Below are 68072 nucleotides of genomic sequence, written 5' to 3'. Positions count from 1 at the left end.
TTACCATATCGTGAGGGGTCCGATATGTCCGAGTCTTACTTGGAGATCAACTGACCCGCGGTATAAAAGGGACCCCCTGGGCAGGACCTAAGGCATCGAATCTCACCGCCAACACATCCACAACAGCCTACGAAGCCGGAGCCTACAGGAGCCAAGTCGCCGGGTAATCTAGTCGAACCAACTCGACTATGATCTCGTCGGTATCATCGAGTTCTGTTATTCCCTTTGTAATATGTGGTTTCCATCATATAATCCCATACCAACTGGATTAGGGCTATTACCTACTAAGGGGCCTGTTGACAGCTGTTAAGTGCCAAAATAACGCCGTCAATACTTGCATAAAACCATAAATGTGAAACATCCAACATAGTGGTAGGGTTTATTTCTAACAATTTCCACAAGTGTTGGTGTATATTTGTATACAGGTGATCAACCACCAAAGTTGGGAGAGAATGAGGATAAAGAATAGAAATATATTATGCGCTGATGGACTCACATGGTTTTAAGCTACAACATATAAAATGTGCAATCATTTGGAGCCAAAACAGGGAGTATCATGAAGTGGGGCCCACATGTCAGCGTCCTGAAGAAGGATGTGGGCCAAGGGAGCCAACCAGGGTTCGGCCGAACTCCCTGGTTCGGCCGAACCCCCAGCTGGCCCAATCCCCATATTCAGTATGACGGTTGTACTCCTCATCCCAATGACGGTTGTGGCCGTTTCTACCGGTGGAAACCGTCATAGAGAGGACACATGGCAAGAGGAGAAGGAAGATGCTGTTTGGATTCCATAGAGAATTTTCCTAGCATCTCCACACTCCCAAGCAAGCTCCACACTATAAATACCCCTCTCCTCTCCCTCATTCACACACACCAAAGCATGAGCTGAATTACAAGAGGCTCTAGTGTACTTTATTGTATATTAGAATAGGGAGAGAGTAAGGTAGAAGGAATCGGAGGAATTCCGGAGTTGTCGGTAATCCCCTCTTATCTCTTGTACTTTGTTTATCACTCTGCTTTAATAGAAATATCATTATGAGTAATTAAGATTTGCTTAGTGAGAATTACTTCTTGGTTAGTTCCTAACTAGCATACGGGATCATTGTTCACTATAGTCCATTTATTTTTAGTGATTGCTTTAGTGTTTGATTGGCACTAGAGTAGTTATTAATTGCATAGACGTGGTGTCTGGGTAATTAATCTCCAGTCATTGCTGCGTATCCCACAGTACGTTTGAGGTGGGTGTAGAGGTGGTGACAGCACTTAAGAGCACTTAAGTCCTCCCTGTCCGGGTACGTAGTAGAGCGACATCTGGGAATAGCAGGTTGCCAGTGTCTGAAGTATTGCATTAGGATTAAAGTTAAGCTTTCCCTAGACACCGTTTCTCGTTAGGAAATCCTCTCTGCCCTCTGCCCACATTAGCCTTGTGTCCTTGGATGAACCGGACGAGGAGATAAACACACACGTTCCCTTGGATTCGATACCCTTGGAATATTACGTAGGGGAAGTGCTACATCGGTATATCCATGCGCTTGTGGATTCTATATGTGATTGTAAGAAATACCAACAGGGTCTGAACCAGTATAATCCTTGTCTTCTATTTGCTTGATGTCATATTACGTAGATCCTTGTACCAACGTACCCCAATACCCTCTATATCCGGTCTATGGGTATCCCCCGTCGACAGTGGCGCGCCAGGTAGGGGGACTTGGTGCTCAAGGTTCTACTACTATGACTTCAAGCCTCTTCGACGACAGCGTCAACCCCGGCATCGATCAAGGAGCGTCAACCTCAACAATGCTGGTGTGGACTCAAGTCGGCGAAATCGTCTTCCCGGTCTACACCATGATGCCGGTCTCGATTGGCCCAGCAACTACCGGGAGCGAGAACGGCGTGGTTACGACCCTGGATGGATCCATGTCGAAAGATCCTCCCGCAGAAGCGGAGAACGGAACATCGACAACATCTGAGCTTGAGAAGGATCCTAATGCGGCCAAACCTTGTCCTTTCGACGAGAAGCACGAGCCGACAAGGATAACTTCCGAGGCCACAAGGACCTGGTGTCCTATCCACAAGACCAAAAGGCATACCTTGCAAACTTGCTCTATTTTCCTCGACGTACAAGCTGAAATCCGTGCCTACAAAGAGCGTGGAATCCAACGTACTTCTCCCACTCGTGATGTCCATTGTCCCATTCACAAGACAAAGACTCACGACCTTTTGAGCTGCAAGGTCCTTCTCAACGCCATGAGGACGTCGCCTCCTAAGGTCTAGCGGTCGCAAATCTCTACTAGATATGCAGACAAGGAACGAGGAGCAACGACTATCTCAGATCAATTCGTCCGGGTAATCGATATTGATCCTCACGAGCCATCGGTCCTACATCTGCTCAAAGACCAGGCCTTATCATCAACAAGTACACCACGCGACGTGTACGCTATTGATGGGACCAACACATCTAGAGGCGGCAATACAGAAGCGAATGATCAATTGACTACATCGGCCCAACATATCAGAATCCTCAATGCAATACTGAGAGAAACCCCTTATGATCCCGTCCTGAACGCTGATCTCGATCAATGGACGGAACGTCTACGGGAATCGGTGGCCAATCTCAGTAGCGCGTTCGAGGAGGCTGCTACCAGGGCACCACCAGAACAACCACCGACCGGTGGCGCTAATGGGGAACGGCCTGAGCAGTGGACGTCACCTCGTCAAGCTACCCCTCCGCCTCGTGGCACCAATGATCTCCGCGACCATTGTTGACGGTCGTTATCAATCAGTTTCGACCGTCAATATTACTAAAACAGGAGAGAACTAGTGATGCTTGCAATGCCTAAATATGTTAGAATAATAATATTCCACTAGTATTGGGTCTACTAACCTTTTGCAGAGAATGATAATAAAGTGAAGGAGAATCGACATCAACTTAAACGATAAATCAATCGGACGATGTCGAAGACCAGACTTATGTATGAATGGGCCAAGAACTCAGAATTGACACGACGAATCAGGCCAAAATTCACAAGTCTACGAAGTGAAGCAGCAGAGGAGGCCACCAGCCAAAATGTGGGCTGGTTGGGCTGGCCCTAGGTTTGGCCGAATCTGGTGGTTCGGCCGAACCTCCCGTGAAGTTGATGAATGCAGGGTTTTGAGGGAACGGTGGAGATTCACTCCCTATGGCGGTTGGAGGGTATTACCGACCTTTCCAACCGCCATAACCATCATTACCTGCCTATTTAAGAAGCTCACTCTCTTCACTTCAACACACACCTCAAGCAAAAGCTCTCTCATTCCTCTCAAGTTTAGTTTAGTAGTATCTAGCTGGTGGAATAGAATTAGAATAGGAATCAGGAGTCCGGAAGTCTTTGGAAGAGTTCAGGTATGGCTCTAGCAGCTTTCCTTTCCTCTTTTGTAAGCTTTGTACTTTTATTAGAATACTCTTCTATATACATTTCTGGTATTGAAATACTTCCCGAGTATATGAGTACCAACTTTACATTATGTTCTTGTTATACTGAATATACGGCTAGCTTATCTGGGAGATGCTTTGGTGCGGGTATAGTGTTTGCTTATGCAATTACTCTATGTCATGACGATGATATTATAGTAGTATCTGGTAGTTTAGAAGTGGTGTCTAGATTACGGGATATCATTATTTGGGGTTATATATTGCGGATGAGAGCTGGGCCGCTGATGGTGACAGCTCAGTACGAGTATTCCTCCGCGCCTATATATAATCCTAAGTTAATTTTCTGGGGAGGGTATTCCTCCGTATTTAGCCCTGGTTGGATGGTCATGACGGGCTGTCATAAGGAACTCGGCAGTCAGGGGTGGCTTCTCTAAGTACCAGGAGGGCATCGGATAGAGGGTATTAGCTAGTATATCAGTTAACTAGAATATATGTATACTATGTATATTAGAAGTATAGGAATAGATTCTCTTTCTCTTTTCTTTCCACCTAGCTTAGATTATTTATTATGAGGATGAGTAGTTGAATGCTTGTGTGTCACTCTACCCTTGGATTATCTTAACCCCTGCTTTGAATATGATTATCACAAGTAATATATAAATTATTAGTTGAGTTCTCTCTACATGATCTTCCCACGGGATAAAATAAATATGATACCCTTGGAATACTCTCGGGTGAAATGCTACAATGGTATATCCGTGCGCTTGCGGATGAACTCTGTAACCATAATATACCAGAAGTATTTCTGCGCCATTGCTAGGAATTATATTTCTAGTAATGTCGTTAAGAAATACCAACAACCATCTGAATGGCCGCAGAGAAGCGCGACGCACTCAAGACAACGAAAATCGTTCCCGACATTGCGTCTCTTCGCGACATCGCGAGAACCAAGAGCAAGGAGGACATCCGAGCGAGAACCGAGACCATGATGATCGCCACAACCGCCCCGAGCGCACTAATCACGAGCAGCAGATGCCGGGCAATGCCGGTCGAGGACGACGCCGTAATGATGACGATGACGGAGATCGGCGCTGGGACAATCACGCTAGGCGACGACAAGTTCTCGAGAACCCGAGCGTCATCCTCGTAATCGCACCCCGGAACCCAGTGACTCGTCATCATTGTCATCATCTTCGTCATCTTCGTCATCGGACAGGCATCCACGATGAGCACATGATCACCGACAACCCACCGCCCCTGGCAGCGGGTGCAGGGCCTTCACTCGTTCTCTGCGAGAGGTTCGATGGCCTGAGAAATTTTGACCGGAAGCAATAGAGAAATACGACGGAAGCACCGACCTTGAGGAGTTTCTTCAGGTCTATTCCACAGTACTCTACGCCGCCGGAGTAGACGACAACGCATTGGCAAATTATTTGCCGGCGGCGTTGAAGGGATCTGCACGTTCATGGCTAGTTCACCTCTCGCCCTACTCGATTTCTTCATGGGAAGATCAGTGGCAGCAGTTCGTCGCTAACTTCCAAGGAATATACAAGTGCCACGCGATCGAGGATGACCTACACGCGTTGACGCAGAATCCGGGAGAATCATTGAGGGACTATATTCGGCGCTTTAATGAGTGCCAAAATACGATCCTCGAGATCACTGATGCTTCTGTGAGTCTGGTGTCTGAGATCGCTACACTACCTAGGAATTGGCGACAAGACGGATCACAACTACTCGTAAGTTATTTGAGATTATCGATCGATGCGCTCACGCGGACGATGCCCTGAGACGCAAGAACAACAAGCCGAAGACAGGGGGAGAGAAGAAACCAGCCAAGGCTACACCTAAGGCAAGCAAGAAGAAGAGCCGTAGGAGTGGGAAAAGAAAAGCTCAAACAGAGGTCCTCACAGCAGAATATGCGGACCCACCCAAGCACCCAGACCCACAAGGCGACGACACGAAGAAAATATGGTGCCCTATACACAAGTCGGACAAGCACTCTCTGGAGACTTGTTTCGTCTTCAAAAAGGCACTCACAAAGCAACTAGCGTTGGAGAAGGGCAAGCGAGTACGTGTAGTCGAGAAAGCCGCAGAAGCAGCTACTCAGGACTCAGACTCAGCCTACCCAGACTCCGACCTCCATATTTCGCACATCTTCGGAGGTTCCATGACGTACTCCTCAAAACGAGAGTACAAGAAAGTCGAGCGCGAAGTTTGTTTGACATGGCAGGGGGCTGCATCCAAGATGAAGTGGTCAGAGCGGAAGATCGAATTCTCAGAGGTAGACCACCCCAAGACTACTGTTACTCTAGGACGATATCCGATCGTGGTCGAACCCACTGTTCGGGACATCAAGGTCGCACGGGTCCTCATCGATGGCGGCAGCTCCATTAACCTACTCTTCGCTAGCACCTTGGATGCGATGGGGATCCCACGAAGCGAGTTGACGCCTACTGATCAACCCTTCCACGGAATTACTCCTCAGTCATCCTCCAAGCCATTGGGCAAGATTACGCTACCTGTGACTTTCAGCCAAGCAAACAACTTCCGAATAGAGCAGATTACCTTTGATGTCGCTGAGTTTGACACAGCATATAATGCCATCATCGGGAGGACTACACACGCGAAGTTCATGGCCGCGTCCCATTACGCGTATCAAGTGCTCAAGATGTCTGGGCCGAAGGGAACAATCACTATTCAGGGAAACTCGAAGTTGGTGGTGCAGTGCGACAAGCAGAGCCTCGATATGGTCGAGCACACCCCCAACCCACCCGCCATAGCTGAGCCACCCAAGAAACTGAGCAAAACCAACAAGACGTCGAAACCAGACGGCGCAATCAAGATCGTTCCACTCTCCAGCGCCAACCCCGACAAGACTGTCAAGATCGGGGCACCACTGGATGAGAAATAGGAACTCGCGCTCTTCACCTTCCTCCGCGACAATGCAGACGTGTTCGCTTGGTAGCCGTCCGACATGCCGGGGGTCCCTAGGGAGGTGATCGAGCACAAACTTATGGTGCGACCCGATGCCAAGCCAGTAAAGCAAAAACTGCGGAGATTCGCACCAGATCGGAAGCAAGCCATACGAGAAGAGCTCGACAAGCTTCTCAAAGCTGGTTTCATCCGAGAAGTTCTCCACCCAAAGTGGTTAGCCAATCCAGTCATGGTGTGCAAGGCCAACGGGAAGTGGAGGATGTGTGTCGATTTCACCGATCTTAAAAAGGCGTGTCCTAAGGATCACTTCCCTCTTCCTTGAATAGACCAATTGGTGGACTCAATAGCCGGATGTGAGTTGTTAAGCTTCCTTGACGCTTACTCCAGCTACCACCAGATCAGCATGGCGAAAGAGGACGAGGAGAAAACAGCATTCATCACGCCATTCTGTGTATTCTGCTGCGTCAAAATGCCGTTTGGGCTGATAACCGCGGGAAACACTTTCCAGCGCACGGTCCAAGGGGCACTTAACGACCAGCTCGAGAACAATGTCGAGGCCTACGTCAACGACATTGTTGTCAAGACAAAGACAAGCGACTCATTGATCGACGACCCCTGGCCAACGTTCGACAACCTTCGATGATATCGTCTCATGCTCAACCCAGAGAAGTGCACGTTTGGAGTACCATCGGGCAAGCTCCTCGGATTCCTCGTCTCCGGAAGAGGAATCGAAGCAAATCCGGAGAAGATCAAGGCAATCGAGAACATGAAGTTGCCCACAAGACTCAAGGAAGTCCAGAAGCTAACTGGATGCATGGCGGCACTAAGCAGATTCGTCGCTAGGATGGGAGAGCGAGGACAACCCTTCTTCGCTCTGCTAAAGAAATAAGATAAATTCGTGTGGACACAGGAAGCCGAAGACGCGTTCATCGTACTCAAGCGCTAATTCTCAAATCCCCCTATACTTGTTGCTCCCCAACCTAATTAAGAATTATTCCTCTATATCACCACCACACCATATTTTGTGAGTACCATCATTGTTGTCGAGAGAGAGAAGGTGCAAAGACCGGTTTACTACGTCAGTGAAGCTCTCCACGACGCAAAGACAAGATATCCACAGATTCAAAAGCTGCTTTATGCAGTAATCATGACATCAAGAAAGCTACGCCACTACTTCCAAGCCCACAGAGTCACAGTTGTTTCCTCCTTCCCCCTCGGAGAAGTCGTGAGAAACAAAGACGTCGTCGGCCACATTGCAAAATGGGTAGTCGAGCTAAGCCAATTTGATGTTCACTTTGTGCCACGAATAGCCATCAAGTCCCTGGTCCTCGCCGATTTCGTAGCTGACTGGACTATACCTGACAGCAGGATAGATAGTCAGACCGACAACGAGACATCGACAATGGCGTTCGACGGCGCACTCAACATCACCTTGACATCACCTTCGAGAGATCAGTTCAAGCATGCAATTCACCTCAACTTCAGGGCGACCAACAACACAGCCGTGTACGAAGGACTACTCGCCGGGATAAGAGCAGTAGCTACACTAGGAGTCAAGTGACTAATCGTGAAAGGGGATTCAGAACTAGTCGCAAACCAGGTGCACAAAGACTACAAGTGCTCTAGCCCTTATCCAAGTACCTCGCAGAAGTCAGGAAGCTGGAGAAAAGGTTTGACGGGATTGAGGTCCGACACGTATACCGCAAGGACAACATCGAACCTGACGACCTAGCATGGCGTGCGTCCAGACGAGAGCCACTCGAACCTGGCACTTTCCTGGACATTCTGATAAAGCCATCGGTGAAGGAAGCAAACGACGAAAGTAGCACAGTTGTCCCCGACATCAGCTCGGGGGCTCTAGGGGCAGAACACGTCATTGCCGACATCGAGACCACAGACGACTGGCGGACCCCGCTCATCAAGTTCCTAAGTAGTGACAAGTTGCCCGAGGACGATGCAGTAGCTGAGAAGATAACCCGACAAGCCAAGATTTATTGTATGATCGGTAACGATCTGTACAAGAAGGCGCCAAACGGGATACTTCTCAAATGCATTTCGTTCGACGACGGCAAGCATCTCCTCCTCGACATACATGAAGGAATCTGCGGGTCACACGCCTTCGGTCGGACATTAGTCGGAAAAGCCTTTCGACAAGGGTTTTTCTGGCCGACTGCGCTCAAAGACGCTTGCGACATGGTTCAGTGGTGTGAAGCCTGTCAATTCCACAGCAAACACACAAAGCTACCAGCGCAAGCGCTCCAGACTATCCCTCTTACTTGGCCGTTCTCGTGCTGGGGGCTCGACATACTCGGACCATTCCCACAAGGACAGGGCGGCTACAGGTTTCTATTCATGGCGATCGACAAGTTCACCAAGTGGATTGAAGCGACGCCCACAGGGGAAGTTAAGGCCGATAATGCCATCAAATTTGTCAAAGGGATATTCTGCAGATACGGATTGCCTCACCGCATCATAACAGGCAATGGCTCGCAGTTTATCAGTGCCGACTTTCAGGATTACTGCATCGGATTGGGAGTCAAGATCTGCTTTGCTTCGGTTTCTCACCCTCCGAGCAATGGATAAGTCAAAAGGGCAAACGGCATAGTATTACAAGGGATCAAGACCCGTGTCTACGACAGACTCATGTCACACGACAAGAAGTGGATCGAAGAACTCCCCTCGGTTCTATGGGCCGTGCGTACCACACCGACAACATCCAATAAGGAGACACCCTTCTTCCTCGTGTATGGCTCAGAGGCTATGCTCCCCACGGAGCTACGACATCAGAGCACACGAGTATAGAAGTACTCCGGCGAGGAGCAGGAGGAACTGCGAAGCGACGATGTGAATCGACTCGAGGAACATCGAGAAAGAGTTGTCGTCAGAGCAGCCAGCTACCAGCAGGCCCTTCATCGATACCACAAGAAGCGCATCAGAGCACGCACACTTTCGATCGGCGATTACGTCCTCCGATGGGTTCAGAGTCAAGCAGGGCGCAACAAGCTCTCACCCAAGTGGGAAGGACCATACACGATCACGCAAGTCTTGCGACCAGGTGCATTCAAGATTGTAGACGCCGATGGTCGCGAGTTAGCAAATTCCTGGAATATTGATCAATTACGTAAATTTTATGTATAAATCAATAGTATCCACATCTGTAAGACATCTTACGATTTCAATAAAGTTGATTTCAGGTAAAGATTACAGTCAAAGTGTTCCTTCCCGATGATCCCTTACCACGACGACACCTAGAGTTGAAACCTATCCTCATGTCCCTTTACGCCATCTTGACAAGGCCTCTGAAGAACCTAAGGGAACTTCGGCTGGGGACACCCAGAGCGGATAAGGCCTGGTCGGATCATGTAGAGACAAACGACCATGTCAGATCTGGTCATGTAAGAGTTCTCGCTGTGCGTATTAACCAAGCCGTGTAATCGGAAATTGAGTTTTCCAACTTCACGACTAGGGGCTAGGGTCAGTGATTTTTCAACCAAGGCAGGTCAAGGGTCCAAGAGTTTTGTCCTCCGAGAACGATTCTCCGACTACAAGGCTAGGGGCTATGGAGAGTGTATGGCTCAAGTGACTGATCGAAGTCGCAAAGTGAGAAAATGCTCATACACAACACACCCAGAGTAAGAAAACATAGTTAGATAGACCCCTTTTCTATTTTACAAGTGTTTCTTACAAGTCATAAATGTTCCAAAATATATTATATGTTTCCTTGAGATATTTTTCACAGGATACAAAGACTACCAGGACGGCCAACGCCAATCCATGGACCGAAAAACCTTCTCGGCAAGCGGCGCCATCGACTGCGCAAGGCCATCGATCTCCGCGGGAGTCCTCCGAGAATGCGAGAACCCTTCATTGAGGAACTCGAGGTGCAGCTGCGGGCGGTGATCTCGGATTGAGGCCAGCACATGTCCTCCGGCGTAGCGGCTCGCTCGACGACACTCCTGTTTCAGGGCCTCGTCGACATGCTTGCCGATCCCTTCGAGCTGTGCACAGGCCCCATTCAGCTACGAGATATATCCGGCCGCCGACTCCTCGGGATCTCCGCGGGGAACTCGAAGCTCCTTGCAGACTCCCGCCATTGCTGCGCAGCAGCTCTTGAGGTACGAGTTGAATCACACCTCGCGACCTCGGAGAGCTTCCACGTCCTGGTCCTTCTTCACTTCCACCATGGTCCTCTCAAGTTCGGCCACCTCGAGCTTCGTCTTCCAATATTAGATTCGACGATCTCGGTCAGGCAACGCATCGTCGAGTTCTGCCCAGCACGGAAAGGACTAAGTCAAGCTATTCTTCTCTCCCAAGAACACAACAAATTAAGTCAATCCGAATAAAAAGAGTGAAGGAGAAAAAGACAAAAACCTAGGGAAGTCATTGCCATATTCGCCTCCATGGACGGGTTTTGACTGACCTCCTCCCGCGGCACGAATGGCTCTAGCGCAAGAGCCGGAACAATCACCAGCATGTTCGGCTGCCGCACTGCTGGACATCCTCAACATCAACATCTCTATAACGACAACAAAGTACTCGGAATTACATGCTAAGAAGACAAGGGAAACAACTGTATAAATAAAAGCAGTTCGAGCCCACAAAGAGTTTTACAGCATGCTAATTAGGGGGTACAAGGGAATAAAGCCCTATTTTTCAAAAAGGGGGAGGACAGACTCCCCCAACTAACCGACTTCCTCCATCACGCCCTTGCGCGCGTCATCGACGGCTCCCTGACCCAAAACCTTTTTAAGGTCTAGATTAGGGTGCGCCAACCTCACACACGCGAGGACGTGGCACGCCCCGGTGTAGATCCCGTTGGACGTCTCCTCCCCGATCCTGGCCGCATGCTTGGAGGGGATCTCCTCCATCGCCGTGGCCAGCTCCGCGAGCGAGGACGTCAGCGAGAACTCGTCAGGGTTCGCCGGGATGGTGGTCGAGACACCACACTCCCCGGCAAGCTGGTGTAGGCCGGTGTATGATACCCGCAGCAAGCCACGGATCTCTGACAAGTTGTTCTCGAGCTTCGACATCCGGTGCTCGAGCCCCTACCGCTGCCTCTCATTGCCGGCCACTAGCTCCCTCATCTTCACGAGGTCCTCGCGGGCCTCCGCCAGGTCGCGTGCCAGCTGCTCGGCGCGATGGTTTGCCGATGACTCAGCCGCCTTGGCCTCCTCAATCTCGCGGCCTACGCCGTGAGCACCGGCCTGGAGGAGACGCTCCATCTCCGCCTGGAGCTCCCCCCCAGGTGAGGGCAACGGTGGATGAGCCCCGAGCAAGCACGAGGCTGACGGCGGGGTTACTCGGTGTTGCCACCCGGTCCTTAGCAACGACCTCGACATCTGTCGAGGTCGCTGCAGGGGACGCATTGGAAGTCGCGCCGGTCCCGTCTTGCGCCGCCTTCGCCCGTGCCGTCCTACGAAGAGTTTTTCCCCTTTTATAAAGCTAGGCGACCAAGATTTCGTAAATAAAAAGACTTCAAAAACATCCACTTACTTCTCGCCGATCGTCACCAGCCTCTGCCTTCGCTGAGGTCGGGGAGACACGTCCGAGGCCGAAGCAAGATAGGATGATATGAGGTTAAATCATTCCGACTACACGTTAAAGAACAAGAGAGGCTTACCGCCTGGCTTGGCGCCTTCCGACGTGTCCCGAGCATGGAGGAGAATTTCCTCCCCTTCTTCAGAACATTGCTGCCACTCATGGTAGCAGCAGCAGCAACGTCGGACACCTCCTTGGTGACGCCCTCCTTCAACGACGCTGCCACCTGGTGGTCCACGAGTGGCCCGATGACGTCCGTCAGAGGGAGAGCCCGCATGACATGAAGTTACGATGTGACCCCGGGGAAAAAGATGTAAAGGAGACATCGAGTACACTCACGTTGATGCAGCCTCGTGCTCGGCCGGGCCCTTCTCGCAAAGAGGGATGGGGATGTCGCTCGCCGTCAAGGGGGTGCTGATCATCACCTGGCCGACGCGGCGTCCCAAGGTGCCGCTGTCCAGACCTGTAGATCGAGAACGGGAACTCGATAAGTCAGGAGAAATAGACGTACTCGGAGTAAAATTCGAAATACAAGAAAAAATACCCCGAGGAGAAACCCGGGTCGCGTCCTCTGGCCCAGAGTAGTTAAAGGCTGGATGGGCGCGGGCCTGGAGCGGTTGGATCCGTCTACCTATGAAGTTGGCTACGACTTCATACCCCGACAACCCTCGTGTTTGGAGATCATCGATAATGTTGATGAAAGACTGGAGGGAGGGAGTCAGGGTGGGTTTGGCGGTCCACTCTGGGATTTTATCTGGCTGCTCTTCAGGGACAACAAGGACGGGGTCTGAGTTTTCTATCTGAAGATAGAACCATCTCGCCTGCCATTTGCTACGAGAGGATGGGCACTGGTAGGGGATGTAGCGCGACTTCAAGCGATCCCGAAGTCGGAACCCAACAGATCCAGATACCCTATTTGGTTCCTTCCAACGCAACTCATAGTAAAAGCGGAAGAGCTCAAGGAAGGGCTCTGCCCCAATGTAGGCCTCGCAAAGATAAGAAAGAATGCTAAGGAATTCGATGGAATTGGGGTTCAGATGAAGCAAAGAAAGGCCATAGATGTTCAAGACGAGAAGAAGAAACTCAGAAGGTGGAGGAAGAACACCGCAAGAAATGTAATCCTCAACCACAACCATACGGCCCAACATGGGTTCGGGTTCAATACCTCCTGTCTCCCTCTGCATGGTCCCGCGACCAGGGAGGGCACTGTCGTCCTGCAATTTCTTCAAGGACGCGGTGGTTGAGGTGGACTTGTCAAGATCCATCGCCGCCGGAGGATCGCCGGAGAACAAGAGGGAAGAAGCAAGCTAGGGTTTTCTTTGCGGAGAGCGGAGAAGACAAAGGGTGCTAGAAGGCTGAAGAGTCTTTTTGCGAATGGACTTCAAATGGGTTTCTAGAATCCCTTTAAATAGGCGCACTCCGACGGTGCGTATTCCAAGCAAAGGAGAGAGATTGCCGCCGGAAAATTCTAGGTCCATTGCACGCGGTAGTTTTCAGACTTCAATTTAAATTCACTCATGACCATTGAACTTCATGGGGTGTTGTCGATAACTCTTTGTCTCTACGGTTCTCAAGCCAAGATCGACCAGAAGTCGTGATCGGTTACATGAGCTCTTTAAGCAGAAGTCGGGGGCTACTGTCAGGGTTACGGATTAGGTATACCCTTTATCCTTGGATATACGTTGTATACTGATATGGTATACCTGCGCGTATACGGATAGTCCCTGTATACGTTAAGGAAATCTATCACGAGATAGAAGCAGAATCCACAGATGGAAGGGGTCCTACTTGGACAAGATTGGGTCTTTACCATATCGTGAGGGGTTCGATATATCCGAGTTCTACTTGGAGATCAACTGACCCACGGTATAAAAGAGACCCCCTGGGCAGGACCTAAGGCATCGAATCTCACCGCCAACACATCCACCACAGCCTACGAAGCCGGAGCCTACAGGAGCCAAGTCGCCGGGTGATCTAGTTGAACTAACTCGACTACGATCTCGTCGGTATCATCGAGTTCTGTTATTCCCTTTGTAATATGTGGTTTCCATCATATAATCCCATACGAACTGGATTAGGGCTATTACCTACCAAGGGGCCTGAACCAGTATAATCCTTGTCTTCTGTTTGCTTGATGTCGTATTACGTAGATCCTCGTAGCAACATACCCTAATACCCTCTATATCCGGTCTACGGGTATCCCCCGTTGATAAATAGTTTTAAATCAGATTTATAAATCAATTTTAGAAATGAAGTAAAATGTTCAGGTAGATATAGTTAACATTTCCATCCCAAAATGTAATAACATTTGGCTAGACAGGAATATGTTCAGGTAGATATAGTTAAAAATTATCATGTTTGAGATGGTGGTAGTACTTGTTTTTATATATATTTTTAGAAAAACAACGCACTAACTCTAAAATCATCAGTATTTCCAAATGTGTATATTTACCATTTGTGTTTTTACCATTTTTAACGGAGCACCTAAGCTTCTATATTTTTCAAATTTGTGTTTTTACCATTTCCCTCCGTCCGTAATACGCTCTCGCTCATTCCCCTCGCAATTTAAATTTGTATATTTACCATTTTTAACGGAGCTCCTAAACTTCTATATTTCCAAATTTGTGTTTTTACCATATCCCTCCGTCCGTACTGCGCTCTCGCTCGTTCCCCTCGCAATTTAACCTTTACCAGAAAAACCAAAAATAGATTGAAGCAGTAAAAGAAAAACAAGCCACACGCACACGCTGCCAACTAACTGGTGGGCCCGTCAATCCACCCCACCCGAAGCCCAGCCAATGGGAAGCCACCGATACCCACATCTACGGATTGCTGCCCCACTTTCAACCCATATCTACCGTCCGTCTCCATCCGACACCTCCCGGTGCTTGCGCCCATCGAACCACCCCCACCCAAACCCTAGCCAATGGGAAGCCACCGATACCCACACCCACGGATCGCTGCCCCACTCCCAACCCATCTCCACCGTCCGTCTCCATCCGACACCTCCTCGTTCTCGCGCCCATCGATCCACCCGACCAAAACCCCAGCCAACGGGAAGCCACCGATACCCACACCCACGGATCGCTGCCCCACTCCCAACCCATCTCCACCGTCCATCTCCATCCGACGCCTCCCCGTGCTCGCGCCCATCGATCCACCCCTCCCGAGCCGCAGCCAATGGGAAGCCACCGATAGCGACACCCACGGATCACTGCTCCACTCCCAACAATATCCACCATCCGTCTCCATCCAACACCTCCCCGTGCTCGCACCCATCCGCCCCAAAGATTTCCCCCACTCCTGCCTCGCCTCTTCCTTCCCCTACAAATACCCACCAAATCCACCACTCAAACCACCCGCAAATTCACCTTGAGTCCGCTCCAAATCCAAATCTCACCTTGAATTCTTCTCCTTCTCCTCCTCCTTCTCCTCTCTTTCTCCTTCGGTGAGAGATGGCCCGCACAAAGCAGACGGCGAAGAAGTCCACCGCCGGCAATGTGCCGAGGAAGCTGCTGGTGATGAAGGTGGCACGCAAGTCAGCACCGACGATGGCAGGGCTGAAGAAGCCACACCGCTTCAAGCCAGGGACCGTCGCACTCCGAGAGATCCGCACATACCAGAAGAGCACAGAGCTGCTAATCCGCAAGCTCCCCTTCCAGCGGCTGGTGCAGGAGATCGCGCAGGACGTTAGGTCCTATGTTCGCTTCCAGAGCTCTGCCGTGGCTGCGCTGCAGGAGGCTGCCGAGACCTACCTTGTGGGGCTCTTCGAGGACACCAACCTCTGTGTTATCCATGCCAAACGCGTCACCATCATGCCCAAGGACATCCAGCTCGCGCGCCGCATCAGGGGTGAGAAGGCCTAGGTTTGGGGGCATCGTCTTGTCCGATCGCGCTTCTTCTGTCTGTGTTCTTGGCTACTAGCACATTTTTAAATTCGTGTCCGTAGGTTAGGAGATGTTTTGGTCAGGTTTGATGGGTGAACTGGCTTTTTATTTTATCCTGTGATGCTGTAATCGTTATGGTTTGCTAATCTTAATGGAAAGGCTATGTCGTTTGGGATTTCTGAATGAATTGTTGAGAGTGGATGCTCTGTTAATCTTTTGAATTTTTTGAGATATGTTGGATCTGGCAGGCTAATATTTTGCTCTCAACTAACAATACAGTTTCAGCAGGGTTTGAATTTTCGGCATACATGGACCGCTGCAGTGTCTATGCAGAAACTTGTTTCTGGAATTCCTTTTATTTGCATTGCATCAATAATAAGGGAAGATTTAGGCAAGTCGGGAAGAGAAACTAATAATTCTTTTCCACAAAAATAGACATATCTTAGCAATTGTACAATAAAAAAACACAGGTGGGATGGCCTTGTGCTTTTGCTATCCCGATGATAACGGCATAAAGTATTTCTAAACCGACAACTCTAAGAATGGCATGAATCTAATTTTTACAAATCCATGACTGGCTGTAACGTCCCAATTTTCGTTAGGGATTAAAAATCATTAAATAATGCATTTTCATAAATTAAATAAAAATTAGAGCAAATTTGTATTTCCACATTTGTATATTTACCATTTATGTTTTTACCATTTTTAACGGAGCTCCTAAACTTCTATATTTCCAAAATTATGTTTTTACCATTTCCCTCCGTCTGTACTACGCTCTCGCTCGTTCCCCTCGCAATTTAACCTTTACTAGCAAAACCAAAAATAGATTGAAGCAGTAAGAGAAAAACAAGCCACACGCACGCACCGCCAACTAACCAGTGGGCCCATCGATCCACCCCACCCAAAGCCCAGCCAATGGGAAGCCACCGATACCCACACCTACGGATTGCTGCCCCACTTTCAACCCATCTCTACCGTCCGTCTCCATCCGATGCCTCCCGGTGCTTCCGCCCATCGAACCACCCCCACCCAAACCCTAGCCAATGGGAAGCCACCGATACCCACACCCACGGATTGCTGCCCCACTCCCAACCCATCTCGACCGTCCGTCTCCATCCGATGCCTCCCCGTTCTCACGCCCATCGATCCACCCCACCAAAACCCCTGCCGATGGGAAGCCACCGATACCCACACCCACGGATCGCTGCCACACTCCCAACCCATCTCCACCGTTCGTCTCCATCCAACGCCTCCACATGCTCGCGCCCATCGATCCACCCCTCTCGAACCGCAGCCAATGGGAAGCCACCGATAGCGACACCCACGGATCACTGCCCCACTCCAAACAATATCCACCATCCGTCTCCATCCAACACCTCCCCGTGCTCGCACCCATCCGCCCAAAAGGTTCCCCCCACTCCTGGCGCGCCTTTTCCTTCCCCTACAAATACCCACCAAATCCACCACTCAAACCACATCACATTTTCATATTCGAGTCCGTAGGTTAGGAGATGTTTTGGTCAGGTTTGATGGGTGAACTGCCTTTTTATGTTATCCTGTGATGCTGTAATCGTCATGGTTTGCTAATCTTAATGGAAAGGCTATGTCGTTTGGGATTTCTGAATGAATTGTTGAGAGTGGATGTTCTGTTGATATTTTAAATTTTAATGAGATATGTTGGATCTGGCAGGCTAATATTTTGCTCTCAACTAACAATACAGTTTCAGCAGGGTTTGAATTTTCGGCATACATGGACCGCTGTAGTGTCTATGCAGAAACTTGTTTCAGGAATTCTTTTTATTTGCATTGCATCAATAATAAGGGAAGATTTGGGCAAGTCAGGAAGAGAAACTAATAATTCCTTTCCACAAAAATAGACATATCTTAGCATTTATACAATAAAAAAACACGGGTGAAATGGGTTTGTGCTTTTGCTATCCCGATGATAATAGCATAAAGTTTTTCTAAACCGACAACCCTAAGAATGGCATGAATCTAATTGTTCCAAATCCATGAATGGCTGTAATGCCCCGATTTTCGTTTGGGATTAAAAATCATTAAATAATGCATTTTCCAGAAATTAAATAAAAATTAGAGCAATTTAATCAAGTGAAATAATGAGGGAATTAAAATTTTCCTTTAAAAATCATGGCCGGGAATATTTTTTAATATTCTCTGTGCCCTAAAATATTCTCTGAAATTTCCCGTAAATTTTTGGAGCTCAAGAAGTAACTTTAAATAGCACAAAGTTCATTCCATCAATTAAATAAATAGAAAACCAATTTAACCTTCCCCTTCCTCCATTTGGGCGCGGCACAGTACCTCCCTCCTCCTTCCCGGCCAGGCCAACCTCCCCTTTCCCTCCCTCGGCCCAGCTCGTTTTTCCCGTCGCCAAGTCCATGCCACCTCCCTCCTCTCCCCAAGCCGCCGACAGGTGGGCCGCACCTATCGGGGTCATCCTCTTCCTCGAACCACCCAACCGCCATGGTCGCCGGCCCCTCCCCATGTCGCCGCGTCACGCGCGCCACCCCGCCCACCTCCTCCACTCCGCGCGTCCGTACCCAGCCGTGGGACACCGTCGCCCACGTCCCCGCTCTCCTCCTTAACTCCTCCTTGCAACCTCCCTCCTCTACCAAGTCGCCGACAGGTGGGCCGCACCTATCGGGGTCATCCCTTTCCTCCAACCACCCAACCGCCATGGCCATAGGCCCCTCCCCACATCGTCGCGTCACACGCACCACCCCGCCCACCTCCTCCACTCCACGCGCCCGTACCCGGCCGTGGGACCCCGTCGCCCACGTCCCCGCTCTCCTCAACTCCTCCTCACAAAATCGGCGCCGAACCGCCGCCACCCCACCCCCCATGACGATGCCGCCCACGTCGCCGCCAGTTGCCGCCACCCCACCTCTCCTCGGAGCTCCCTCTCCTTTTTTACCCATTTCCCCGAGCACCCCGCGCCCTCTCCCGCTCTCTCCACGCCGCTCCCCATCATCGCCGCTCGCCGGCGACCATCGACCGCCCACCACCACTGCTCCTGTCGTCCCCGTGCCGCGCTATTTGCACCACCAGCATCACTACACCTCGCTGCACGCCGGTCTTTCCTCCATTTCCCCAATCCGCCACCGGATCACCACCTCCACCGCGAACCTGAGGTCGCCGCCACATTCGCCGCCTCTGGTCGCCGTTTGCCGCCGCTCTCGGCCATCCCAAGCTGCGCCGTGGCCACCCCCAGCACCGCCGCGCCTCACCGCTCCTCTGCATCCACTCCTCTTCGCCAGAATCCCGCTAGAGTCCCGTCTCCCTCGCTCGACGGTGAGCTCCGTCGCCCCCATCGCCTCCGGCCGCCTTTCCTCACCATTCCCGACCCCCTCACACCCTCCTAACCCCTTCTCCTCCTTCAATAGGCCCTGAGCGCCGTCGGCCGCCCCTCTTTCGCCGGTCATCGCTGGGACGCGGTTCGCCGCCTCCTGTGCCGCCGTCGGCCGCTTCCTAGTTCGTCTCATCATCGTCGCCCTTGGTGAGCACTCCCCTCCCTCTCCCTCTTTCTCTCCTTCGCCAGCCGCCTCCCGGGCCTGCTCGCGATGCGTCGCCGCCACAGGTGGCCGTCCGGCCGGGTCGCCATCGCCGTGCGCCGCATTCGCGCCCCCGCCGGCTGCCGCCTCCCATGCCACACGGCCGATCTAGGCCGTCAGATCGACCCCGGCCTCCATCCGGGCCGCCCGTGTGTCCACACATGTCGCCGCCATGTCGGCACCCCGCCGGCGCCACGTGTGCGCCACGTGGTGCACTAGCCCGTGCCTCGGTCCACGGTTGTCCGAAGCCCCTGAGTCACCAATGGGTGGGGCCCACTTGTCGGCGCCATCCCCTTCCTCTCGGCTGATGCCATAAATAATATTAATTGTGCAATAAATCAATAATAATTATAGAAATTCATTTAAATGGCTCAAAACTTCTAAAATTCATAACTAATTCATACGAACTCCAAATTGAGCCATTCAACTTGCAAAATTTATCTAAAATTGAGATCTGTATGATTGTTTACTTTTCATGCACATTTTTCTTGGTTTTTATTAGAGTTTTCCTCATTTTGCGTGCCAGCGCGTAGATTCCGCCGTTTTGGAAGATCACGATCGCGAGGAAAAGAGTTCAGAAGATTATTTTCAAGAAGCAAGGTAAGTCATACATCCCCCCTGAGCATATTGAGCCTACTTTATAAATGTTTTATCGTTTGCAAATAAATATGCATGTTTTGCTAATTACATGGGAATAGGGTTTTAACTATCTGCTCGCTTGTGCCATGTTTACTTGATGTCCGTCTTTTGTCAAACTTGGGTGATAAATCGACTAGCTTGTGTTACTTATGTTGACCTAGCTAGAACTATATGCTTAGCCATGCTTAATTGCCACTTGCTCACACAATAGGATAAATACATTATTAGAGATCTTAGTATCATAACAAGCTTCGTGCTCGGGACATCTGGCCATGATTCATTGGTCCTAATTATCCAACTAAAATGCGATTGAATGGTGGGCTATGGGTGCATGTTTTTGCTAGTCACATCCATGGCAATTAAGGACTGGTCCGCGAGAAACCCTGGAAGACATACAATGCTTACCACAAACGGGAATGGGTAACTGCTTGACTTGTAGTATAGCTTTCCTCTGGCTGACGTACCCAGGCTAGGGTGGGCGTGATGAAGTATGGATGGGCCCTGCGACGGGCTTTGCTGCTTCCGGATTCACCGTGGCACGAGGGGGGCTGTCCGCTGCCTGCTAGGGGCGGGGGTGAAACTCGCGGTGTGGTGTGATTGGTCAGGGGGAGTTATATGAAGGGTCTTGTCACAATCACTCGACATTGTGTCGTGTCATGCATGGCGTGATGACATGTCGGTAGATTGTGTCTTGTGGGTACAGTTGTGCACCTCTGGCCAGAGTAGAACTATTCGAATAGTCGGGCCCGCGGTTATGGGCGATCAACCAGATTCACTGTGATTAGTCTCACCCTTAATAAATCGACTCAACGCACTGGTTAGTTCAGGTGGGATGGTTGGGCCTGTTCAACGTGGTGTAGCGTTGATAAGTGGAGATTTAATATTACCTTAATTAACCAATTGTTTTACAGTTTTGCTCAATAAAATGTTTTAAAACCGTCTTTATGCAAATAGCCACAAGCCTTCGTTGTCTCCCCTTGCATGTCTAAATCATTGGTGTGGCTTGCTGAGTACGGCGGTTGTACTCAACCTTGCTATTATTCCTCCTTTTCAGATGTGTAATGCTTCTGAGCTGAAGACAAAGTTGAGGACCAAGGCTCAGACCCCAGTTGAGTTTTGCCTATGGAGTGGAGCTGAAGCCCCACTAGGATCGCCTTTTTCCGCTGCTGCTGCTTTCGTTTAAGTGTGAGGACTAAGTGCCTCTTCTGTAAGTATTTTACACTTTATTTACGTTTAGATCTGTATATTAATTTGTCGTTTTGTGTATCCTGGCTGATTCCTGGACAGGGATTTAATACACAAAATAGTCTGGAAATTTGGGTTAAATTTCTAGACATGACACTGGCCTCCACTATTCTACAAGACTACTCCTACATGGTTCATACACATGCTAGCGTACAAAATAGTCTACAGTTCTGTGCCATCAGACAATTACAAAAGAGCTAAGGGTATTCACAATGCGCCTTGTTGGCATTCAGCCTGAGTGCTCCATGTTGGACATTCGGTGCCATATTTGAGCCTGGCGTACCAATTTGAGGACTGCGTGTCCAAACTAGCTCACACGTTCTTCGCCTGGATCGACGGCGTCTGATGTGGGAGGGAGAACGGCCGCACTGTCGAGGTTGTGGCCTCTCTGGGTCGTTCCTCCACCCATGAGTTCACCCCTAATCGCAAAATCGCCCTCGCACTCACAAGCTCGCTGGGAGGGTGCGCACGCTGGTTAAATTCTTTCTCTCCGGTTGGCACTGACAACAAGAGCATGGACTGTTAGCTAACTCTGGATGCCTTCTGCAATATATTTATGTATATACAGAGGTAGGGGATAAATGTGCCTTCGGCAATATCCGTGGTTTTCTTATTATTCTTTAGAACTTATTTCGGTCGTATATTATTTTGTCAGAGTTGATATGGTGTTTGTGCTGTTTTAGTTTTGCAAAGTAATATTGTTTATGCCACAACAGTCCTTATTAGTCCGTTTGAAGTATCATTGCACTTTTGACCGAGTATGAAACTTTATATTCAGTTTGTAGAGTTTGATCTATGTGGGTGTGATCGCGTACCAACGCCCCCCTGAAGAGCCCCATGTATGGGCCAGCTGTTGGGCCATGTGGGCTGCCCACCCGGAAAAGAAAAGAATGACTAAGGAATAAGTTCACCTTGAGTCCGTAAACTAGTAGAGGGCGACTAACCGCGCGCACGGGGGCGCATGGCTGATCGCGTATTAGCGCCCCCCCCCCCCCCCCCCCCTGAAGAGCCCTTGTATGGGCCGGCTGTTGGGCCATGTGGGCTGCCACCCGAAAAAGAAAAGAATGACTAAGGAATAAGTTCACCTTGAGTCTCTAAACTAGTAGTCGAATCTGATTCGTATCTCTGTCCCTAAACTAGTAGTCGAATCTGATTCGTATCTCTGAACCACAATACTGGATATCTCAACCCATAACCATTAAAATCGGTGCAATTTAACTCTCTTGGCGGTTTCAGAGGATGCTTTCGCTACGTGATAACTACGTAGCGGTGTTGACTTGATCTTCATCCCACATAGTATTGATGTGACGTTTATTTGATATTACAATTAAAAAAATATGTGTGAGGCTCATTTGTCATTGATAGAAGGAATATTATAGGACCCACATATCAGTCTTTTTTTCTCCTTCACTTCTTCCTCCTCCCCGTCTCGGATGTAAATTGTGCCGGACTTAAGTCATTCCTAGATTCAAAAGACTTTGCTTCCCTACGTGACACGAAAGAATCAGGCATCAACGGTGGCTGGAGAGAGGATGTTTCTAGTCCTGTCGCTCGCTCATCAGCGCCTATATCTGAATACTATCCGAGGATGGCAAGCAGAAACCAATTGACTTATTCAATCTGTTGAAAATGGGATGCATATGTCACGGCCTGAATTTTCGTTTCAGGATTTATAAATTATTTAATAAATTATTAATAGAAATTATATTAAATATTCATTAATTTATAAGTGAAGTTAAATGTGCGAAATAAAATTTCCTAAGTGTAAAGCATGGTTGGATTTAATTTTTATTAAATTCTCCATGAGTAATTATACTCTCTGGAATTTTCTTGGATTCTTCAGAGCTCAATTATTAATTTTAATAATACAAAGAACAGTTTAGCAATTATTTAAATAATAAATTAATCATTAAATGATCTGTATATTATTATATTAAATACTTTGAGTGTCCAAGTATGTTCAAGATTTTTCTTGGAATTATTTGAGCATTGGAAGTATTTTTAACAATTGAAAGATCATCTCATTGGTTAATTTATTTGGAAAAGTAAATAAAAGTCCTCCTCATCAGCTTGGGCCGAATCCAGCCCATTGCCTCCCCTTCTCTCTCCCTTCCTCTCAGCCCACATAGAAGTCTGTTTTTCCTCCCTGCTCCTTCTTCTACCTCTACCTCTAGACAGAGCCCGAGCTCTCCAGCCCGTGCACAGTGCCGCCGCCTCCTCCCACCAATCCGGCCACCTCGTTGCTCCTTTTTCCAAATTAGTTGTGGGAATGGAATCCTCTCAATCTCCTCTTCCTTTTCCCCAAGAAATCCCCAAAAGTTTCTATGGAAATTCTTTCCAATTTCGCGGTTCAATCTTTCCTTTTTCCGGCGAGAACCCTAGACTTTCCCGAGTTTTTCCCGTCGATGTGGGCTCGATTCCAGCCTCCCATGGCTATATATAGAGCCCCTCCCTCTCCTCTTTCGACCGCCACCTCCTCCTTCTTCTACCACCGCCCGAAACCTTCTCCCCGCGAGCTCCTTCTCTCTCTACCTCCGGCCGCCGCTCCAGCAGCCCCGTGTAGTCGCTGTGGTCGTCGCCTTCAGTCGTCGCTGCCGCTGTTAGGTTCGCGAGGAGGAGAAGAAGACCGGCCTCCACTTCCTCGACGCCGAAGACCTCTGGAAGTACCTCGCCGACGTGAATCCAAGCTTCACCGCCGCCGGCCGCTGGTCCAGCCGCACCTCGCCGTCGCCTCGGTCGTCTCCACTCTGTGCCGTCGCTACCTCCGGGATCGCAGCGTCAAGGTGAAGCCCGGCAGCCAGTTCCCTTGCACCGAAAACCCCGGGAAGCCCGTCGCCGCCATCGCTGACCCGACCCCGTCGCCACCTCTACCTCGCTGCCGGCCGTCTGCCGTCATCATCCACCGTCGCCGGCCATCTTCCGTCGCTGTCCATCGTCGCGTAAGTGTTGGTAAGAATCGCCGTTGCCTTCTCTTTCTCCTGGTGCCCTCCGTTTGCATTATTTCGTCAGCAACCGCCGCTCCTATGTCATTCACCGGTGTAGTTTTTTCCCTAGGGCCTTAATTCAATCTAATCCGTTGTTTGTCTAGCATCGTCATCGTCTCCGTGTGTTGCCGCTGGGTCGCCGTCGTCATCTCTCCCTCTCCGATCGTTTTGGTCCGGTGAGACGTCTATCTGTGTCTCTTTGATTTAGATTTCAACCCATCGGCCGCGCTTGCCAAGCCACTTTATCGCAGCCGCAGCCGTGCCTGTTGCATTGTTGCTCGCCGCGCTGCTGCCCTAGCCCGTGCACCGTCGCTACCGGTTGTGTCGTCGTTGCTGTGCCGTCGTTCTAACCCTAGCCGTGTGTCTCCGCCGAGCCGCCGCCGCCTAGGCGAGTCAAGTCGCTCTAGTGCCGCCGTGTCGCAGCTGTGTGCCGCTTTAACCTAGCCGCCGCTTTAGCCGTTGCTCGGTAGTCAAGTTGTCTAGCTGTAGGTGCATCCCTAAATTCCTACCGGTCTATCGTTTGTCGTACCGGGGCTTTACCGTGAATCGTTTCTAGCCCACCGGTTTAGTCGTAGCCATTGTTGAGTCGTTCGCTCGTTCGTTCGAATGAGGTGTTCCCCGTGCTTCGTTCGTTCGTCCGTGTTGAGTCGTCCTTTAGTTCAGAGCCGCCAGTTCCGTTCGCCGGTTTCGGTTGATCATTTGGGTGATCCCGTGTCACGTAAAATTGACTCGTTGAGTTGGTATCTCGTGAGGCCCTCTTGCCAGATCAATCTAAGCCATCCGATCTTGGTCAACTCTCGGTCAAGATTAATCTCAGCCGTCCAAAATTGATATAAATCCGTTCCCTCTTTTCAGTGGTATATTAGTTCTTTTTATCATATGTTATCTACCAAATATGATCTAATCTTTTCCGGAGGTTGTTTTAATCTTTTATCTCAGTTATAAATCATTTGTAAATTGTTTAATTATTTTGGAATAGTCTTTTCTTCAATAGGTTTAATTGGAATTAATCTTGTCAAATTCATAACTAATTCATATGAAGTCAGAATGAGGCCGTTCAAGTCTCATAATTCATTTAAAATTATGATCTACATGTTTGTTTACTTTATATGTATTGTTTATTTGGTTTTTATTAGTCTTTTTCCTCGTTTTGCGTGTTAGCTTGTCGTTTACGTCGTTTCGAAGGTTCGCGAGTGCGCTGGAAGTATTCAAGAAGATTAATTGAAGACCGATTATTGCAAGGCAAGTCACACAGATTCTAAACACAATTCCTTTGAGCATGTTGATCCTATATTTAAATTCTCTATTTATTTCAACTGTGCATTTATTTTCGAATGTCACCGGGTGGTGAGCCTTTCCCATTTAATTATGGCCGAAGATGACTTTATTTTCCTATGAATTATAATTTGATTAGCTAGAACCTTATATATTGGTTTGGTTCAGCTAGATGCTTATAATAGATGCTTAGCCATTCTTAGAAACAATAGCTCACTAATAGGATAAATCATGCTTCACTATCACTTATAGATATTTAATGGAAGCTCACGATGGTTAATCGTGATTGGTTAATTAATTAATGTGCCAACTAAAACTTGATAATGGTGGATTGTGAGCACATGGTTTTGATGGTCGTGCTCATGACAATTAAGGACCGGTTCACGAGTTTCGGTTGTGAAACATTAACCGTGCCAACCACAAGCCAACATGGGCAATGGCTTTATCTTTTGTATAGCATGGTTCATTGCGGAGCACCAGACTGAGAAGTGGCGGAGATAAGCCCACGGGGGTCGCTGGGGAGTCCATGCCTTGTTTGTAAGGGGGTGATTATGATCCAGGAACGATGCGCTGTGGTGGATTGTGTTATGCGAGGGGTACTGTCACAGCTCCTTTCCGAGGTACCGTGGTGGTATTGAGGCGCATGGTGACATGTCGTGGAGCTGTGTCTTGTGGGTACAGTGGTACACCTCTAGCCAGAGTAAAACTATTCGAATAGCCGTGCCCGCGGTTATGGGCGAGTCTAACAATGTCTTTCGTGATTAGTCTCACACTTTTCACCAAAATAAATGACGCTATAACTGGTAAAAATTTGATTAGCTCCTGGTTTGGAGATAGATCTGTACAGCCGGGTATGGTTGTTCAGGATGGTTGGGCCTGTGCAGCATGGGTGTGCTGTTCAGTGTTGATTAATATTGATGATTAATCACTCTACTGTTTTACAATTCTTAAATGTTTGCTAAATGCTGCTTTTGAAAATGAGCCTATATTATGCCATTCTTTGGTATCCTTGTGCACTTACATATTTGCTGTGTGGCTTGCGGAGTATTCCATGTACTCACCTTGCAATAATCAATCAAACCTCAGTTGAAAACAAGTTGCGAAGGAGAAGACGTTTGGCTTATACCCCAGTTGAGCTACCTGTGGGAGTGGAGCCGGAGCTTTGCTAGACCGTAATTCCGCTGCAGTTTTCTTTTCTTTTGTAAGTATGTAATGTTATTATTATGATGAATCTGTATATTAAATTGTCAGTTTGTGTACCTCGGCTGATTCCTGGACGAGGATTTAATGCACAAATTAGTTTGAAAATTACTTGTGAATTTTCGGGCGTGACAGCATATATCAGCCATGCATATATGTTCAGGTTTAGCAGGGCTGTTAGTATAACTGTATAAGCGCTTTTTTGACAAGCCTACAGTTTTCTGCAATTTTCTACCATCTAATTATTAGATATGCTAGTAGTACTAATTCAGCAGAATACTTTGTTGATCAGCTAACAGTTTACTGAAATTTTCTGGTTCAGCACAGCAGTGCAAATGAAGGGAGAAAGAGAGAGAGAGAGGAAGAAGGGAAGGAGAAAGAGAGGACTGGCATGTGGGTCCCACAATATTCCTTTTATGAATGACAAATGTGTCCCTCACATTTTTTTTATTCTACTGCCATATAAGCGCCAAGTAAGACGAAGACTATATCCATACCTCCACATAGTCACCACGTCAGCGAAACAGCTCTTATTCCAATATCTAATCCATACCAAAAAAATATTATAATGACAAATTACTCATCCGATTCATTGGCTTGTACATAAATTGGCACGCCAATATTTTGTAAGTGCTAAAAAAAGAATTCGATCGATCTTTGCAAAATTTTGGAATCAAACCGCACATTCCACACTACCAAAATTTTGGCTTGCCAATATTTTGGTTACGTTGACAGTGGCTATAGTCTTAACAAACCTATAAGTTTCTATTTTAATGCTAAAATAGTTTTTAATCAGATTTATAAATTGTCGACGTTTGATGTCGCGATTCCGGTATTTGCATAGTATGGGGATCGTTGGTAGTAGGGTATATGTGAAATTGTAATATAAGAGATGGGGACGAAGAATTTTATACAGGGTTCAGGCCCCTTATATTACAGGTAATAGCCCTACATCCTGTTGGCCGAAGCCAGTCGTTGCTCTTATTCACCATAATCACACCAGTACAATATTTGGGGTAGCCTATCTAGCTGTTGTCGACTTGGCGGTCTGAAGTGCTGACTCGTAGTCGACAACAGGGTAGCCTTCCTCCTCGAATCTGCATCCGGCGAGATTAAAGACAGCGCTATGTCTCTCCTGACAGTATCCGTAGACACCGTAGGGGACTAGCCATGCTTATCTCTGAAGTCGATATCCGGCGTCTTGTCTTTGCGCATGTTGGCTTGTATATTGATATTGTGTCTCGATCTATCGTTCCGTGTCCCCCCTCCTCCTAGGGGGTCTTGTATTTATACCCATAGGTGTCCCCTTGTCCAAGTAGAATTTAGGAAACCAATATGGATACAATCCGAGTAGTCCTTGTCGTTTCTATGTAGAACTCTATTCATCCTTCCTTATACGGAACTCCTCCTATATCCGAAGGTTGTTTCCGTATAAGACATGGTATGTGGTGGGTCCTACCGAGATTTAGTCAACTACTATTAGGTATGTGGTATTGTTGACAGAAAACACGAGGCCTAGGAGATCTGCTTAACTCCAGTGCAGATCCAAAGCTCGCCTTCAGGTGTACTAGTGTGCCAGTTGATTTGATCCTGTAATCAACAAGAAATAAAGGCAAAGAAACCGCGGTTAAATCTATAAATGATAGCCGATCGGCTAGGTGCCGATGACATATCATTTATCTTTGAGCCGATGTCATATGTGAATCGATCGACAGTTGTAAATAGGCAATAAAGAACTAAATCTATTCGATCGGCTGTAGATATTTCCAATATATAGTTCTTTTATCGATATATACTTAAATCAAGTGATTGGGATAGATCGATAGCTGTACTGAGACAGTATAAATCACTTAGATTGAAGTATATATTAATAACAGGGCTATATATATTTATAGCATAGCCGATCAGATAGATCTAGCATGTATCGGCTAATACTCCGATACCACTCTATATCAGGATATTAAAACAAGTATAATATATCAAACAAAGGCCTAATATACTTAAATACAGCAATATCTTGACATAAAGGGCAGATCTAACATGTTCATGAAGCATATAGAACAAATATAGTCAAATCAGATAAGGTCGGCTGAAACTCTCACACTACCCTAATCGGCAACCAAAAGGCAGGCTAGAGATTGATATTCTAAGCACGACTTAATAGATCAAACTCAACTGATGCAGCATTAAGTATGAAAAGAAGAACAATATCTAGACAATCAAGCCGCTAGAAGTTTCATAGAGTGGTAGATACCTTATACAATCTAAGTCAACATCGATATCTAACCTAATCGGCTGCCCTCTACAGACAGATGTTAGCCGATTGTAGATTAGATAGCGGTATTGCCGGAGATTATGTAAGATATATGATAACTCGACGAATTACATAAATGAGATCAGAGTATCATAAAGATGGAAGCACTAATCCCGAGAACATAAGTCGTCATAACAAGTTTTACCTCTTGTTGAAAATCGAAACCGATGCAGCTCAACCCGAAAGTAAGAACTCGTTGAAATAAAACTAAAGCAAAAGGGTGGCGATGCGCCGAGATTGTATTGAACGTGTGTTATTAAAATTACATAGGGCTCGGGTCTATTTATACCCGAGAATTACAAGATATGTCCATAACAGACACGACTACTATCTCTAACAAACTCTAAGATACCATAAGTTTTTGCAACAGACTTTTGCTCAATCATATATCTAAGGAGATTACATAAAACACCCTAATTAATAGATACAATTGCCTTCTCAAGACTCTATCCATTTGCGGCAATCACCTTGAAGCACCTCAATCCAACCCGATATCATACATCAAGTTGCATTGTCGGTCGGCTGTATGGGCTTACCTAGTCCGACTCAGACCCAGCCGATCCTAATCGTAGCCGATTTGGACTCCAGCCGATTCCTGCCCTGTTTCCGAACTCGATCTCCGCCTCCGATTTTGCTTCGATCTAATCTTCTTTCTTGATGCTGATGTTACCAAATTCGGTTGTTAACAGGTATCCATAACCCTGAAATAAATCAATTTTAGAAATGAAGTAAAATGTTACTCCCTCCATCCCAAAATATAATAACATTTAGCTAGACAAGAATATGTTCAGGTAGATATAGTTAAAAATTATCATGTTTTGAGATGGTGGTAGTACTTGTTTTTATATACTTTTTTTAGAAAAACAACGCATTAACTCTAGAATCATCCGTATTTCCAAATTTGTATATTTACCATTTGTGTTTTTACCATTTTTAACAGAACTCCTAAACTTCTATATTTCCAAATTTATGTTTTTACCATTTCCATCTGTTCGTACTACGCACTTGCTCTTTCCCCTCGCAATTTAAATTTGTATATTTACCATTTTTAACGGAGCTCCTAAACTTCTATATTTCCAAATTTGTGTTTTTACCATTTCCCTCCATCCGTACTATGCTCTCGCTCGTTCCCCTCGCAATTTAACCTTTACCAGCAAAACCAAAAATAGATTGAAGCAGTAGAAGAAAAACAAGCCACACGCACGCACCGCCAACTAACTGGTGGGCCCGTCCATCCACCCCACCCGAAGCCCAGCCAATGGGAAGTCACTGATACCCACACCTATGGATTGCTGCCCCACTTTCAACCCATCTCTACCGTCCGTCTCCATCCGACACCTCCCGGTGCTTGCGCCCATCGATCCACTCCCCACCCAAACCCTAGCCAATGGGAAGCCACCGATACCCACACCCACGGATCGCTGCCCCACTCCCAACCCATCTCCACCGTCCGTCCGACGCCTCCCCGTTCTCGCGCCCATCGATCCACCCCACCAAAACCCCAGCCAATGGGAAGCCACCGATACCCACACCCACGGATCTCTGCCCCACTCCCAACTCATCTCCACCGTCCATCTCCATCCGACGCCTCCCGAACCGCAGCCAATAGGAAGCCACCAATAGCGACACCCACGGATCACTGCCCCACTCCCAATATTATCCACCATCCGTCTCCATCCAACACCTCCCCGTGTTCGTACCCATTGGCCCCAAAGATTCCCCCACTCCTGCCTCGCCTCTTCCTTCTCCTACAAATACCCACCAAATCCACCACTCAAACCACCCGCAAATTCACCTTGAGTCCACTCCAAATCCAAATCTCACCTTGAATTCTTCTCCTTCTTCTACTCGTTCTCCTTCTCTTTCTCCTTCGGTGAGAGATGGCCCGCACAAAGCAGACGGCAAAGAAGTCCACTGCCGGCAATGTGCCGAGAAAGCTGCTGGTGATGAAGGTGGCACGCAAGTCAGCACCGATGATGGCAGGGCTAAAGAAGCCACACCGCTTCAATCCATGGATCGTCGCACTCCGAGAGATCCGCACATACCAGAAGAGCACAGAGCTGCTAATCCGCAAGCTCCCCTTCCAACGGCTGGTGCAGGAGATCACGCAGGACATTAGGTCCTATGTCCGCTTCCAGAGCTCTGCCATGGCAGCACTGCAGGAGGCTGCCGAGACCTACCTTGTGGGGCTCTTCGAGGACACCAACCTCTGTGTCATCCATGCCAAACGCGTCACCATCATGCCCAAGGACATCCAGCTCACACACCGCATCGGGGGCGAGAAGGCCTAGGTTTGGGGGCATCGTCTTGTACGATCACGCTTCTTCTGTCTGTGTTCTCGGCAACTGGCACATTTTCATATTCGAGTCCGTAGGTTAGGAGATGTTTTGGTCAGGTTTGATGGGTGAACTGGCTTTTTATGTTATCTTGTGATGCTGTAATCGTTATGGTTTGCTAATCTTAATGGAAAGGCTATGTCGTTTGGGATTTCTGAATGAATTGTTGAGAGTGGATGTTCTGTTAATCTTTTGAATTTTGTTGAGATATGTTGGATCTGGCAGGCTAATATTTTGCTCTCAACTAACAATACAGTTTCAGCAGGGTTTGAATTTTCGGCATACATGGACCGCTGTAGTGTCTATGCAGAAACTTGTTTCTGGAATTCCTTTTATTTGCATTGCATCAATAATAATGGAAGATTTGGGCAAGTCAGTAAGAGAAACTAATAATTCCTTTCTACAAAAATAGACATATCTTAGCATTTGTGCAATAAAAAAACGTAGGTGAGATGGGCTTGTGCTTTTGCTATCCCAATGATAACGGCACAAAGTTTTTCTAAACCGACAACTCTAAGAATGGCATGAATCTAATTTTTCCAAATCCATGACTGGCCGTAACGCCCTGATTTTCGTTCGGGATTAAAAATTATTAATAATGCATTTTCCAGAAAATAAATAAAAATTAGAGCAATTTAATCAAGTGAAATAATGAGGGAATTTTAATATTCTCTGTGCCCTAAAATATTCTCTGAAATTTCCCGTGAATTTTAGAGCTCAAAAAGTACTTTTAAATAGCACAAAGTTCATTCCATCAATTAAATAAATAGAAAACCACCCTCCTCCTTTTGGGCTCAGCCCAGTTCCTCCCTCCTCCTTCCCGGCCAGGCCAACCTCCCCTTCCCCTCCCTCGACCCAGCTCGTTTTTCCCTTCGCCAAGTCCATGCCACCTCCCTCCTCTCCGTCATCCCCTTCCTCCAACCACCCAACCGCCATGGCCACCGGCCCCTCCCCACGTCGCCGTGTCACGCACGCCACCCCACCCACCTCCTCCACTCCGCGCGCCCTTACCCGGCCGTGGGACCCCATCGCCCACGTCCCTGCACTCCTCCCCAACTCCTTCCCGCAAAATCGGCGCCGAATAGCCGCCACCCACCCCCACAACTATGATGCCGCCCATGTCGCCGCCGGTTGCCGCCCCTCTCGGCCCCGATCCCGCAGCTCCGAGCCCATATAAAACGATCCCCACAGCTCCCTCTCCCTTTTTCCCATTTCCCCAAGCTCCCCGCGCCCTCTCCCGCTCTCTCCACGCCGCTCCCCATCATCGCCGCTCTCCGGCGACCATCTGCCGCCCACCACCGCCGCTCCCGCCATCCCCGTGCCGCGCCATTTGCACCACCAGCATCGCCACACCTCGCCGCACGCCGGTCTTTCCTCCATTTCCCTAATCCGCCACCAGATCACCACCTCCACCGTGAACCCGATGTCGCCGCCGCATTCTCCGCCTCTGGTCGCCGTTTGCCGCTGCTCTCAGCCATCCCAAGCTGCGCCGTGGCCACCCGTAGCACCGCTGCGCCTCACCGCTCCTCTGCATTCCCCTCCTCTTCGCTGGAATCCCGCCGGAGTCCCGTCTCCCTCGCTCGACGGTGAGCTCCGTCGCCCCCATCGCCTCCTTCCATCTTTCCTCACCATTCCCGACACCCTCGCACCCTCCTAACCCCTTCTCCTCCTTCAACAGATCTTGAGCGCCATCGGTCGCCCCTCCTCTTTCGCCGGTCATCGCTGGGACGCAGTCCGCCGCTTCCTGTGCCACCGTCGGCCGCTTCTCTATTGCCGTCTCACCGTTGCCGCCCTCGGTGAGCACTCCCCTCCCTCTCCATCTTTCTCCCCTTTGCCGGCCGCCTCCCAGGCCTTCTCGCGACGCGCCGCCGCCGGCGGTGGCCGTCTAGCCGGGTCGTCGTCACTGTGCGCCGCGTCCGTGCCGCCGCCGGCTATGCTGGGCAGCCGGCTACCGCCTCCCATGCCGCGTGGCCGATCTGGGCCGTCAGATCGACCCCGGCCTCCATCCGGGCCGCCCGTGTGTCCGCACACGTCGCCGCGACGTCGACACCCCGTCAGCACCACGTGTGCGCCACGTGGTGCACTAGCCCGTGCCTCCTTGTTGGCATTCAGCCTAAGTGCTCCATGTTGGACCTTCGGTGCCATATTTGAGCCTGGCGTACCAATTTGAGGACTGCGTGTCCAAACTGGGTCACACGTTCTTCGCCTGGATCGACGGCGTCTGATGTGGGAGGGAGAACGGCCGCACTGTGGAGGTTGTGGCCTCTCTGTGTCATTCCTCCACCCATGAGTTCACCCCTAATCACAAAATCGCCCTCGCCCTCGCACTCACATGCTCGCTGGGAGGGTATTTTGCCCTCCCGTGCTGGCTGCCTACATTCTTTCTCTCCTGTTGGCACTGCCAACAAGAGCATGGACTGTTAGCTAACTCTGGATGCCTTCTGCAATATATTTATGTATATACAGAGGTAGGGGATAAATGTGCCTTCTGCAATATCCGTGGTTGTTTCACTATTCTTTAGAACTTATTTTGGTCGTATATTATTTTGTCAGAGTTGGAGAAATTTCATTATTTACCATCCAATACGCTGACTTTTAAGAAATTACCATTCAATTCGTAAGTCTTTAAGTTTTTGCCACCGGAACCATGAATTTCTTCATTTCATACCACTCCGCCCTCCCGTTTGAATCGTCTGTCTACACGAAGCCGTCTCGGAGCTAGGTCGCCGCCGTCGCCACACCCAAGCTCGTCGGCGACCGTCCCCAAGCTTCGCCACCACCATCGTCGCCGTTCCCGCTCGCCTCCGCTTTTCCTTCTCCCGCCGCCGCCGTCGCCGTCGCTGCCGCGTCGACTGCATTTCATGTCCAGGATCCTTCCCCGCATCACCCCTCTCCCACTCCGCCGCCTCCGCCGCAGCCACAGCCTAAATCTGCTGGTCTCCCAGCCGTCGTCGCCTCGCTCGCCGGCATCCTCACCACCCGCTCCACGAACCCCACCTAGGCACGGGCAGTCACGGCGCTGCTCCCCTCCCCGCTCTCCGACGCCCACCTCGCTGCCGCAGTTCTGAGCTCGTCAGCGACCATCCCCAAGCTTCGCCGCCACCATCGTCGCTGTTCCCGACCTCTTCCGCCGCTGAGGTGCGGCCATGCTCGAGCTTTGCATATGGTTGCCGCCGCCATCCTCTCAGCCGCAGCCGTAGCCGCAGCGTGAAGCCATCCCCGACCACGCCACTATCGGTGGGGGGGGGGGGGGGGGTGACAAACGAAGATGAAAGACGTGCACCATGGCGGCGAGGGAGTGCCCGGTGATGGTGGCGGCAGCGCCCTACGTCAGTGTAAACGGAAGGAGACGGATGAGCTGTAAATTTGACGGGAGCGGTATGAAATGAAGAAATTCGTGGTTCCGGTGGCAAAATCTTAAAGGCTTACCAATTGAGTAGTAAATTCTTAAACGTCAGCGTGTTGGATGGTAAATAATGAAATATCTTAGAGGCGTCAAGGAAGTCAATTCGGTGCCCCCTACTCTGTACCGAATTGTGTAGTTGTAATAGTTGTTCTGCACTGTTGTGTTTGGGTAACACTGGTGCGAGTTCTGGTGAGTGGCAGTGTGCATGCAGTTTTGGTTAGGTGCACTTTTTAATGCATGCTGCAACAGCCAACATGTAGCAACAAATTTTGTGATGGATGACAAAATGCACAAGTTTGATCGACGTAATAGTTCGGTTATTTTAGGCCTCGTTTTCAGCAAAAATTTTTGGCCAAAAACGCCACATCAAATATTTGGGCACATGCATAGGATATTAAATGTGTGGAAAAACCGATTGCACAGTTTGCAAGTAAATTGTGAGACGAATTTTTTGAGCCTAATTACGTTATGATTTGATAATGTGATGCTTCAGTAAATATTTGCTAATAACGGATTAATTAGGCTTAATAAATTCATCTCGTAGTTTACAGGCGAAATCTGTAATTTGTTTTGTTATTAGTCTACGTTTAATACTTTCAAATGTGCATCCGTATACTTAAAAACTTTACACCCAAAGAACTAAACATACCCTTAGATACAAGAGAGGCAGAAGCGTGTTTTGCTGATGAGACCGAACCAACATGTAGCAGAACATGGTAGTTCTAAAAATCTGACAGTTGTTACAGCACATGGTTATATATTAGAACATCACAAGAACAATATTCTTGAAATCGCCGAGGAAACATACGTTCAAACTCATATATATACTTGTGCCGTGATATTACAAGCTCAGCACACAAAGAATTATGTTCTAACCTACAAGTTACAACTGCTCAGAACTACTTGTGCGATGATTAGGCACATGAACAATTTCGTGTCCTTCAACTTATAAGAAGAGCTTGTAGCCTTAGTCCTTCAGCGGAATTTGGAAAATTTCCTCGTCAATCTCATCATCATCAATCTTGTCATCACCATCTGCTTCTTCCAGCTGAGCTTCCAGCGATCTCGTAAACTCGTCCATGTCGTCATCGGGCGCAACGTTTTGTGCCATGGGAGGAGCAACAGTCGCTGCAGCAATTTCATCACCATCGGCTTCTTCTAGCTGAGCTTCCAGCGATCTCGTAAACTCGTCCATGTCATCAACGCCATGTGGTGCGTATGGCGACGGCGGTTGCTCGAATGGATCCATCGCATAGCTCTGGATGGGTGGATCGATCGCATAGCTCTGGATGGGTGGATCAGGCGACGGTGGTGGCTCGAACGGATCATGCCTGGGTGCATGAGGCGACGGTGGTGTCTCGAACGGATCCATCGGATAAGTCGGCAGTGGCGCCATGACGCGCCTTGACGGTGGTGCCGGTCGCGGAGGCGGAGGCACACACCATGGCGGCGGCGCGGATGCCGCCACGCAGCTCTGGCGCGCCACCGGGCTTGCCGAGACAGGTCCTCTGATCTTCTTGGCGCACGGCGGCGAGGGGACCGGCGGGGCGGGCCTCTTCAGGGGAGGCGCCTGCTGCTGCGTGATCACGGGCACTTGCCGTGGCGGCGCAACAGCCGCCGGTGCAGTACGCAGTGACGGAGGTGCCGGTTGCGGAGCCACACGTCGCGGTGGTGGCGCGGACGCCGTCACGCAACTCTGGCGCGCCGCCTTGCTTGCCGGGACAGAACCTCCCATCTTCATGGTCGCTTGCTGCTGCGTGATCACGGCCTCGAGACGTGGTGGCGCAGGCGCGAGTTCTTGACGAGGCAGAGCGGCTGGTTCTTGAATCGGAGCCGGTGCGGGAGCATGAGCCAGCGGCGGCGCAGGTTCTTGGGGCGTGAGAGCGGCGGATTCTTGGTGCGCCGCCGAATCTTTGGCCGCCCTGGGAGAGACGTACACCCGGCAGAGGACGGGCTCGAGATCGCTGGCTTGTCGGAGGCAGAGGTGGTACTCCTCCATCAACCAATCCGTGTTCGTGCCATCTTTCTTGAAGCGGAAATTCTTGGCTTCCCCGACCTTGATCCCCTCCCTGTTCTTGATATCCTTGCTGGTCTGAGAGACCCAGCTGCCACCGCCTGCGACGCGAGAGACCTTCCCCTTGATCCGCTTGCACTCGGTTAAGAAGAACCGGTCGCCATTGGAGCTCCTCGCCACGGGCGCGAACTGGGCTGCGAGCTCCCTGGGCTCGGCGCCGTAGACATTGGCTCGGTGGATGCAGGACTCGGTGTCCTTGGGCGGGTGGCCGGCAATGAGGCGTGGGAGGTAGTAGGTGACGACCTCCTCCGGTGAGGGGTTGAAGCGGAATCCTAGCTCGAGGAGAAGGTGGAGGTTGGTCGCCATGGGGATGGATGGATCGGAAGGGATGGCGGTGCGAGCGAGCGAAAGAGAAGCGAGCCAGGGAGGGGTTTGCTCTGCTTTTAAAGTCCGACGTGGGATCGGAATCCGATACGGACTTGTCGCTCTTCAGCTCCAAAAACTGAGGTGGTACTATACTATACTAGTTGAGGTTCACCGTGGAAAGAACAGCGGAATCCTACACTGTGATTGCACGCCGGAGCTCGCCGTCATCGCCACCCTTCTCTGCCTCTGCTCTACCGCTCCCCTGTTTTGCCACAAGCCAACTCTACCAAGCATCGCGGCCGTGAACGCCAGTGCCCCCGAGGTCCTGCTCACCGCCGTCACCTCCTCACTCTGCAACTGTGCAAAGCACAAAAATGGAAATGGACCAGTTGAGCAACTTATCCACACCTGTTTCTGGCATCACGTTGAACACTCCATTTGTTAATAATATGAAGTTTCCAAGGAAGAGGATTTTGATACTTCGAGGGGACATCCCTTATTGTTTGCATGTCACTCAAATGGTTATGAAAAATTCTGAAAAAAATTGAGAAGATGTATTAACATGTGATATATCACTCCACAAACATGCAAGTAAAAATTCAACTTCTACATCCAGTAATAAAAAAAACAAATTTGACTCCGAATATACCTTAACTAGCTACGGTTTAATTTTTTTGTCATTATGAGATGTAGAAGTTGAATTTGAACTTGCATATTTGTGGAGTATTAAATGACATGTTGATACACCTTCTCAATTGTTTTCAATTTTTTTCATAACCATTTAAGTGATATGCAAAGAACGAGAGGATATCCCCTTAAGGGATTAAAATAGTTTCCCAGTTTCCAATGATCATGTCTTGACAAAAAAATTTTTAGATTAATTACACTTACGTAGCATGAATTGTGTTGGTCTGTTGGTGTCTTTGTTATGTTGGTACATTAGATATAGTAAAAGAGAAATAACATGAAGCACAAATGTACTACAAGTATAAGCAACATTCCTGAGAGGAATTATCAATTTACAATAAGTTACTGTAGTCCGATTGGAATGTAAATGCAAAGCAGAAGATTGTAAAATGCAGGAAAAACAAAAGAATTACCATTTGATAGGACCACAGAAAAACACAAATGTCGAATGAGAGACTCAAAGAAAATTTTCCAAATGTTAGAGCATTTGCTAAATTTTCTTCAAAATATTTATAGGATTGTTCATCCCATAGTTATTTCAAAAGGGTTTGATAGATTTAATCATTTGTTAACAAGTCTTTATAGGAAATTTTTTAATAAGATTGAAATCCTCGAAAATTTCTATGTTTTCCTACAAATCAAAGGGGCCCTTAATGTTTATACGATGAATTGTAGGATATTTTAACTTAAATGTGTAATCTACGATAATTTTATAAAAATATATGTTTTCCGGTGAAATTTACTCTTTATAATATTGTAATCTCATCAGATTATATAACTATATATTACAATATAATTTACTCCATCCATTTTAGGTTATAAGTCATTTTGACTTTAGTCAAAGTCAAACTGTTTCAAATTTGACAAAGTTTATAGAAAAAAATGTTAACATTCCCAACCCAAGATAAATTTATAATGAAAATATATTCAATGAAACTAATTTGGTATTATAAATATTACTATATTTGTCTATAAACTTAGGCCCTGTTTGTTTCAGCTTAAAGATTATTATAATCTAAATTATTAAATCAGATTACTCTAAATTGGATTATAATAAGCTAGCATAAAATAAGCTGCGAGTTGTTCGTTTCTCTATATTATTGAAGGCATCTAAGGGTAGTGGGTCTTTAGCCACCCAATAATCTAGAAAAAGCTCTTCCAAAGGAGATTAGTAGACTATAATAATCTGGCTTACAAATTATAATAATCTATCATAATAATCTATTTATTTGTTTTAGTTTACTTCAAATAATCCAGATTATAATAATCCTAAGCTGAATCAAACAGGGACTTGGTCAAACTTGAAGTAGTTTGACTTTGACGAAAGTCAAAACGATTTATAATATGAAACAAAGAGAGAGTAGTACTTAATGATTGTATTTCACAAACGTTGCCATTCTTCAAAATGACTGGTTTCCAGAGCAAAGGCAGCAATTTATATCAATTGTATCTCGACCGCATCGTTCTACATAAGCTGTCCGACAACCAGCCCAGATCGAATGCGATCACATAATTCAACCGACATAATGTCCAGTACAAGCAGCGAAACAATAACAGATCAGATGGAAAGGCATGGCAAGCACGGGTTCAACTCAGGAACACGAAAGAACATTTATGCAGTGATAAGCAGCAATAAGCAAGCCAACATGGGTATAAATTCAGTTGGCATTTCTAAATAGCCAACGGACGCCTCTGCTTAAACTTCACAAAATTAGAGGCATCCAAATTGGCAGAGGCCTACATTTTACCTTTGAGTCATATTAAGATCAACTGAAAGAGTTGTGCTATTACACAAAAGATGTACCTACATCAAAGAAATGTAGGACCACTGTAATCAGATATTTTTCAGCTTTCAAGAGTAATGCTCAAAACAAGTCCAAAGTGGTCACTGGGTAAGACAGGAAGTTCCAGTTTGCGAACTTCCTTGCGGACCTTCTTCTCCTTGACATATGAGAGACCAGGTATCGCATCCTTCCCGATCATCTGGATGCTGTTAATCTTGAAATCTGCCAGCTTGCACACGAATCGGTCCAATCTCTTCTGTAACTTACGGTTGGCTGATAGCATACTGTTAGCTTTTGTGTCATAAGTCCAGCCATCTTCACCCGGCTTCAACTCAATCCAAGCATCGGTCCAGCCAGCTGGTAGGGGGAAGGGCCCATCTCCTTTGTCATCCCAGTTCATATCGCCACAAAATATTACATTGCGGAAGGATCCCAAAATTTTGAGAGATTCGTTTGCCTGAGCAACTCGTTCCGTGCTGTACATCTGATCCCAAGTAGGAGGCCCAGGCATTGGACTCTCAAGGTGGCTAGTGGCCAGCACTAGCTTAACTGCACCTCCAGTTTTGACATGTGCTACACACAGTTCTCTTCCCATTATTGAGTTGGAAAATGGAGTGCAGTCAAAAGACTCAACAGGCAATTTGCTCATCTGCATATGTTTGAAATTGAATCACATTATTAGGAATTAATAAACTCTTACTGAAAAAGTATTCACAGTTCAGAAATAATAGCAAAGCTGAGGTACCAAGACAAGCACAAGGATTCCCACAAAACACTTCAAAGCACAAAAGATAGTATGAGAGGTTGCTACCGTTACCCATTGAGGTAGCAACTCCAAAATTCGAGGTAACACCCTACTAACTTAGGTGCCAACATAACAAATTACATAACATCAAATTACATAAAATGTGCAGTAGAAGTCTTAAAATTTGTGCACAAACATACATAAAAGCATGTAAATATCTATAGAACAGACTATCAAATTTCTACAGCAAATTTCTGATGGGATTTTTAGTTTATTTCTGTTCTAATTATCCACAGTAGAAAAATCAGCTTCATAAACTGGAACTAACAAAAACTGTGATAAACCAAACCATTTTATGTTTTTTTTTTCATAATATGTTTCACAGCTCTTGTATAGTTCGATACTTGCGGAGTTTTACAGATCACATGTCTGAAATAGAAAGTTATACTCCTTTTCAGGCAAGATAGATTTAAGTAGCACATAGGGAACAAGAACAAGTTTGATCATCCTCTGTCCATAATCCAATTCTACTATAATATTTCTCTGCTATAAGCCTTTGTTCCCAATACAAGATTTAACAATGCCATTCTCATGTTTTTTTTTCTTTTTTAGTTTCATCATAGAGCACAAACACTTGGCTAGTTTCATGTAAAGTACTTTAATAATCTTGCATTGTTCATCAATTTTACTATCTCCACATAAGCCCATGGTTACATGCATCATGGAGAATGAAAAATTTAAAAAGAAAATATTACATTTGTAATAAATAGAATAAGAACAATTATATTTATATATGTATCCATGGGATTAGTGGAAACAAACCTGCATGCAGTAATATTTCCGCTGCATAGCCATGCTATTCGACAGCGAGCATCGGTATTCTTGCCACCAGTCAGATTTTTGTAGAAGCAGATATATGTTTGGTGTAACCTCCTGCAGCTCCACATATGAGTCGTGCCATTTAGAAGAGATAAGGAAAATTACTTTGTTTTCAAAATCTGCACCTGGAAGCATATAAGGTCAGGGTTGTGGTTCTTAATAAGATCCCCAAGAGCATCCATCCTTCTACACAATTCCAAATCCTCATGAAACCAGACATTGTATGTCATGATTTTGAAGGTCTTCTTATCCAAAATAATCTCAGCACATGCTGTGTTAGTGACAATAACAAATCAGAAGCAAAAAATGTATTAGCAACAACTTGAAAACCATAACCAACTACTAACTGGCATAATTAACTAGTTATGTCACTATTACAAAGATATAATCAAAATATATATTGTAGACTAGTTTACACAAACAAAAAAGTGGGCCACATTGACTACAAGATATCAACTTATGTAAGACCAAAAAAAAAAAAAACTATTAGCAAAAGCTGACATATATTCATGATTTCAGGGATAAGGGAATAACAGTATCAAATTTTCAGTTCAAGAAAACAGTATAGCATCACAATTACCAGCAGTGTGTCATTGATAAATATCAACACAATTACCAGCAATGTGTTGTCAGTATATAAGCTATGTGGGAACAAATAACTGCAGACAGAGAAAATAAAACTAAATAACTGCACATGCTTGTATATGAAGGAAAAAGGATAAATGTCTATGCAGTATAACCGATAGCCAACATTCTTTGAGTTTATGATATATTGAAGCACTCTCCGTAAAGTTGGTTGAAACAAGACATACAAATTTTAACCAATACTAGTAATAACTAGCATCACGGGTAAATAAAACTAAGGGGTTTGTCGTATAAATGTCGACCATATCAGTACTTAAACACAATTCACACAACCCAAAGTAGAGTAAAAATTATACCATTGTATATCAATTTTCCTAGTGATTTGCAGTGAATCCAAACCCATGGAGAAATTTCGTTATTTGCCACTCTCAAGTCTCAATTCAAACTTCGAAATGATAGCAATACGACATGCAAAACCATTACTACTCCTTTCTAGCAGATACCACTGAAAGGCCCAAGGCAGTGACTTCCTATTGCTAATTATACCACATTCTTTTGTAGTCCATCAGGGAACGGAACAGATACACCTTGGTGCATTGTCTGATCAAATCTAGCTAATAATAACTCTGGTAATGGCATGCAGCGCCACAACATTTTCCTACCCGCTACATACTATAGCAAATCACAGTAAGTCAGCAACAACAGAAACAATGGCAATTTGTCTGCTACTCCCTGAACCCGACCCGCACAGAACATGAAAGAACAAAGCCCCTAGAAACGTAATGAATGGAGAAGCGATTCTTTGCACATTCGTGAACAAAGTCCCCAATCGAACGATTCGCAAATATACAAGATCAAAACAAAAACAAAAAAAAAAAGAAACCTTTCTTCTTGGCGGGCTTATCCTCCCCGCCCTTGGCGCCGTCTCCCTCGTCGGCGCACACTCCCACGACCTCCGGCGACGCCGCGCGCTCCCTCTTCATGGAGCGCCGCTGGAGCGGGAGGAACGAGGCGCCGGCGAGGGCGCCCAGGTCCAGGGCGTCCTCGTCGTCGTCGTCGACGGCGACTACCTCCATGGGGCGAGAGTTGCCGCACGCCTCGCAGGCGCGGGAGTGGCCGGGGTTGTCGAGCGTGCAGGCGGCGCAGGACCACTTCCGCTCAGTCGGCGGCCGGCCCGCCCCGCAACCCGAAGAAGTCGAGGCCCTCGCCGGAGGGGTCGACATGGTCGGGAGAGTTGGGGTCTGGGCTTTGGCGACGGCGTCGCCGTCGACCTCCACGGGTCGCGAGTTGCCGCAGGCGTCGCAGGCGCGGGAGTGGCCGGGGTTGTCGAGAGTGCAGGTGGCGCAGGACCACTGCTGCTGCGGCGGCGGCCGCCCCGCGCTGCGCCACGAGGAAGGCTGAGCCCTCGCCGGGGAACCCATGGCCGTGGAGAGGAGGAGGAGGGGTTTTGGGCGGAGTAGGGGTTTGGGATCGAGGCGGCGGAGTGGGAGGAGGAGACGAGGGGACGGGGCCAAGGAGAAGAGGAGAGTAGCCATTCGAATTTTGAGTTTGAATTTGAATCGGGGTTTCCCGTTTCCCCGGTGATTTGGGGGAATTTTATGGGTCCAGGACTCCACATGTCTGCAGGACTAGGGATATTATTTTTTCTATATGGGATAATAGGATGCGGCTGGCCGGCTAGGTGATCAGATCGGGGCCTTCCATTGATCTCATCCGACGGGCATCGGTATTTTGCGCCGTTGGCGAAGAAGCCGGCTGAAATTCCCTGGGCTGTGATGTAAAAGTTAGAAAGAGGAATGGGAGTTTAAGGAAGGAAATTATCCATGAAAAATCACTTGGGTTTTTTTTACATTAAAAATCACTTGGTTTCATGCGGAGATGAAAAACCTGGAGCGGAGTGGTTACTGGATAGTGGGGGCATCGTAATTCGTTAGTTGATTCGGTAACGCAAGGTATGGAAGACAATGAATAAAAGGCAGTGAGGGAGAACACGGTGGAGTTGATGAAGACAGATGCCTGCGGATGAAGAGGGAGAGGAAGGTGACACGCTTGGAAGTTCGAAGGTTCCCAGAATATTCTTGTTCACCATAGAGTTGTAAAGTGTATAGGTTGGTAAAATTTGTTTTATAGATGATAGCAAATGAGGCGATCTGATTCTTACAGTAAATTGGTGTTTAAACATTCAATTTTGTAATTACGATGGTTCAAAAATGGGTTAATTCGATCCATGCCATTGCAAATGTAGATATTAAAAAAATGTCATTACAATTCGTCTATTTATAGCCATGCTACTAGAATTTTACGAAAGTAAAACCATGCCACTGCCGTCACATTTTTCATCCACCTCCTTCATTTTCCATTTTCTTCTTGTTTTTCCCATCTTCTTCCCTATGTAGCGTCGCTGACGATGGTTTTCGGCGAGAAAGTTTCTGATGTGAAAAACTATTTTCGTCATTCTGAGTAGCCTGGGTCAAATCTGGTGGTGAGGCTACACATAGCTGAAAGTAGACAACGAGATATTTCTAACAAGTACTCATTTGCCCCGTTTGCCCTCCGAAGTGAGGGGCATTGACTTCATCAAATCAGCGCTGCTAGTGCTGCTTGCGATCTGGTTCCTCTTCCATATTCCTAACAACAAGTGGATCACAACAACTACTTAGTAGCACCCAATTCTGAGAAGAAGTTGTATCATTAGCTAGGAATGACTTTACCTGATAATTAAGTTCACGAGCTCGAGCTCTAGTCATTAGTCCTTGTTGTGTAATAGGCATGGTTGTATCATTGGAAGGGATGTCCTCATCATCCTCCCCTTCTCGCATTTGAGTCGTCCTCGACTCTAACTCATCTTCTTCTCCCAAATATGGCTTTAAATCTGCAATGTTAAATGTGGGGCTAACCCCAAAATCTACATGCAGCTCAAGCTTGTATGCGTTATCATTAATCTTTTGTAGCACTTTGAAAGGACCATCAGCTCTAGCTAGCAACTTAGATTTTCTCAAATTAGGGAACCTATCTTTTCTCAAATGCAACCAAACCAAATCACCAGGTTCAAAAGTAACATGTTTCTTTCCTTTGCTTCCAGCAAGTTTATACTTAGTATTCATGTGCTCCATGTTCTCCTTAGTAGTCTCATGTAGTTTTAACATCAATTCAGTACGTTGTTTTGCATCAATGTTCACCCTCTCTAAAGTTGGGAGGGGCAAAAGATCAATTGGAGCACGGGGAAGAAGGCCATAAAGAAACTCAAAAGGGCACTTCTTAGTAGTCGAATGCTGTGAATGATTATAAGCAAACTCAATATGAGGCAAACATTCTTCCCACATTTTAATATTGTTTTTCAAAACAGCCCTAAGCATTGTAGATAAAGTTCTATTTACAATCTCAGTTTGTCCATCAGTTTGGGGATGACATGTAGTAGAAAATAAAAGTTTAATCCCTAACTTAGCCCACAAGGTTCTCCAAAAATGACAAAGGAATTTTGTATCGCGATCAGAATCTATGGTGTTTGGCACTCCATGCAAGCGAACAATCGCACGAAAGAACAAATCAGCAACATGTGTAGCATCATCACTCTTATGACAAGGTATGAAATGCACCATCTTAGAAAATTTATCTACAACAACAAAGACACTGTCCCTCCTCTTCTTTGTTCTAGGAAACCCTAAAACAAAGTCCATAGAAATATCCTCCCAAGGCACACTAGGAATAGGCAGAGGCATATACAAACCATGAGGGTTAAGGCATGACTTAGCTTTTTGGCATGTTGTGCAGCGAGGAACGAACCTCTCCACGTCTCTCCTCATCGTGGGCCAAAAGAAATAATCAGCAAGGTTATCCTCTGTCTTCTTCACACCAAAGTGCCCCATCAGCCCTCCTCCATGCGCTTCCTGCAATAATAACATACGCACGGAGCTAGCTGGAATGCATAGCTTATTAGCTCTAAACACAAACCCATTGGTGAGAACGAATTTGTTCCAAGTCTTTTCCTCCTTGCAATTTAACAACACATCTTTAAAGTCACCATCGTATGCATATTGCTCTTTTATTGTTTCCAAGCCAAAAATTTTGAAATCAAGTTGGGATAGCATTGTGTAACGTCTAGACAATGCATCAGCAATGACATTTTCTTTTCCCTTCTTGTGTTTGATGACATATGGAAAAGATTCAATAAATTCAACCCATTTAGCATGCCTACGGTTAAGTTTTGCTTGAATTCTAATGTGTTTCAAAGACTCATGATCAGAGTGTATAATAAATTCTTTGGGCCATAAATAATGCTGCCATGTTTCCAATGTTCGCACTAGAGCAAACAATTCCTTATCATAGGTAGAATAATTCAAACTAGGCCCACTCAATTTCTCACTGAAATATGCTACAGGTTTGCCTTCTTGTAACAACACACCACCCAATCCAATCACACTAGCATCACATTCAAGCTCAAAAGTTTTATTGAAATCAGGAAGTTGGAGTAATGGTGCGTGCATTAACTTATCTTTCAAAGTGTCCAATGCATTCCTTTGTGCTGCAGCCCAAGTGAATGTCACATTCCTCTTGGTAAGCTCATGTAGTGGGGCTGCAATGGTGCTAAAATCCCTCACAAAGCGGCGATAGAACCTAGCAAGTCCTAGAAAGCTTTTCTCTTGTCTGACCGTTGTCGGCCAACTATGTACGGCTTCAACCTTGGCTTGATCTACCTCAATTCCCTGCAGAGTCACAACATAGCTAAGAAAAGAAACTCGATCTGTGCAAATTGTGCACTTCTCAAGGTTACCAAATAAACGTGCATCGTGTAGAGCATCAAAAACAGCACGCAAATGATCATGATGATCTTCTGTTGATCTGCTATATATGAGAATATCATCAAAATATACCACGACAAATCTACCGATGAAAGCACGTAAGACTTCATTCATTAATCTCATGAAAGTACTGGGTGCATTAGTGAGACCAAAGGGCATGACTAACCACTCATACAGGCTGAATTTAGTTTTAAAAGTTGTTTTCCATTCATCTCCTAACTTCATGCGAATCTGGTGGTAACCACTATGCAAACCAATTTTAGAAAACACTTGTGAACCACTCAATTCATCAAGCATATCATCTAGCCTAGGGATTGGATGACGATATCTGATTATGATGTTGTTAATTGCTCTACAATCCAAACACATGTGCCATGAGCCATCTTTCTTAGAAACTAAAAGCACGGGAACAACACAAGGACTAAGAGACTCACGCATATACCCCTTGTCGAGTAATTCTTGTACTTGATGCTAAATCTCCTTTGTTTCCTCTTGGTTGGTCCTGTATGGCACACGGTTTGGCAAAGAGGCCCCAGGAATGAGGTCAATCTGGTGCTCAATCCCTCGAATTGGCGGCAGCCCTGGTGGAACCTCCTTTGGGAAAACATCGGCGTATTCCTGCAAAAGGTTAGTGACCGGAGAAGGCAAAGAAATAGAAGTATCCTCAAGTGAAAATAAAGTTTCTTTGCAAACCAAAGCATAGCAAACAGAAGTGTCAGGGTCAACTTCATCCAAATCTGATTTTGTTGCAATGAAACAAGATCCCTTCAGCTTAATCTCATTTTTATTATTTTGAACAGAGTTGGTGGATTTCTTCTTATGCTTCTCAAGTTCATTAGCCACAATATGATGCTCACTCCTAGTATGCTCCTGATTTTTTTGTTTGCTAGCTCTAGCAAGTTCATCCTTTAAAATAACTTCAGGAGACATAGGATGTAACACAAGCTTTTTTCCATTATGCACAAAGGAGTACTGATTGGATTTGCCAAAGTGTAAAGAATCTTTATCAAACTGCCATAGCCTACCTAATAACATAGAACATACTTGCATAGGCACAGTATCATAGTTGATTGAATCATGATAAGAACCAATGGCAAAATATACTCTTACCAATCGTGTTACCTTTACCTTGCCGCTGCTATTAAGCCATTGAATATAGTAGGGATGTGGCTGTGGCTGTGTGCTCAATGCAAGTTTCTCCACCATTTTAGCACTAGCCAAATTATTGCAGCTTCCTCTATCTATGATCACGCGGCAAGAGCGTTCCTTGATCACACACTTGGTTTGAAACAAAGTGTGTCGCTAATTTTGTTCAGCCCTTTCCATTTGTGCGCTTAGCACTCGCTGCACCACGAGGCTCTCATTGTGCTCTGCAGCTTCGGCCCCAATATGTTCCTCATCTTGGTGGGGCACGTCACCTTCCCCTGCATTGTTAGTTGCAAGCAAAGCATAGGTTTCTTCATCTAAATCACTAGCGGAGGAGTACCCACCATCAGCTCTCACGATCATTATGCGCGTGCTTGGGAAGTCCTTACGCACATGACCAAAGCCCTTGCAGCATAGGCACTGAATATCTCTTATCCTTGCTAATGATGCCACTGATGATGAGCTCTTGGAAGGTGTACCAGCGACCCCTCTTGTTGGTTCACTCAGGCTTGGTGTAGAGTTTGTTGTGGAGGGACGCAGCTTGTTGCTTGAGGACGATGGTGCTGCTGCTCGAGTTGGTGGTGTAGCAGCGTTGGAAGGTGTCGAAGAGCTAGCACGATATGCAGAAATGTTAGTCCTGAAGCTAGCTCTTCGTCACTGCACTTCCCTTTCAGCTTTACAAGCATGATGAAACAAACGATTAATTGAATTATATTCTTTGTAGGCTAGAATGTCCTGAATTTCTCGGTTCAGCCCACCCATGAATCTAGCCATACCAGCGTCATCATTTTCCACCAAACCACAATGAAGCATTCCTGTTTGCAAAGCTTGATAATACTCTTCTACATATTTGTTTCCCTGTCTAAGTTGTTGCAATGTATGCAGCAAATCACGTGCATGATATGAAGGAACAAATCTAGCTCGTATGACTGTTTTCATTGCATCCTAAGTTTGGGGAGTGTTATTTGGATTGGAACAAACAAATTCACTCCACCAAATGGATGCAAAATCAGTGAACTCACTAGTAGCAGCCCTAACACGTTTATTCTCAGGAAAATCATGACAATCAAATTTCTGATCAATGGCTAACTCCCAAGTAAGATATGCATCAGGGTTATATTTTCCATCAAAGCAAGGAATGGTAAACTTGATCTTGCCTAAAGAATCGTCATTATCATGTATCTCCCACCATGGTGGAGCGCCCATGCCATGGCGTTGTCGGTGTTGTTATCGTTGTGGACGACCAACTACCGCCTCATCATGCTCGGTGTCAGCAGCGTAGTCCACTTCTTCCCTTGCTGCGATGTTGCTATTAGCATCATGGCCAATGTGGTTGTGCCTAGCCGATCCATCATGACCATCTTGGCCCATTCTCTCCAAAGTATTCAAGATGCCTACAGGAGAAGTATTCACAGCCACAAGGGACCTGTCCAATGAGGAAAGCTTGGAGTTGGTGTCAATTTGAGCAGCCTCCAATTGACCAAGGCGACCATTGGCGACCCTAACATCCTCATCAAGGCCTTCAGCATGCTCCCTCACTTGACGCTCAAAATGTTGTATGATGCCCCTTGTACGTGGTGAATGTTGAGGGTGCTCCCCTGATCCTCCTATCATGGTTAATAGGAAGAAACAATTCACAAGAAATATGTCCTATCAACTATTTGAGCTAGGTGTTGTCCATCTCCATTTCTACCAAACTTGTGCAAACAAGTTCTTACATGTTCTTATTTTGCTATGTAAAAGGCGTTGGCAACCAGCAAGAACAACAACAATGGTTAGTAGTACCGGAGCCGACAACAAGCACGATCTTTTGTAGTACATAAAAATTTGTGGAGCTATAGGTGACTGCAAGTAATGTCAAGGTACAGCTAGAACCACATTAATCGAAATAAAAATTTGTGGAGCTATAGGTGACTGCAAGTAATGTCAAGGTACAGCTAGAACCACATTAATCGAAGCAAGTTGCATAATCTCTCAACGATGGTATTGTGCTGGTCCTAGGTAAAACCCTGTCAGAGACGCGAACCTACTCACAAGCGTAGCCACTCAAAATTGCACCAAAAAAACACAAGGAAAACACCAGCAACAACTTCTTCTCTTTTTTTTTCTTTTCTTCTCCTTTTTTTTCACTTCTGATTTTTTTTCCTTTTTCTTCTTCCTTCTTTTTTTTAAACTAGTTCAAAGCTGAAAAATTTTCCATGTGAATTTCGAAATTACTCAAAACAGCAGGAACAACTTCTGTTTTTATTCAGCCAATATGTTTTGCAAAACTCCATCGATATGCAGAAGAGAAATGCTATCCCCACTCCGACCAAGACAGAACTTTTACCAAAAGTTTACTGTGATCTTTTTGTTCAAATAACAAGCAAGATCCCGAATAAGAAAACAGAAACCGAGGAAGCCCCTGATAATTGCGTCATTGTGCCTGGGCTGTGAGGGTGTCAACACAATGGAGTAATGATGGGATGGTTGGAGTTACTTGGTTTAGCCAACAAGTCAAAAGTGAGAGCACTTAAATGCTTTCTTGGGAAGGGTTGATTCACTTCACAAAGTTGCAAAAGGGTTGGCTATTGGTGGAGGTAGCAATAAATGCATTTAGGGGTGGCTGATGTGGTGATGAGGGTGCTGCTGGTTGTGGTGGACGAAGTTTGGTGGGTTTGAAGGTGGATTTCGTGGTGAATATGGTGGTGATGGTGGCAGCGGGATGAAGATGAATGAAGTGATGAAGTGTATGTGGTGATGAAATCGTGAGCAGAACCTGAAACTCTAAAGGACTAAACTACTAGAACCAGCAACTCAACCAATCGATGCAACTGAAAACTCAGCAAACAAAGACTAAGTAGAATAGCAAAGGCTCAACTTGTTTTGGTGATTTTGGATCTAACCTATTTTCTGGTTTTTTTATGGACTGTAGGTAAAAACAACAAAGGATTGAAAAATCTCTCACCGAGCAACTTGAGCTCTGATACCACTTGATGCAGCAATGGGGGTTCCTGATCTTTCGATGAGAGGAGGATAAACTTCGATTTGGGGGAGGACACGATGTTGGCGGTCCGACTTCAACTACCACAGGGGTGCTGCGCCTTAGCAACTGGTACACCGACTCCACGTTGTTGCTGTTCTTGCTGTGCCAAGCACAACCTTGAACCTGCAAGCAATCGAAGAACAAGCAAGAACAAGTTGACAAGGAAACAGCTCACGGCACTTGTCAAATGATGAAACTGAAACAAACCAAAATGGGGTTCTCTATACAAGTATCCGGGTGGTCTAGCCGACACACGCGAGTACAAGGAAGTAGCTGCAGCTAAACTTACATCTAAACAAAACCCAAAATGCAAAATGGTGGCTACTAGGAGTTTATATAGGTGGAGGAATGACCCGGAGAGGAGGTGGGAGCAAACACTAATTTTTGTGGACCCCTAATAGGCTGTAATAATACAAGGCCCAAACCCAAGTTTCTGATGTGAAAAACTATTTTCGTCATTCTGAGCAGCCTGGGTCAAATTTGATGGGGAGGCCACACATAGCTGAAAGTAGACGACGAGATCTTTCCAACAAGTACTCATTTGCACCGTTTGCCCTCTGAAAGTGCATCTAGGCCTCTAATGATTTTGATGATTGATTACAATGCGATTAGAGAGGACTAACATTTTTATTCAAGCAAATGTGAAGGTTGTTATGTCCTCGACATGTTGTAATGCGATGCATACCCAGTGAATGCTACATCACGATGCAATGCAGCTATGTTCAAATGGTATATTGTATATTTTACCTTGCATTGTGTCGTAGGAAAGCCGTACTATTAAGGGGGATGATGCATAGACATATAAGGAGTGATGCGTGTGCTCAAAATCTATTTTTTCTTGAAAGCATTTCTCTTATTGGTGTGTTCTGTAAATTTTCGGAAGTTCCGAAAATACAGAGAACCGTTTTTGAGCGTACTGGAAATTTTCGGAAGTTCCGAAAATGTTTTTCAGAAGTTCCGAAAATTCACAGAAGGTATTTTGGGTTCTGGAAATTTTCAGAAGTTCCGAAAATAATTTTCGGAATTTCCGAAAATGGGCGTTGGCTTCGATTTTCTCAGATCTAGAATTTTCGGAAGTTCCGAAAATGAATTTTGGATGTTCCGAAATACCTTTTATTGCACTCCAACGGGCATATTTGTACTGTGGGTATAAATACCCACCTCCCCTCACTTGTGAGGGCTGCTGGATCCATTGCAATCATTTGTGCCCTTGGCTTGCTCTCTCTCTCTAGTTCATTTGAGCCTTGCTTCCTCGATTCATCTCTCCACCCGGGTTTGATTTGGATTTGGTGTATGTGTGAGAGTGTGGATTCGAGTTTGTGTGGGTGCTTCTTGTAGTCTTCGTGAAGATTTGTGAGCACTTGCATCACCTCCGTTAGTTCTTTGCATCAACTTTTACTCTTGGAGGTTGAGGACCCTAGACGGCTAGGTGTCGTTCCCGAGCCACCGATCTACTTGTGGATGGCCGGGAGAAGTTTGTGAAGGCCGAATTTTGCCTCCGCAAGGGAAGAGATACCTCTTAGTGAACGGAGGAGTGCTTAATGCCACCTCTTGAGGAAAGGGTTAGCTAAGACTCGGCTCTTAGTGAGCTCCTCAACGGAGAGTAGAATCCCCTCAAGGATTTGAACTCCGGGATCAACTTTGTGAGCTACATCTTGGTGATATTTCTTCATCCCCTTCCTTTAGCTTTGTTTGGTTGTCTAGCTTTATGTGCAGGAATTGATGATAGACGGAATCAATAACTTCGATCATTCTTTATTTCGGTTGGCATGTTCTTTTCAAAGTAAAACTGATTCTTGTGGATTATTATAATGGTATCCCTGGTGGTACCTACGAGCATGTGTGGAGAGTGGAGACTAACTTGATATCATGCTAACATGTGTTAGGAATCGTGTCGTGTAATACAAATAGAATCGGATGATTTGGTCAATGAGGTACCATAGTTTTGACAAAAACATTTTCAATTTTTAAATGGTGGGCAAGGGCGACGCAGTCCCAATCGGACTTGCGACAAGGGCAAATCGCGCGCGAGAGCGTCGTGGGCCTAGTCGGGCATGCAAAAAATCGCACGCGCGAGGGCGTTGCGGGCCCAATCACGGTGGCGCGCAAAGGCATGTGTGGAAAACAGACTCATGTGCGGGCCCGATTGCTACATACCACAAGGGGCGTGTGAAAAGATGCGGGCCCAATTAATTCGTGCGCGTCTCGGATAAGAAAAAAGGAAATGATTTGACATAAAATTAAAACCGATTCAAAAACGGATGACGTACCAAAATTTCGGCGGAAACATCTTTAATCCATTATATTAGTAAGACAGCTTTAAAAGAAAGCAACACGTTCGCTGTGGAGGCTAGAAAATCCCACATTAATCGGAGAAAAAGAAAATATTAACCTTAGATCTTGGTAGGTCTAGATTTTAAAGGTTGAGATTAATGAGATGTATACGTAGAGAAAAACAAATTACATAAATCCTATCAGGAGTCCACAGAAGCAAATTCATATAAGCACATAATTCAACCAAGAATGCTACCTAGCGATCGATCGCTAGGGATCGCTAGGGGCGATCAGATTTCTGATTTCCTCCCTCCACTTGATTTTCTCTTTTTGGCACCGCATTACTTTCCTATTTTAGTAAATTTATGCACCTAAAGTTTGTACACCTCAAGTTTACACATCTCCACAATTTTTTTTAAAAAAAACAAAAAGTTCGAAAAATTTATGTAAAGAAATACTATATATAAAAAATTTGAATTCAAATTCAAATTCAAATTTGAATCGGGTATGTAAACTTTTAACTTATAAACTTTGGGTCTATAAACTTTAGGTGTATAAACTTTAGATGTATTGAAATACTATATATAGAAAATATTTGAATTCAAATTCAAATTTGAATCGGGTATATAAACTTTAGGTCTATAAACTTTAGGTGTATAAACTTTAGATGTATAGAAATACTATATATGAAAAATATTTGAATTCAAATTCAATTTGAATCGGATATATAAACTTTTGACTTATAAACTTTAGGTCTATAAACTTTAGGTGTATAAACTTTAGATGTATAGAAATACTATATATAAAAAAATATTTGAATTCAAATTCAAATTTGAATCGGATATATAAACTTTTGACTTATAAACTTTTAGTCTCTAAACTTTAGATGTGTAAACTTAAGGTGTATAAAGTTTAGGTGCATAAATTTGTTAAAATAGGAAAGTAATACGGTGCCAAAAAAAAACCAGGTGGAGGAAGGGAGGGGGAGGGTGGGGAGCGAATCTGATCGCTACCCCATCCCCACGCGATCGATCGCCCATTAGGCGTACCCCAAGTGGTGTCTCGGATCTCAGATCAGTACGTTTCACGTGTGAAAGGAATATGAACTTACTTAATGGATCGTGCTATCCTGAAACCAACCAAGAGCAAACACAAACCCGAGTTCATAAGCAAATGCTCATACAGCTACATACACAGGTTACTGTATGTCATTGCCATTCAATCTTTCAAGGTTACTGTATGATCGTGCTAGGAATTTTTTTTGTTAGTGAACATAGCATTTATATATGGTGTCTAATAGTAGAAATTTTAGGAGTTACGTAATTTTTTTTTAATTAAAAATAAGCAATATAGCAAGAAGAGTTCATATAATAAACCAATAAGAAATTAATTAAAATTGGAAATAAAAAATAAAATAAAATCCGAAAGTATAAAAAAAGAAAGAAGAGTTTAAGTAGGAATACAATTTAAAAGAAACTAAAATTTAGAATTAAAAATAAGCAATATTAAAAGACGATTCCTATAAGAACCCAATACGAGATTAATTAAAATTTAGAATAATAAAAAATAAAATAGAATCCGAAATTAGAAAAAAAAAGAAAAGAAGAGTAAGTAGGAATACAAAAATAACTTAAATTCGAAACTAAACATAAGAAATATTGATAAGAGTTCATATAATAACCCAATATAAGATAAATTAAATTTCAGAATAAAAAATAAATTTAGAAAAATAAAAAAGTTCAAGTAGAAATCCAATTTTGAAACAACTGAAATTAAAAATTAAAAATAATAAATATTAAAAGAATAGTCCATATAGAACACAATACATAATAAAAAATAAAATAAATTCTAAAATTAGATGAAAAAAAGAGTTCAACTAGAAATACAATTTATAAATAACTAAAATTCGTAATAAAAAAAAACTATTGAAAGAAGAGACGATCTATGTGACATCCCGGCCTAGGGCTTAATAGGATTAATAGAATACTCATATCAACAGGTTGCAACTTCTTTTCCGAAAGCCGATCTCGAAAAAACTCTGAGGTTAAGCGTGCTTGGCCTAGAGCAATTTCGGAATGGGTGACCGATTAGGAAATTCTTCCCAAGTGAACTTGTGTTGGTCTCTAATCTAGAACACGTGACAAGATTAATTAAAATTCAGAATAACAAATAAAATAAATTCCTAAAATAGAAAAATAGTTGTAAGAGTTAAATAGGAATATAATTTATAGATAAAAAAATACCAAAATGAAAAAGATGAAATTTTCAAAAAGAAATTCATATAGAACACAATAATGACAATCTAGAACACTTGACAAGATTAATTAAAATTCAGAATAACAAATAAAATAAATTCCTAAAATAGAAAAATAGTTATAAGAGTTAAATAGGAATATAATTTATAAATAAAAATATCAAAATGAAAAATATGAAATTTTCAAAGAAAGTTCATATAGTAAAATAATAGAACACAAATATCAAAATGAAAAAGATGAAATTTTCAAAAAAAAAATTTCATATAGAACACAATAATGACAATCTAGAACACGTGACAAGATTAATTAAAATTCAGAATAACAAATAAAATAAATTCATAAAATAGAAAAATAGTTATAAGAGTTAAATAGGAATATAATTTATAAATAAAAATATCAAAATGAAAAATATGAAATTTTCAAAGAAAGTTCATATAATAAAATAATAGAACACAATAATGACAAATGATAATAAAGAAAGGAAAAGCAACAGACCTGTATATGAGTAGAATGGTGGCGGTTGATGGGATATCTAAAAACTATTAAAAGAATCCCAAATAGAATTTCAATGATAATTAAAAGGAGGGACGACAGACAAAACGTTAAGCAGCACGATCACGACGGTTGGCGGAACTTCTAAAATGTAAAAAAATAAACCCTGATAATAATCATGTTTGATTTTTAAATCTCAATGATAATAAAGAGGGGCCGCAGCGGGTGAGCTGTAGAGAAGTATAGTGGCAAAGACACCGATGGTTTGGCGAGACTTTTAGAAAGTAAAAAAAGGAAATAACCCAAACGATAACCGTGTTCGATTTTTAAAATCTCAATGATAATAAAGAGGGGAGGTAGCGGGTGAGTTGTAGAGAAGTATAGTGGCAAAGATGCCGATGGTTTGGCTGGACTTTTAGAAAGTAAAAAAATTGAACCCAAACAATAATTATGTTCAATTTTTAAAATCCCAATAATAATAAAGCAAGAAGGCAGTGGACGGGCCATGGAGAGTATAGTGGTAGCGTTTGACAGGATTTCTAAAAATTATAAAAAGGAACTCTATGAGTCAATAACCTCTAAAATCTATAAGGTCCAATTTTTAAAGGTTTTAAGGAGAATGAATAGAAGCAGTGTTAGATCGAGAAAGCAAATAAATGAGGGGTGACACCGGCTATAAAATTAGAAACACAGGGATGATAAGATTTGGTCTTTCAAAAAATATTAAGACAACGAGCTAGTTATTTAATAAATTTTAAGTAAAATCATATAAAAATAGATAATTTTATTTGGGTGCTAGTCGCGCAATTGCGCGGGCCACCCGCTAGTTTTTATAATATAAGTAGAGATAGAGAAAGAAACGAGTCATATAGATTACCCTGTGTGCACGCGCGCAGGTTCTCCACGTAATCGAAAAAAAAAACGCATCATAAACAGACGGACTCCAGTTTATTTGAAGTACAACCTTGCTGAGCAATACGAAAACAATTGTTATTCAAAAATTTAACTGCCAAAAAATTAATTTGGCGAAACACACATCTAAAACTTTAATGAATCCTTAATAAAAACCAACACACGTCTCCATGTCAAAAAAAAAAAAAAAGAAAGAAAGAAAGAAAGGAAAAGACACAACCCAAAGTCCCAAACTCATAAGAAGAGAACACCTTTGTTCCATTCCCAACAAAAGAAAGAAAGACGAAGGACAAAATCTTCTGTGACTCATTGCATCATGCATTTAACTAGGTAGTAATTTAATCCGTTGCAGTGTTGCACAAATAGTGAAAGCATAGCTGAAACCCCAAGTAGAAGCAACCACAAAACCCAACTTACCCTCTTACCCCCCATCTCCTCACACACATTTCCCTCCAAAACTCCCAGAAGCAAAGCATCCTTCCCTCTCCCGCCATGTTCTTCCTCCTCCACCACCTCCACTGCTACATATCCCACATCACACATCCCCTCTCTCCTCCCCAATCCCAATCAAACCAGCAAACCAACCAAGAATTTCAGTTTCAACCAGCCACTGTACTTCAGCCAGCCATGGCGGCCTCCTCCTCCTCCACGTCGTTCTCTTCGTCTTCGTCCCACGAAGGAGACGCGGGCTCGTCGTACATAGAGTGCTTCAAGTACTCGAGGCGCGCCACGCTCCGCTCCGTCGTTGGCCGCCCCGACGGCGGCGCCGGGCTGGTCGGGGAGCGCGCGGTGGTCGGCGGATGGGTGAGGTCGTCCGCCGTCGTCAGGGCGAGGCGCGCTGCTGCTGGCCCCGCGTCGCCGTCGAGGAAGCCCGAGGTGGAGGCCACCGGGCTGACGTGCACGGAGGTGCTCATGTCCAGGGTGCCACTCATCCGCTGCATCGCCAGGCTCATGGCCGGTGGGATCACCGCCGCCGCCTCGGCGGGCGGATCCGCTCGCCGGCCGGCCGTCGGCACGGCGCTGGTGCGCATCAACGACGGCTCCTGCGTGGCTGATCTCCAGGTCATTGATCACTCTATCTCATGGCCATGGCATCCTACTTGTTGAATCATTTTGCTGCTGTAACATAGCAAATCTACTGTGCTTCTTTTCTTTTGTCCAGATAGTTGTGGACTCTGCACTGTTGCCTCTTGATCAAATCACCGCTACTGGAGCTTGTGTTCTTGTGGAAGGCAAGATAGAGCAGGTGGAAGGGACATTGCCGCAGTATGTTGTGCAGATGAAGGTGGAGAAGATTCTGCACATTGGTCCTGTGGATTCAGAGAAGTACCCTAGGTCGAATGCTCATTCATCTCCGGATCTTGTCAGGGGCTACCCGCATCTCGCTGCTCGTACAGCGACGGTAAGAGGATGACTCCTGATGAACTTATCAGATTCAAGTCTTGATCATATCATTGGTTTGGTCAGTCATGTCTTATGTTCTTTGCTTCATAAAATGAGCCGTACACTGTTACACATTTTTGCATATTTGTTTTGCAGGTTGCATCAACTGCTCGTGTACGGAGTGAATTGGTCCATGCTGTCCACGCATTTTTCCAATCCAACGGATTCTTCCATGTGAATACACCCACGATAACAACAACAACAGCAACCAGTGCAGGAAACCACGGCAAAATGTTACGATTAACCCGCCTTTTCAGCAAATCAGACAATGGCAATAGGATCACACCTGAAGCTGTCAGGGCTGCCATCAAGGAGAAGACGAAACAAGTTGAAGCACTAAAGAGAAGCGAAAGCAACAGAGAAGCCCTCGAAGCTGCAGAGCAGGATCTTCAGAGGGCAAATGCTCTTTCAAGGCAGCTCGAGCAAGGAGCAAGTGCAGAGTCCTCCCAAGATGAGTTCTTTCACCGCCCAGCCTACCTGACACCTTGCCATACACTTCATCTCGAGACATACGCCTGTGCACTCAGCAGCGTCTACACATTCAGCCCGGTGTTCCAGGCTGAGAGTGAGAGCTTGGATTCAGACAGGTCTCTGGCTGAGAGGTGGACAGTCGATGTCGAGCTCGCTTTCGCCGAGCTTGAGGTATGATGGATTTCACATTTAAACTACAGAATTCTTCAGAACTAGCTTAGATCATCTTTCGTTTCAGGATGCAATCTCCTGCGCCGAGGATTGTGTGAAGTCACTCTGCAGCACGGTGTCGAAAGATTGTTCAGATGAGCTGAAGTTTCTGTCGTCCAATCAGGCAGGTGATGCCACTAGTAGCGTTATTGAAGCTGCAGTGTCAAGCCCCTGGCAAAAGATTAAGTACACTGAAGCTGTCAATACTCTTCTTCAGGTACGTATAGTATTCATGCTGCACCTGCAATTACAACGCAGTTCTACACTGTTATGTAATATGTATGGTAATAAATTTGTTCATTGTCATCAGGTCACGGATAAAACTTTTGAATCGAAACTTGAGTTGGGCATGCCACTGTCTCGTGAGCATCTGAGGTACTGAAGGGCTCTCAAAAGTACTTTTGCCATTTGAAAGGTTCTATTCTAACTTCTAATATAATTGCGCATGAAAAACAATGGCAGTTATCTGGCTGATGATTTATACAAGAAGCCAGTAATCATATATGATTACCAGAAACAGCTAAAGCCATTTTATGCACGCCTGAAGGAAGACCTGAAGACAGTCTCTGCCTTTGACTTAGTTGTGCCAAAGGTTAAGAAAACATGTCAATTAGAGGAGGGGAAAAAAAATCTCAATTCAAGCATTTCAACACGGTGTTCATGTTGAATACTAATTGTTCTGTCACTCATTCAGGTTGGCATCGTAGCATGTGGAGCTCAGAAGGAGGAAAGGATGGATAATTTAACCTCAAGGTAATCTTTAATTGCTCGAACCTTAATTAGTTGATGTAGTAAATGAAATCCTCAAGGAAACTGACAACAAGTGGAGTTTGGGCCCAACATGGTTTAAAGAAGTCGCATGTTTTTGGTTAAAAACATCAAATTACATCTGCAAAAAATATATAAACAACTATTAGCTGCAATTTGATGAACTTACCATGCACAGGAAGGCATCTGACTTCCATCTTAACTACTGCAGGATTGAGGAGTCAGGGCTGCAGGTTGAGCAGCTGGAATGGTATTTGGACACACGCAGACATGGCACTGTAAAGCACTCTGGTTTCAGCATAGACTTGGAGAGCCTCATCTTATTTGTCACCGGCCTCAAGGATGTCCGAGACGCCATCCCCTTCCATCGAACCAAAGGTCATGCAAAATGTTAGGCAGCAGATCGGTCATATGGAATCCAAGTTAGTAGAAGTTTGCCAGCTTCTGCTAATCGCTGTAAATATATCCGGCACGGTCATGTGGTATTCTACAAAGAAGAAAAATGATCTGTACTGAAAGTAAGAAATATATATAAACAAAATTGATCAGTTATGTCTTACGATATGGTGTGTTGTGGTCTATCCCTCACCAAAAAATGCACTCAGATAGTCAGATCTCTGCATAGTTTGCACATAAACAGAGCCAATTTGTTAATCAATAGTTCAACATAAGACATAAGTGATTGTGACGTATGGAAATCTAGGAGGAATGGTTAAAATTGATTACCAACTAAAACGTGAAAGTGAAGGAGAACATCAAAATTACAAGAGATGGCCTTATTATCCAACATGACCCCCCACCCCCCCCCCCCCCCTCTCCCTGTTCTCGTTGGCCTAAACAGTAATCGACGATTGTTGGGAACTTTCTTCATTTTATTCTTACTCTATGCATAGCAAATAACTGTGCAAGCATTAATTGGAACGTACATTCAAAAGTCAGTGAAATTACCACTTCGTAAGCCTAGCAGTGCCTCCAATCTATTATCTATCTATCTATCTATCTATCTTCTATCTATCTATTATATACTAAAAGTCCATTAAACTTCCTACAAAAGCTCCTAAACCGCCACGTGGCGCTCCTACAAACACTCCTATGCCGCCACATGGCACTATCTAATCTCACCGTCGATTTTCACTTAAATTGGTGGACCCGTTAATTTATACCATTAGATTAGATCTATTATTAAAAATGTGATAGTTTTTCCTAAAAAAATATGCAACTGGTGGCTGGGAAAAGGAAAGAAAACTAATGTCAAAAAAAAAAGAAAGAAAATTAAATGTCCGTACGCAAGTATAATTAAAGAAAAAACAAATAGAGCTTCCTACCCCGTTAGGCGGAAGAAAAAAATAATAAACATCTACGTACGATGAAAAATGATAAAGCCAAAACAATGTGTAGTTGGGATTTTGTATAATATAAAATATAATATTACATAATATACGGAAGTATATGATCTATAATAATATCAAATATCAAATTAACTGTCTCTAAACATTATCTTTTAAATTATTTTTAATTATATGCCAATCGATTGTATTCGTTTAATTATACAAAGTATCGCGGTATAAAAGTAATGTTGTGGTTCAAAATACATCACGGCACATCGGGTCGACATACAATAGGTAACGTTAGAGCCTTATTAAACTTACTACAAACGCTTCTAAATAGCCATGTGGTGCTCATATGAATGCTTCTACGCCACCACATGGTGCTCTAATAAATTAGACAAAATCTTGCAAATTGTGAGAAAAAACATCCAATCATTTTTATTGGTGGGCCCACTATTTTTAAACTATTAGATTAGATTTATTTAAAATACAGCCTACGTAACCTGCTCGAATAAAAATCGCGTGTATAGTTGCACGTATAAATACGTACTTCCGTACTTTGCTACTCACTGAAAAAAAGGAAAAAAATGTGATTATGATTGAAAAAAAGAAGGGTTAGCCCTGCCATGGTCCCACCTAGTAACACGTACATACGTACTGTTCACCAAAAAAAAAGTAAAAAAAATCTCAAATGTATAATACGTACTACCTACTATTCACCGGATTGAGAAATAAAATTCTCCTGGGTATGTAAAAACTACGTACGATCCTTCACTCCTCGAATCTTTATACATAAAATCAACATTCACCCGTTCCCTAATAAACTTATCTAAATAATAAATAGATGTATATGGGAAAATATTATGACTACATTTGATATTAACTATATTTTTATTTAAAAACTATCACATTGACGCATATTTAGAGCTTTGTCCATTAAATATCATATAATCGCTATTAAGCCACCACGTAGTACTTTTACAAATGCTCCTACACCACCACGTGACATTTTAATAAATTAGAAAAATCACAAAAAATACAAGAATAAACAAAACATCCAGTTGTCGATTTTCACTAATATATGGTGGACCCATTGTGCGCACGTAGTTCTCCACCTATTTCCTTTCTCTTCTATTTTCTCATTTTTTTTAGATGGAAAAAATATTTTAGGATAAAAAAAATTTAGACAATTATATAATCTAAATCATATAGCTAACTTTTTATTGGTGCACACCATTAGATTATTTAGTATAAAACATATAATTGAAGATCCAAGTTAACTATATTATTAAAAAATTATTACTCTGGGTCATATATATTCTAATAACTATTGTCTTTGATTGATCCATACATTTTTAAGATATATATATATATATATATTTAGATTTTTAAATATTCTGATTAATAACATACACTTAAATTAGAACAATTTTAAACAAAGTAGTTCAATTAAAAAGTATAGCACACAAAGTATTTTCTAATAGATCTAAGACTATACTCCTTCCGTCCCAAAGAAAAACTCAACTTCTGGAGTTTGAATTTTATCCACCAAAAATAAACTTCTACCGTATTATCAACCCTCAGCACATAAGACGAGAAATTTTATTCCTTAAATACCCTTCACCTATCTATCACCACTACTACTTTTTCCAATAATGAGGGCTATTTCGGGCATTTTTACTCCCCACTAATTTACATTGGGATGCTAGGATTGGTCTTTTTTGGGACGGAGGGAGTATGTTTTTATAAAAACAGATAACTCAAAACAATGACCCATTCAATCTAAGTTAATCCTCCTGCCTTACGTAACTCACCCATCATCTCCTCTCTAATAATGAGGGCTATTTTGGATATTTTTACTCCCCACTAATTTTACATTGGGATGATAGGATTGGTCTTTTTTTTTTAACGGAGGAAGTATGTTTTTATAAAAATAGATAACTATTTAATCCTCGTGCCTTACTTATACCTCTAACTCACCCATCATCTCCTCTCCAATTCAATTATCTCATCTTCTTTTTTTAACTAACATAATATAACTATTGTTTTATTTATAATTAATAATATAAATCAAGATAACATTAGCTATATTTTACTATAAAAAGTTAAAATACATCATTTGATGGTAGACCCTATCGTTTGAATGGCAACTAAATAACAACGAAAAATTAATCGAACATATGTATTATGTTATACTAAATCACTTAACGTAACAAAAATCAATAAAAGCCCTCTAGAGCGCTCACAAATCGCCATATAATATGTCTTAATATTATAAGAAAAAGGCAAAATTTGATACAGGACAACCAAAAAACGTGTAAATTGGCTAGGAGACACCGCAAAAACGTAACATGGCTGATGAACACTACAAAAATTGTGTAATTGGCTATAGGACACCGGAGACAATATTTTATAATTTTCAGGTCGAAAGAGGTGAGAATTTTTTTTGAAATGGCGAGATTGCCCCTAACACGGAGCCCCCCCGCCGTCTCCCCCACCGTGAGCGGCGGCGGTCATAGCCTTCCCCACTGCAATCCGCGCGGCGGTGCCATCCGCTACTTCCGATGCAGCAGTGTCCTACGGGTCGGCGGAGCACCCTCGGTGACGGCGTGTCTTGAGCCGTTGGAGCTCACCTCTCGTCTCCATCTTCGTCCGCCACAACCGCCCATCCTCTTGTCGGACGAGAGCTTGTCGCCGGTCAGATATGACGTATTGCTTTGTGATTTGCTCGATTCCGTTGGTTTCCAGCTTTCAATCATGTGGATCTTCCCAGCTAATTTTATTGAGTTTGATTCAGAGTCCGTTGGTTTAATTTTTAGCTTATTTTGAATCGAACTTTGTTTATTTTTTCTTTGGGCATCGTATGGGATGTAATTGTGCGTATATGGATGGAGGGTGCCGCTTGGTTGGATTGACGGGCAAAAAATTATTGTGACGATTGGAAGTTACTAATTTTTAAGTAGTTAAGATATGGATAAATGTGAATTTGTCCATATTTATCTCTAATTTTTTTTGACACAGGGAGTAACCAATAGCCTTTTTTGCACGAAAAGAAACAAAAATGAACATAACGTACACTGACTGCAAATCACCGAGCAACACGTGGCTGGACTTACGAGGTGCTAGATTAAATTTAATTCAATTAAATTGACTTACGAGGTGCTAGATTAAATTTAATTCAATTAAATTGACGTGTCTATTATTTTTAACTATTAGATCTATTTTTTAAATAAAATCTTAAGTTACCATGGGGCACGTCCTATAAAAAAAGGGATAATCCTTGAAAATTCTTAGAAAAAAATGAAGCACCCTGTCATCGGCTTTCACTTAAATCATTTAGAAAAATTAGAAAAAATAAAATCTCTACCTCCTCCTCACTCTCACATCTACACAATAGTGTCGTCCCCTCCCTATTGTTTTATCTTTTTTTTTAAATAATGTTTGATATTTTTTTAAAAATAAAGTACAAACGCGGTTGCTCACAACGCGCACACTCAGCTCTATGAACTCACACATGCACATACCCCTATGAGTACTTTCGAGAGACTAGGCTGAAATATTTTGAGAATGCCAAAGTCACTACGTACTTCTCGCAATCAACGGGTACGTCACCTACTACTGAAATAATTTGTCCAAGTCTAGGACATGAACCCAAGTGGGAAAATTCCATCACAATGAACCTAACCAGTTGAGTTACGTTTACTTCGCAATTATATTGGATATTAAAACAACCATAATTTTTAAGCTATATTTCTGGAATACTCATATGCCTTTTAAACCGGTGGAATCACTATTTCTGATAGTTAGATCTATCTTATATAAGAAAAAAACATATGTGTATAAATGTTACATCACATTTCAAAAATATTATTGTGCAATTATATGAAATGTTCATAGATGGATCGGCTCTCAAATTATATCAATCATATTAGGCTATATAAACTCATATATTTAGTAAAGCTTCATGTCCCACCCAATTAATCCTCGAATAAACCATGATAATATATATGCAATTAAAAAAGTAAAATACCTTAGTTTTACCTTACGCTTACTTTTCGTTGACATGTTTTCTTAAGAAAATAAGTATACCTTCTTTTCAAATGATGAAGAAGATTATAAATAATTGCTTATAGATATTACTTAAATATGATATAATATAAAGCTAATAGGTTAGAAAATTATAAAGGAAATTAATGTCGACGAAAAAAATTTACGGAGAAATCGTGGTAGATGTTCACCGGTTAATATGTCGCTCTTATAAGTATCTCAAACTTAGCGTACAATACATGCCCGCGCATTCGCGCGGGCTACCTTCCTAGTTATATACTAAAAGTCCATTAACATTCCTACAAATGCTCCTAAGCCGCCACGTGTTCTCCTACAAACGCTCCTAAGACGCCAAGTGGCAGTCTAAAAATCTAACCGTTGATTTTCCTTTAAATTGGTGGGTCCAACACTTTTACCCATTAGATCAAATAAAATAAATAAAATCCTCCTCTCCATACCGGTCCCCACCACCTGTACGTTCCCCTCCTGGCCTCCTATACGTACGTACTCCCTCTCTTCCCTCATCTCCAGTTGGCATATTATATGTCACCTTAAATAATTCTACAAATATGTTTCGCTAAATTATATCGATGATATCCAATCTATCTATTATATAGTAAAAGTCTGTGAAAATTTTTATAAATGCTTCTAAGCTGTGACATGATGCTTATATAAATGCTCCTATAATGCCACATGGCGCTCCAATAAATTAGAAAAAATCTGAGAAAAAAAACCTAGCCTTTGATTTCACTAAAATTAATAGGCCCATCACTCCAAGCCGTTGGATACTTGGATTAGATTGATTTTTCTATTTCTTACAAAGAGGCATCCTCTCTTCCCGTGCTTACGCATGTACATGACTCCTCTCCGTTTCCATGCTATATAATAACTTCACTGGCATGTAACTAAAATAGTTCTACAATGTCAGAAAAATGTAGTTTACACCAGTATAATTTTACTTGTAGAAATATATTGCCTAAAGAAACATGTAGATATATATTAGGCACATTTCGACAACTTGCATGCCATATCTATCCATTATATGCTAAAAGTCAACTAAAATTCCTACAAAATACTCTCAAACCACCACGCGGGACTCCTACGAACACACCTAAGCCACCATGTGACACTAGCACTGGTGGAGAAATGGTCTTTCCTCCCGGTTTATAACCCCCTATACTCCTGGTTTTGCAACCGGGAGTATGAATCTTTAGTCCTTGGTGAAATAACCGGGACAAAAAAAAAATCAATTTTTAGTCCCGGTTGGTGTTACTAACCGGGATTAAAAATGCTAGAGCCAGAACCGGCGGTTGGCAGTTTTTTTAATTGTTTTTTTTCATATTGATTTCACTAATCATTACATCCCCTAATAGAGAAATCCCCAAATCATCTCCAAATCACATATCAAATTCATCATAAATTCTAAAAAAAATTACATCACAAATTTGGAAAAACCATCACAAATAAATTAGAACGATAGTATTAAGTAAATTAAAACAATATGAATTATCCGATTATAAATTAATAAAGATAAAAGAATACTGAACCTCCACAGAAAACTCTACTAAGGCCTGGTTTAGTTCCCAAAAAATTTTGTTTTGGGGTGTCACATCGGATATACGGACACACATTTAAAGTGTTAAGCGTTGTCTAATAACAAAACAAATTATAGATTCCGCTGGGAAACTGCGAGATGAATTTATTAATCCTAATTAATCCATCATTAGCAAATGTTTACTGTTGTATCACATTGTGAAATCATGGCACAATTAAGCTTAAAAGATTTGTCTCGCAATTTACACGCAAATTGTGTAATTGGTTTTTCTCCCACATTTAATCACAAAACAAATTCTCAAAAACAATCATCACAAATCCTCAAAAAAAGAAAATCAATTCCAAAGGCCGCCACGCGCGCCTCCCCAGCCTGGCCAGAAGGCTGCCGCGGCCGCCGACCTCGACCGGCCGCCGCTAACCCAGAGAGGCCGTGGTAGGAGGAGGAGGCAGGGAGGGGGAGGAGAGGGGAAATGGGAGGAAGGGGAGAGGAGAGGGGGATCGGACAGAAGAGGCCGATCGAGAAGGAGAACGCCTGAGATTGAGATGGGATCGAGGAGGCTGGAGAGTGGAGATGGTTTTTAATGAGAGAGGAAGTGCATATGGTTTTTATCGGTCTTATCAATAAGACCGAGAGAGAGGACTCGACGTGCGCTCGGGAGGATTTTTGGTCCCGGTTGGTATAAAGATCCGGAACTAAAGATCTAAGATAATTGGGGCCAAACTCAACCCAATAACTTCTTTGAACCAGGACTAAAAATGATCTTTAGTCCTGATTGGTAACATTAACTTGGACTAAAGATTAAAAAGTTTTTAACCGGGACTAAAAATAATCTTTAGTCCCGGTTTCTATTCGAACTAGGATTATTATGGTTTTTGGGCGACCGACCATAGATGGTTTCTCCAGTAGTATACAATAAATCCTAGAAATTTTAAAGAAATTACATAATACACCTAACCATCGATTATTTTTAACTTAAACATGGTGTACCTATTATTTTCTACTACTATCTTAACAATATAAAAACGGAAAAGACCCACTTCCCACCCCTTCACACATCATGTATGTGTTCAAGTGACGTCTCCATACGTACATTATCTCTACTTCTCTCCCTTCACATCCTCTCTTTTTTTCAATGGACAACATTATGTAAAAAAATAATTAGAAAGATTAATGATTATAATTTTAAAAGTTGTATCTTATTTTTAGTTTGTTTCAATTGTTGTTTTATTTATAACTAAATAAATAATTCAAGTTCCATGTTATCCATATTTTTATTATAAATTTAAATACATCATTTGAACATTGGCACCTATGTTTTGCATGCAAACCAAATAGGAATGAGACATTTCGAAAAGGTTGACTATATGCATTATGTTATATTAAATCAGTTTACTTGATAAAATTTGATTAAACGTCCCATATTGCACTTGTAAGTAACCATGTATCATGTCTCAAAAAATAGAAAACGATCGAACTTAACTCGATGGATTTCATTATTTCATCAATTAGATCTATTTTTGAAAGAACCATAAGTACATATGTCAT

The 68072-nt window shown here is 44.4% G+C and overlaps 5 protein-coding genes across 5 annotated transcripts; 3 read left to right on the top strand and 2 right to left on the bottom strand.

Moving 5' to 3' along the window:
- The first annotated feature begins 12977 nt into the window (after nt 1–12977).
- LOC127757077 (histone H3.2-like) lies at nt 12978–15750 on the top strand. The gene is made up of 2 exons (XM_052282502.1): nt 12978–12999; nt 15338–15750. The coding sequence occupies exon 2, from the start codon at nt 15340–15342 to the stop codon at nt 15748–15750; it is 411 nt and encodes a 136-aa protein (XP_052138462.1). The 5' UTR covers nt 12978–12999; nt 15338–15339.
- A 15112-nt stretch (nt 15751–30862) lies between these two features.
- On the top strand, nt 30863–31291 carry LOC127757078 (histone H3.2-like). Its single transcript, XM_052282503.1, has one exon. It carries the CDS (start codon nt 30881–30883, stop codon nt 31289–31291), a length of 411 nt encoding a protein of 136 aa, XP_052138463.1. The 5' UTR covers nt 30863–30880.
- A 4418-nt stretch (nt 31292–35709) lies between these two features.
- LOC127756274 (uncharacterized) lies at nt 35710–37122 on the bottom strand. The gene has a single exon (XM_052281658.1). It carries the CDS (start codon nt 37120–37122, stop codon nt 35710–35712), a length of 1413 nt encoding a protein of 470 aa, XP_052137618.1.
- Nucleotides 37123–39160: 2038 nt separating this feature from the next.
- On the bottom strand, nt 39161–43380 carry LOC127756664 (uncharacterized). Its single transcript, XM_052282023.1, has 4 exons — nt 42686–43380; nt 41343–41488; nt 41161–41271; nt 39161–40242 (listed from the first exon to the last, which is right to left on the bottom strand). The coding sequence occupies exons 1-4, from the start codon at nt 43335–43337 to the stop codon at nt 39655–39657; spliced, it is 1497 nt and encodes a 498-aa protein (XP_052137983.1). The 5' UTR covers nt 43338–43380; the 3' UTR covers nt 39161–39654.
- A 13869-nt stretch (nt 43381–57249) lies between these two features.
- On the top strand, nt 57250–60133 carry LOC127757702 (asparagine--tRNA ligase, cytoplasmic 2-like). Its single transcript, XM_052283267.1, has 8 exons — nt 57250–57767; nt 57868–58107; nt 58245–58790; nt 58858–59046; nt 59140–59204; nt 59292–59421; nt 59524–59582; nt 59809–60133. Exons 1-8 carry the CDS (start codon nt 57333–57335, stop codon nt 59990–59992), a joined length of 1848 nt encoding a protein of 615 aa, XP_052139227.1. The 5' UTR covers nt 57250–57332; the 3' UTR covers nt 59993–60133.
- The last annotated feature ends 7939 nt before the right edge of the window (nt 60134–68072 follow it).

This window comes from Oryza glaberrima, chromosome 12, assembly GCF_000147395.1.
Source record: "Oryza glaberrima chromosome 12, OglaRS2, whole genome shotgun sequence".
NCBI classification, from domain to species: Eukaryota; Viridiplantae; Streptophyta; class Magnoliopsida; order Poales; family Poaceae; genus Oryza; species Oryza glaberrima.
Note: the sequence above shows the minus strand (reverse complement) of the source record. Positions and strands in the feature narration are given on the sequence as shown.

What these genes read in the sequence shown, in the direction of transcription:
- LOC127757077 (XM_052282502.1), top strand. Translation starts at nt 15,340, where the DNA reads ATGGCCCGCACAAAGCAGACGGCGAAGAAGTCCACCGCCGGCAATGTG.
- LOC127757078 (XM_052282503.1), top strand. Translation starts at nt 30,881, where the DNA reads ATGGCCCGCACAAAGCAGACGGCAAAGAAGTCCACTGCCGGCAATGTG.
- LOC127756274 (XM_052281658.1), bottom strand. Translation starts at nt 37,122, where the DNA reads ATGGCGACCAACCTCCACCTTCTCCTCGAGCTAGGATTCCGCTTCAAC.
- LOC127756664 (XM_052282023.1), bottom strand. Translation starts at nt 43,337, where the DNA reads ATGGCTACTCTCCTCTTCTCCTTGGCCCCGTCCCCTCGTCTCCTCCTC. An exon ending in TAAGCCCGCCAAGAAGAAAG is followed by an intron (nt 41,489 to 42,685) that starts GTTTCTTTTTTT and finishes TCACTAACACAG; the next exon opens with CATGTGCTGAGATTATTTTG. An exon ending in GGAAATATTACTGCATGCAG is followed by an intron (nt 40,243 to 41,160) that starts GTTTGTTTCCAC and finishes AAACATATGCAG; the next exon opens with ATGAGCAAATTGCCTGTTGA.
- LOC127757702 (XM_052283267.1), top strand. Translation starts at nt 57,333, where the DNA reads ATGGCGGCCTCCTCCTCCTCCACGTCGTTCTCTTCGTCTTCGTCCCAC. An exon ending in CTGTCAATACTCTTCTTCAG is followed by an intron (nt 59,047 to 59,139) that starts GTACGTATAGTA and finishes CATTGTCATCAG; the next exon opens with GTCACGGATAAAACTTTTGA. An exon ending in ATGGATAATTTAACCTCAAG is followed by an intron (nt 59,583 to 59,808) that starts GTAATCTTTAAT and finishes TAACTACTGCAG; the next exon opens with GATTGAGGAGTCAGGGCTGC.